The sequence below is a fragment of the Protopterus annectens genome, chromosome 10.part0 (genome assembly GCF_019279795.1).
Source record: "Protopterus annectens isolate FY-2018-M chromosome 10.part0, PAN1.0, whole genome shotgun sequence".
Taxonomy (NCBI): domain Eukaryota; kingdom Metazoa; phylum Chordata; order Ceratodontiformes; family Protopteridae; genus Protopterus; species Protopterus annectens.
This window is the reverse complement of record NC_056744.1, coordinates 1,456,406,841-1,456,478,929: the sequence shown is the minus strand read 5'-3', so window position 1 is coordinate 1,456,478,929 and position 72,089 is coordinate 1,456,406,841. Positions and strand designations below refer to the sequence as shown.

The following is a 72,089-nucleotide window of genomic DNA, read 5'->3' as shown; positions in this document are numbered from 1 at the left end:
ACACTATTACAGTTCCTAGCTGTAGAACACAGAAACCTCAAAAAATCAAAAATGCACAGAAAAGCTCAGATAGAGCACTTACAAACAGTAAATACAACTCTCAGTATGAAAAAGCAGTTTACAGTTAAGTAAGTCAGTAAACATGCAATTAGAGTAATGAAACAGTATCTAGCATTGAAAAATACAGTTAAAACAGTATAAAACAGTACATAAATGCAGTGAAACAATAAAAAAAGCTTTATAACAGTGCAAAATGTAGTAGATCAACTGTATAGCACAATTATAAGCACTTCAGAAGTGCAGGTCAGTGAAATAAGTGTAAGAAATAACTTATCTTGCTCTTGGAATCTTAAGGAATTTCCGCTTAGTTTCAGTAATGAAATATAATCCACAGCCTGCTAAATACAAGCACAACCTTTTCAAGACACAGGGTTTATATACCAGTAAGGATGGAAGAGTTAGAGGATCAAATTACTACTCAGCCCCTGCTATTACCCAATCACTCATACTGCAGAAGGTCAGGAGGCCTTGTTACTCTCAATAATAATGAAGACAGACTATCAGCAGAAAATGACTGCCAGAAACACAGGAAACTTCAACAGAACTACCAGGCCTAGACAACAGGCCTCTATCAAGATTATGTCACTCACTTTAAAAGCATAGAAAGAACAACTCACAAAGAAAAAATACAAATCTCAGTATGAAAATGCAGTTTACAATTTAGTAATTAAATAAAAATGCAAGAAAATTAGAAAAAACAGCCACAATTTTACCAATATAAATCAATAAGTCAATCCAAGGTACCACAAGACCAGGAATAAGTCGGAGTTCTTGTAAAATCCACTTTAATATAGGCACAATCACATGAACGCACACATTAAATAAACAGCGTTTTCGTTTAAATCACTTCATCAGATGTGGGTCAGAGAACAAAATATTGGCTTTTATAATCCTCTAAAAAGTAAATTGGCCAATAACAAACATCCAATTAAAAACATCATAAATACTCATGAATAGTCATGTTAAAACAATATGAACCATAAGACCATTAAAAAGCATTAAGACCATTGTATAAACTATCCATGAATATATAAAAGGTCAACAAAATGCATTTTACAAACTTAATAAAATAAATAAATAAGTTTATAGGACCTGTACATTACATAAATATCTTAAGTAAAATTGTTTCAATTAAAATAAATGTAAAATGATTCATTATCACACTCTAGTGGTCAAATTCAAAATTGCATCACTATGTGAAAGAAAAAAGAAAAAAAGCAGAAAAATACAAATACCAACTGATATCTTGTTTTGTTTTGTGATCTTATAATTTAGCTGCCCTTAATTTCAGAAGGGGTACTAGGGAGATATTCTCATTTAAACCTGAAAGAAAGGTGGCTTGAAGTGTTAGTTGCCACCATAGCTCTTTATATTCTACTTTCTCTTCCCATTGTCCCCCTCTAGAAAAGGACATTTATGAGTACCAACATAATATTAGTTATCCTCAACCTAAAACAAATTATAGACCTGACTACGTTAGGAATTATGAGTGGAATGAGAATAATGTAATGGATGAAAATGGTGAAGCTAGGGTGCAGATAGGGGAACAAGTTAATGAACTTAATGGTTTTAATGAAGGAGAACCTTTAAGAAGATCTGAAAGAATCAGAAACCAGAATGGTAACTATTATCAACAACAAAATTTTCAGAGAGGAGGAAGAAGGGGAGGGGGATGTATTAGATCTGGTTAATACACCCCACCCTGACCTAGATGAACATTATGACCTTATCAGGCAGGACAAAACTAATATGTATAAATTCTCAAAGAATGGTTATTGTATTTATAACTTCAGTCAAACTGAATTAAAAGATTAACATTTCAGTTTGTTGTCAAAAGGTATAAAATTTAATCCCCAGAGAAAAGGTGACTTAACCAAAACATTAATGAATGTGAATCTGTTCACCAGAAAACTTAATTTAGGCTTAATGTTTGAACAAGTGAACAATACCAACAGTTCTAACAGGAGAAAAAGTACCATAAACCCACCTTTACATCCACAGATCCATAATTTTGAACGGATTTTAGAATCTGAAATTAGAAAAGCCATGCCAAAAGTTAAATACAAAAACAATATACGCATAAATGAAAGAGCTATTTTGTTTGAGCTTAGATTGAATAAACACATAAGGGTGATGAAACCAGACAAAGGTGGGGGAACGGTACTGATGGATACTGTAATATATGAAGGAAAGATGAATGAAATACTAATGGACACAGACAAATATGAAAGCGTATCAAGAAATCAAGTTAACATTTTTTATAGTAGAATAGATGGGGTTCTTTCTGACCTGTTAATGGAAGGATTAATAGACATCAGTACCTACAATTATTTAACGGTCGACAAACCCAAGATCCCAACAATCTTTGGAATACCCAAAACTCATAAAAATGAAAGGGACCCCCCAACTGAGACCGATAGTCTCAGCTGAGGGGTCCAAAACTCTACCTTTAGCTAAATTGGTAGACTCTAAGTTAAAAAAATATTTGGTTGAAAAGGAAAAATATCCTAAAAGATTCCTGGGATCTCCTTAGGGGTGTACATAATGGTTTGTTCAACAAAGATCTGACCTTTATTACAATTGAAGTCATTGACCTCTTTACATGTATTCCCCACTCTAATGGAATGCAGATGTTAGAAGAAATTTTATTTGAGGAGACAGAAATGTCCCAGGCTGATAGGTTGGTGTGCCTCAACCTGATGGAATTAGTTTTAAAATACAATTTTATTTATTTCAAAGGAGAATTGTACCAACAGGTTAGAGGGGTGGCAATGGGCGCTGCATGCGCACCCACCTATGCTAACTTAATTTTAGCTAAATGGGAAGAAAAACATGTACTGGACTCTGTGTATAAAAATTGTTGGAGCCTCTATAACAGGTTCCTGGATGGCATCTGCATTTTTTGGGTGGATAACAAGAATAGAATTCAGGAATTTGTTGATTTTATACATACTACCACTCCATTTCTTAAATTTACCTTCAACGTTTCTGATGAAAAACTACAATATTTAGATATAGAAATATACAAAGAAAACATGTTTAATTCAAGGGTGCATAGACAAAACACCTTTACTAACTCATACTTGCACTACAACAGTGCTCACCCATTTCATTACAAGAGAAATATTGTGAAAGGGCAGTATGTAAGGGCAAGTCGTATGACCTCTGATACAAATGATTGTTTTGAATGAGTGTAATTTCCTCAAAGGATTGTTTTTAGCAAGGGGTTATCCAAAAGAGTTTCTTGAAGATATTATAAAACAAGTACAGGAAGGTAGAAATGATAAATATAAACCCATCCTTGGTCAGCCCTTAATGGAGAACCATTGTACTGACTCCTTACAGCAGAATCAGTTTAGCAAAGCAATGGTGCTAGAATATAATGCTAGCAGTGTAGTATTCAGGAAAATCATTGGTGAGGAGTGGAATCATTTAAAAACCTCACTGATTTGGAACAAATAACCAACACAGAACTGAAATTTGTGTATAAAAACTCACAAAGTGTGAAAATGCCTTAGAAAATGATAAAAAGGAGGCAAGTGGTGGATAGAAAGTTGGTACCTATAAATGTGGGCGGTGCTCACAATGTAAGTTTATAATGAACAAGGAAGAAGTTATTTTAAATAGTAGAAATATGATTCTAAGCGGCAAGGGATATTTTAACTGTGATTCCAATGGTCTTGTGAGGTATTTTTACGTGGGTAAAACTGAACGTAAGCTAAAAAGGAGGATATATGAACACCTGTATGATATGCAGAATAGGAAGGAAACAAATGCCCTTTTTAAACATTCTTTAACATGTGTTAATGCTAATTATTCTTTTTTTGTTTTGGAAGGGGTTAAAAAAGATGTTAGTGGGGGGCAATGGGAAGAGAAAATAGAATATAAAGAGCTACGGTGGCAAATAACACTTCAAGCCACCTCTCTTCCAGGTTTAATTGAGAATATCTCCCTAGTACCCCTTCTGAAATTAAGGGCAGCTAAATTATAAGATCACAAAACAAGATATCAGTTGGTATTTGTATTTTCCTTTTTTTCTTTTTTCTTTTACATTGAGATGCAATTTTAACTTTAACCACTAGAGTGTGCTAATGAATCATTTTACTTTTATTTTAATTGAAATGATTTTACTTAAGATATTTATGTATTGTACAGGTCTTGTAAACTTATTTATTTATTTTATTGTTGTGTCTTTCAGCTTTTCCCGGTTAGGGGTCACCACAGCGGAACTCCGGTCCGCTAATGATTGGCAGTAGATTTTTACGTGCTGAGTTGCCAGCTCTGACACACAACCTTCAACGAAGGTACACCCATTCACGCATGTCCCAACACAGAAGACGCTCTAGCTGAGAATCGAACAGGACAGCGTCTTACTGTGAGGCAACAACACTACCGTAGCACCACCACTGCAGTTCTTATTTGTTTATTTTATTAAGTTTTTATTAAGTTTGTAAAATGTATTTTGTTGACCTTTTATATATTCATGGATAGTTTATACAATGGTCTTAATGCTTTTTAATGGTCTTATGGTTAATGGTCTTATGGTTCCAAAACCTGCCCTTGCCATGACCCTACCTAGTCTTCCTTCCCTTTATGTACCCTCAAAAGAACCATACTTAGTACCTCATTACACCTCTCTCTCCAATGTGTCTACTATGTATTTGCATAATTTTATAGAAAAAAAGGTTTATTGTTGACCTATTGAACTATATCAATGTAAAATTGTAACTTAGCTTCTTTTTAATGCAACTTTAACTTTATGCATGTAACCCAACATATGTGAATCTTTTTGCTATAACTGCTATTATATCAATATTGTTTAAAATTGTACTTGTTTAAAATGTACTACTGGAGCTTTTCTCCTCGGGCCTCCACTGAAAATGGACCCAAGCCCAGCTGGACAAACCCAGTTAACAAATGTCAATAAATAAATAAATAAATAAATAAATAAAATATGGTTTTAACATGAATATTCATGAGTGTTTATGATGTTTTTAATTGGATGTTTTTTTATTGATCAATTTACTTTTTAGAGGATTATAAAAGCCATTATTTTGTTCTCTGAGCCACATCTGATGAAGTGATTTAAATGAAAACGCTGTTTTTTTAATGTGTGCATTCATATGTTTGTGCCTATATTAAAGTGGAGTTTATAAGAACTCCGACTTATTTCTGGTCTTGTGGTACCTTGGATTGACTTAAATAAAAATGCAATTATAGTAATGGACACTATTACAGTTCCTAGCTGTAGCCACTAAATGAAAGTTTTAAACAGATCAAGGAGCAAGCAGACTCTAGAGAATGCTTTTAACTGTGAACAGACAATTATAGTAATGCACACTATTACAGTTCCTAGCTGTAGAACACAGAAACCTCAAAAAATAAAAAAATGCACAGAAAAGCTTGGATAGAGTACTCACAAACAGAAAATACAACTCTCAGTATGAAAAAGCAGTTTACAGTTAAGTAATTCAGTAAAGATGCAATTAGAGTAATGGAACAGTATCTAGCAATGAAAAATACAGTTAAAACAGTATAAAACAATACATAAATGCAGTGAAACAATAAAAAAATCTTTATAACAGTGCAAAATGCAGTAGACCAACTGTATAGCACAATTATAAGCATTTCAGAAGTGCAGGTCAATGAAACAAGTGTAAGAAATAACTTATCCTGCTCTTGGAATATTAAGAAATTTCCACTTAGATTCAGTAATGAAATACAATCCACAGCCTGATAAATACAAGCACAACCTTTTCAAGACACAGGGTTTATATACCAGTAAGAATGGAGGAGTTAGAAGATCAAATTACTACTCAGCCCCTGCTATTACCCAATCACTCATACTACAGAAGGTCAGGAGGCCTTGTTACTTTTAATAATAATGAAGACAGACTATCAGCAGAAAATGGCTGCCAGAAACACAGGAAATTCCAACAAAACTACCAGGCCTAGACAACAGGCCTCTATCAAGATTATGCCACCTGAGCAGAACACAGAAACCTTACTTTAAAAGCATAGAAAGAACACTCACAAAGAGAAAATACAAGTCTCAGTATGAAAAAGCAGTTCACAATTTAGTAATTAAATAAAAATGCAATTATAGTAATGCACACTATTACAGTTCCTAGCTGTAGCCACTAAATGAAAGTTTTAAACAGATCAAGGAGCAAGCAGACTCAAGAGAATGCCTTTAACTGTAAACAGACAATTATAGTAACGCACACTATTACAGCTCCTAGCTGTAGAACACAGAAACCTCAAAAAATCAAAAATGCACAGAAAAGCTCGGATAGAGCACTCACAAACAGAAAATATAACTCTCAGTATGAAAAAGCAGTTTACAGTTAAGTAATTCAGTAAACATGCAATTAGAGCAATGAAACAGTATCTAGCAATGAAAAATACAGTTAAAACAGTATAAAACAGTACTTACATGTAGTGAAACAATAAAAAAAGCTTTATAATAGTGCAAAATGTAGTAGATCAACTGTATAGCAAAATTATAAGTGTTTCAGAAGTCTAGTTCAGTGAAATAAATATAAGAAATAACTTATCCTGCTCTTGGAATCTTAAGGAATTTCCGCTTAGGTTTCAGTAATGAAATACAATCCACAGCCTGATAAATACATTGTTGGGGTATCATGATTTACTGACATTTTTAAGGTTGCATGGAAGGTGGACTGACAGACTTGGGGGTGATGACCCCCAAAATTAAGAAGGAGAAATGTATGTTGTGTTCCAGCTATACAGGGCTCATACTCTTTCTCCTATGTTGGAAAGCCTGTGTCACCCTGCTGTAAAATAAACTTAATTTAAGAGTCAAGCCTCTGATTCAGGAAGAGCAATATGGATTCCATCCTGGCCAAGAAATCAGCTTTTTGTCCTTGTGCAGACAGTGGAAGGATCAAGTGAGCGTACTTTGTATGCGTGCTTTGCAGACCTGAAAAAGGCATATGCCTACATACCATGGAATGTCTTCTAGAAGATGAAGCAACAGCATGGGGTCTCAGGCTCACTGTAGCTTGTCTTTCCGTCCCAGCATTAGAGAAACAAGAGTTGTTTTTTTGTAGTTTTGGTGCTAAGCCAGATATGTTCAAGATGGGAGCAGGACTCTGCCAAATTTGTGTCTACTTTTTCTTCCTGTTTGAAATTCTTATGGACATTACATTAATGTATGGTTGAGGTCTAAAGAGTATCCAGTTTAGGGATGTAAGGGCTGTGCCTTTGTTTGCAAATTCTGTTGTCCTCTTAGCCTCAAGTGGCTGTCATCTCCAGCAAGTAGTGAAGCAGTTGGTTGCTGAATGTGAAGTTGCTAAGATGAAAATCAGCAACTCGAAATCAGAAGCACTCTTCTCATCCTGAAAATAATGAAACTAGCAGACATTATCAGATGTTTGGTGGCACCGCCATAACTTCAGAAATGGTACCCCAGGATCTACAATTGAACTTGAACTTGAATTTAGTTAGTAGCTGGTTTTGGAGAATGCAACCTTTTAAGAAAGGTATGGCACAACATTATGGCGGAGCCCGTATTGTTAGAAAAATCTAGTGAATGTGACCTGGTTATGATAATTGCTGCTTGATATTTCTGTGGCTATGTTTTATACTTAGTATATGGCTTGCCATCATGCTGGAAGAAGAAATGTATGTCTGTCACTGATTAGCATGTTTCTGAATACTTGTTAGCCACTAGGATAAAGAAGGGTTACATTCTTCTGCTCTTTCCTAATTCTGTGCAAGGCTATCTAGATCTCTAGCTAGGTGTCAGCTTCACATTTTTATGTAATAGCAGCAGCATGGTAGTCATTACATTTTGTTCTGCAAGACATTTTTACCATCTTACATAGTGTAATTTTAAAACTCCACAACTTTTCCTTTTGTCAAACTGCATGCATCTGAAATGTGACCACCCACAGCAGTTATTACACTTATTTATTAAATGTATGCAAACTGTAGATTCAACATCCATGCAAGGAATCTGCTCAACTATTGAAAGAACAATTTGTTTTTTCTGAAAAAAAAAACTCTTGAGTGATATTCAGATTCTTGTATATTTCCTTTCTTAGACAGCTATGAAGTTTACATGACATTTTGTATTTATCATTTTTGATTTTGCATAAGCAATTACTTGGTTCATCATAGTACATGGACTTTCAGAGTGAATTTTTGTTCTATGAATATTAATGTACTTCGACCATTTTCTGACACTGGTGTCTCATCTCCTCAACCCCACATACATACATCTTTCTTTCTTTTCTGTTTCACCATCTCTATCCATTATTTATTTTTGATTGAAAGAAGCATATTAATTTGCTTTTCTAAACTTAGGACAAAGGTCAGTGGTGGACTTTGTAGCTGCATTATCAGACTTGAATCCACATGGAAAGGTTAACAGGGAACATTCATAGACTGTTAACTGCTACGATGTTAAAATGAAGAACACTCATAAGGTAAGACATATCTAGATAATAAATAGGCTACATGGAAATTGTTATTAAAAGTTAAACATCAATTTAATGGGCATAAGTGAAATAGCTAACAATCAAAGTCACAGGCCCAATATGTGGTCTTGAGATTGCTAGCTGGATTAGAAAAAGATAAATTAAACAGAAAATATAATAATGGTAAATGCAGAGCTATCCTGAGTTGATCCTTATGTGCTAGCAAATCATTGTGCTGGCTGACATATGATGATTATATAAGATGTGAAAAATACTATGGTATGCTATGCAGTGATGCATCTCATAGATTCATAGATTCGCAGATTCATAGACTTTTACTAGGCTAATGACCTGGGGGGGCTTTCTAAGCCTAGCCAAGTTTTCCTGAAAGAGTAATGATGTCCTGTATCCAAGTAGGACATTGAGGGCCAGGCATTTATAAGCTACCTCCATCCATAAGGGACATGGGTGTAGATCAGAGTGTGTGTTGTAGCTTTAAGAGCCATTCCAGTCCATGGGCATATGCATGTAAGTACTGAGTACATGCAAGCAAGAGTACCATTTTGGGTGAGCAGCTGGAGTGAAAGCATGTATGTGTGTAGCAGTCAGTCAATTAGCTAGTTCATTTAAGTTTAATGTTCCAGTCATCCATCCTGATGTGTTTGTGTGTAATAAACTACTTAAAAAACACCCGAGCCTCATTGTGTTATTTGAATACGCAAGACAAGCAGCATGGTGTCAGAATGGGATCTGAAGTAAAACTTCTTCAAGACCATGAGGCATGCAGCCACAATTGGAGGAATATACAAAAGTGAATCATCTGAAGCTCTAATGACAGGTCAGAAAGATAAATCCAAGAACTAAAACTTGTTTAAATGATTTTTTTACTCAATGAATATAAAACAAGGCATTCAAACCATTAGAAAAGAGTTTCTAGTTAAACAAAATGCTCGAAACTATGAGATATTGATAAAAATACTCAAAATCCTTACGAAAATGCTTGAAATAACTTCTGAATCTCATAAAATGTATAAAAAAGGGAAAACAGTACTTTTTTTCAAAATGTGCATCTTTTTCATATTAACTAAAGCTATTTGAAATATCTGAAACATACAAAGTATTCGCAAGTGCGTGTAGTATTACAGCACAGTTATTTCACAGAATACAGTCATTTCAAAGAAATTATTGTGCAGTTGAATATTTTTTGAATACCTGATGGGTGCATTTGAATATAATTACAAAAGCATTTTTGTTGGCATGGCAGAGGGATTTTGCAGACCTGCTCCACTTGTCTTTGATAATAATATTGCTGAAACCTGGACAGTGTTTGAGCAAAACTACAATGTTTTCATCCAGGCTATTTTTTCTGACAAAGACACACATACAAAGGCATTTATTCTGCTTAATTTAGCTGGTTCAGAAGCCACTGAAAGGGAGGGTTCATTTGTGTATGCCTCAGCTGTGTATGCAGCGGAGGGGGAAGACCGCCATATTGTGGTACTGGCTGAAACACGGGAAGATCCTGAGTGCTTAAAATGTAAATTTAGAGAAATGTGTAACCCCCCCCAAACAAATATCACAATGGAAAGGCAAATATTTTACACAAGAGATCAAAAGCGTGGTGAAACTTTTGCAGCATATATAACTGACTTGAGAAATAAGGCAAAAACGTGCAGGTTTGGTAATTTAAGAGATGAGTTGATAAAATACAGGCTTGTGTGTGGTATTAAAGATGATGCAGTGAAAAAGATTTTGCTTTGAGACAGTGATTTAACTTTGCATAAGGCCATAGAGATTTGTCAGATATATGAGCTTACAGAAAAGCAGAAGAATTTGCTTACAAATGAGAAAAGCATGCTTCCAGTGCCTTCCAGTGCTAATGTTGATAGTATACAGCACGAGGTCAAAAGATACAGGCCTAGGAGCATGGTCGCTTCAGCAAAACCCAGAGCAGCTACAGTAAAACCCAGGGCGTACTCAGTAAAGATGAGGGTGAATCAGCAAAACTTGTGACAGTTCTCATAGTCAACTGTCGTAATTGTGGAGGTAGCTATGAGCCCAAATGAGAAAAGTGCTTAGCTTTTGGTCAGCATTGCCACACATGTAAAAAGTGGAATCATTTCAAAAGGTTCTGTAAATCAAAAGGGGCACATTCAAAGAGGCAATCTGATCAATTAGAAAGAGTTTTTATGTTGATGGTGTGTCTGTGCTTGATGAAACAGTCAATGCAGTAGATATGTTGTCAAAGAATGAAGTATTTTGTACTGCTCTGATTAATGGGAGACCTGTAGAGCTCAATGTTGATACTGGTTCAAAGTGCAATGTTATGTCAGCAGAAATGTTTGCCAAAGTAAAAGCTAGTGAGAAGCCTGATCTGGCAAAATGTGCAAAGCTTGTTGCTTATAGTGGTGAAGAAATCAAACCAAAGGCTCAGTAGTGCTTTCATGTTATTCTGCTGGGAACAGCTATGACTTTCAGTTTTGCATAGTCAAGAGACATGTGCAGTAATTTTTAGGCCTCAAAGACAGTTTAAAAAATGAGACTACTTTCATTTAATACAGAAGTCTACCATGTAAGCAAGTTTAACAACAAAACTTTTGTACAAACTATTTTTCTGACTATGCTGACCTTTTTGAATACAGGTTGGGCAAACTTCCAGTTGTGTACACCATGAAGTTAGACCATGAGGTAAGCCCAGTAATCAGACCAGCACAAAAAGTTCCAGTAGCTATGCAAGGCAGAGTCAAAGCTGAGCTACACAGAATGGCGTATCTAAGAGTCATTTGTCCAGTAGATGAGCCAACTGAATGGGTATCCCCCCTTTTGGTAGCTCATAAGAAAATCTCAGATGATATTAGAATGTGTAATGATCCAAGAGATTTGAATAAAGCACTAAAACACCTTCATCATCCAATGTGTACAGTTGTGGAAGTTGCTGCTCTTATGCCAAATGTCACTGTTTTTCTGTCTTAGATGCAAAAAGTTCAATTTGGCAAATTTTGCTTGACCAAAAATCTTCATTGTTAACCACTTACAGTACACCATTTGGAAGATACAGATTTTTGAGAATGCCATTTGGGATAAATTTGGCCAGTGAAGTCTTTCAATGCGTGATGGAGTATTTTTTTTCAGGCTATCCATGTGCTATTATAGTAGATGATATTCTTGCAGGAGGCAATGGTGATGTCGAACATGATAGAAACCTCATGAAAGTTCTGGAACGTGCTTGTGAAGTGAATCTTAAGCTAAATCCTCTGAAATGCAAGTTCAGGCTACAAGAAGTTACTTATGTGGGTCATTTGTTTACCATTTCAGGGTTACTACCAGATCCTTCCAAGCAAACTGCAATTCTTGAGATGCCAGCTCCAGACAATGTCACCTCCTTGTGTTTTCTTGGCATGGTCAACTATTTGGGCAAGTTTATTCCAGATATGAGTGACCTTCCGGCACCATTAAGAGAACTGACATGCAAAGATGTAACTTGGTCCTGGTTGGAACAACATCAAAGAGTATTTGATGTCCTGAAACAGAGAATTTCCAGTGCACCCACTTTAAGATGTTATGATGTTCACAAACCTGTAACTCTTTCTTGTGATGCTTCGAAGTTTGGTCTTGGTGTAGTCATTCTTCAAGAGGGCAGACCACTAGCCTATACATCCAGAACTCTAATAACCCAAACCGAGATGCAGTATGCTCAAATACAGAAAGAGCTCTTGGTAATTGTGTTCACATGTTCGAGGTTCCATGATTATATTTATGGCCAGCCTATTCAAATCGAGACTGACTACCAAAAAAGCCAATGCACACAGCTCCTGCAAGATTGCAATGCATGATGTTGAAATTGCAAAAGTACAATCTTCACTTGGTCTACACAAAAGGCAATCTTATTTATCTTGCTGATACTTTATCCAGATCACCCAGAAAAACTACTGAACAGCATGAAAATGAGCAACCTGATTTTGAAATCATGAAAGTGAGAAATGTTTCTTCCACACATCTTGATGAGCCCAGAATTCACACAGCTTCAGATCCATTTCTCCAGAAGCTCAACCACTTTATCAGTCGAGGATGGCCATTAAAACAATCTTGTTTACCATCAGACGTGCAGCAGTATTTTCCTTAGAGACAAGATTTTGATGGAAGATGATATCATCATGAAAGGTCCAAAAGTGATTGTTCCAAAATCCTTGCAATAAGAGTATATTAAAATCTTGCATCATGGCCACCCAGGAACTGATTCTACCAAAAGAAAGGACAAAGGACTAGTATTTTGGCCTTCTATGTCAAAAGATATTGAGAAAGAACTTCCAGCTTGGTCTCTTTGTAATAGTACTAAACCACATCAGCAAAAAAGAACCACTTCATCTAAGCCAGATTCCTGAACTACCTTAGTCGACAGTAGCTACAGATATTTTCAAATGGAATGGTCAACATTACTTGGTCTTAGTAGACTCTTATTCAAACTGGTTTGAGATCAACCTACTTCCTAATCTCATGTCCAGCACTGTCATTACAAAGATGGAGAAATTTTTCTGTCCATGGTAGTCCACACAAAGTTATTTCTGACAATGGTGCACAATTTACAAGTCAGCAGTTTAAAAGATTTGCTGAAATGTGGGACTTTGTTCATGTTGCTAGTAGCCCTGAATACCCACAATCAAATGGCTTGGATGAACGTGCAGTTCAAAGTGCAAAACAGCTGTTGGAGAAGTCTAAACATGTCAAAACTGATGTTTTTCTTAGTCTGCTTAATCTCAGAAACATTCCTCATGACAATTTACTTGGTTAACCTGCCCAGTGATTAATGTCGAGACAAGCCAGAACCACACTACCAATCAGTAAGAATTTGTTGACTCTGAGTGCTAAAAACAACAAAGTAGTAAAAGTTCAACTCCTAAAGAAGCATTTGTCCCAAAAGTCCTACTATGATAAAACCAGCAAGCCTCTGAATCAATTAAAAAAAGAAGAGGTAGTGAGGATGCAGACAGCAAAATGATTTGACCGAATAGGACTTGTTCAAAGGTTCATAGGTTCATAGGTGTGTACTAGGCTAATGGCCCTGGGGTCTTTACAAGCCTAGCTATAGGATTACCCTGGCATAGTGCCACCTGAACTTAGTTCACAGTGCCTCTGTTGAGTATAGCCACTGGAGTTATCCATGGCGTGAATTTTCTGTTTTCCATCCACTCATCAAGATTTCTCTTGAAGAGGGTCAGCGAGGTGCTCTGATTGACATGTATGGGAAGTCTGTTCCATAGCATGGGCAGTCTCTGGGTTATAAACCTGTCCCTCCAGCATGTTCTGTTAATTGTGGTAATGAGGTTGAGGTCTCTGGAGCTTGTGGTGGGGAGGGATTGGGATTTCTTTAGATGTAGCATTTCTAACAGAGCTGGGTCAGAGATCGCCTCTAAGTAGGCGATATGAGACAGAGAATAGTTGGAGTTTTTTGAGTCTGTCCATATAGGACAAGTATTTAAGGCCTAGGATCCTCTTTGTGAAATACTATTCGGCCTCTTCAGTTGTTGCAGGTGTCTAGTGAGATACATGCCAAATGGGGCATTGCACTCAATGATTGACCTAATGAGGGAAGAGTAGAGGTAGGGGGAGACAATCACCTCTTTCTTCCTGGATGCAAAACCCTTAGTAATGAGATGTGCCACATCGAAGGACTTTCTGACCACAGTGGCAATGTGGTGATCAAAAGAGAAGTTACTGTCAACCTGTGTTCCCAGATCTCTTATAACACCTTCTGTGTTCACTGGACTACCATCAATGTGGTAATTCATGCGAACCAGGAATTTCCCAAAGGGGATGATGAGAAATTTTGTGGCACTGAGCTTAAGGCCATGGTTCTGACACCAATCATTGGTCTCAGAGAGGCCATTCTTTAGGATGTCAACATCACTTGGGGAGTTAATAATAGCTCCCAACTTGCAATCATCTGTGAACTTTGTCAGCCAGAGTCCCTTCGTGTTGGCCTGGACTTCAGAGAAGTAAATACCAAACAGGAGAGGACCCAGGACCAAACCCTGTGGGACTCCATTTGTGACTAGTCAGGAGTCTGACTTGGAGTCAGCTACTTTCACACTGTGGGTTCTATCTGTGAGCCAGTTTGCAACCCACCTACTGTATAGGGGATGATGCCAAGCTTAGTGAGTTTTTCTATGATTCCTGAGTGGGGAATGGTATCAAAAGCCTTGGGCAGATCAAGTTAGGCTGTATGAACTACCTTGCCTTCATCCACAGCTCTGGTGACTGACTCAGAGAAGTCGACCAAGTTGAGCAGGCATGATCTACCCTTCACAAAACCAAACTCTGTGGGATCCAGAGTTTGGATATTCCTTATATCCTTGTGTATTAGGTCCATGTTGATGCATTCCATAGTTTTGCATATCATACTAATGGGGTGATAGTTCCCAGGGTCTGTAGTCGCTCCTCCTTTGCGGAGAGGGATGACTGCAGCAGTGCACCACTCAGTAGGGACAAAGCCTGAGGTGAGGCTGTGATTGAACAGGGCACACAGGTGAGGTGCCAGTTCACTCTGTAGTTCATGTAGAACACAACCAGGGATATTGTCAGGTCCCATAGAAGCTGTATTCTTGGCCTTGGACAGTGCTAATTTAACCTGTGCAGCAGTAATACTGGATGCCTGGCAATTTACTGGCATTGTGATTGGTCCTTTGGGGAGGGGGTAAAGTTGGCACTGAATCTGTCGGCAAGTATACCGGCAATATCTGTTGCCTTGGTATAGGAGGTACCATTGTGCAGTAGCTCAGAGCAAATCTGGGTATTGCCATGGACATTCTTTATATAACTATAGAAGGCCTTGTGGTTGTCTTTGCTATCTGCTGCAATTCTGTTTTCATAGCTAGCTTTAGAGGGGTTGATGAGGGATCTCAACTTTTTGTTGAAGCTGATAAGGGAGCTTTTCCAGTCTTGGGACTTCACCTTATTCCACATCTGTTTAATTCTTCTGTTGTAGAGTTTGTTTATGGCAGGGGACCACCAGATTGGCTTCCTTTTTTTGGAGGAGTGCATCTTGGTTCTATTGGGTATGGCGAGATCCATGCATTTGCATACGTGTTCGTACAGTGCATTGGTGTATGATTCTGTGGTCATACAACTATTCTCCATTTGCATGGGTGCCGTGGAGTTAGCCACCTCTGTTTTTAGGAGCTCAAAGTTAGCTTTGGAGAAGTTTTTCATGGTGGTTACCTTTGCGGGGGTGGGGGGATGTGGATTTCCAATGTGATTAGTTTGTGGTCAAAGCTAACCAGGGAGGAGCTGACTACTGGTGTAGAGCAACAGTTGCTCATGTTAGAAATGACCAGGCTAAGGATGTTGCTACCTCTAGTGGGAGTAAGAATGAGCTGGTCCAGGGCATTGGAATTAATGAATTCCAGGAAACATTGGGCAAGTGTATTGGTACTTGAGTAGTTTACCCAGTTAATGGAGGGGTAGTTGAAGTTGCCTAGTAAGAGAGTGTTATGTTGGACCCTAATGTTCTCCAGGGTGCTTAGGAACGTGGAGTGCGAGTCTTGGGACATGGTTGGGCACCTATAGCAGGCTACAACCTGAATCACTGTCTTACCTAATGTTAGCTGCACCTGAAGTATCTCTGATGTGTTTTGTTGGGCTACCAGTCTGGAGGTGTGTGCATCCTTTATGAATATGGAAACACCACTGCCTTTGGAGCTTCCGTCCAAGTTCTGGAGCGGAAAGGTGTGGAATGAGTTATGGCCTGGTAGTGCAGGGGTGCTTTCTGCTGCCTTGAACCATGTCTCTGTTACAGCACAAATGTCATTCTCCATTTTAAGGAGTGCTTCGAGTGAATGCATTTTGAGATTTTGACTTCTAGCATTGAGCAGCATGACCCTCAGATTGCATTTGTTTGTAGCTGTTATGGTGGTAATTTGGTCTTTGGAACACCGCCTAAAAAAGGCACTATAGGGGTGGCAGAGCCTTGGTCAGAATCCGGAAGCCCAGGGCTGACAGATGCAGGCCATCTCTGGGAAAGCATCGAGGTCTGTCAATCATGTCATCCCAGGCAGACAGATACTGAATCCCCTTAGAATGACACCCAAAACTTAGCCAATTGTTAAAATCAATTATTTTCTGCTTGTACTGTGGTATCATTTTGGGTGATGGTAGGATGCTGCTCAGGGCTGGGGTCATACCCACCTGGGCTATCTAATCTGAGAGCTTCTCCATGTCTCTTTTCATGTAGTCCAGGGAGGTACATCTCAGGTCATTCACACCCACATGTACAATGACAGAGTCATATTTGTACCTGTTGTTGAGGGACCTGAGTGCATTCATTATGTGGTGGATCCTGGCACCTGACAGGCAGCTGACTGTTGCTTTCTCCTTATTCAGCCTAGTGAGTGGGACATCAGTGTGCCTCACTATCGAGTCACCTATGACTAGTGTGTTTGGCATGCTGTTTTGCCTTAGGGGCTTTCGTCAATGTAAATGCTTTGGATCAGCTGGTTGACATCCCGACAAGAGGTGACAATATCTTGGACTTGGTATTAACCAACATGAGTAACCACTGCAGCCAACCCTACAGTGTCATCATCCCTGGTAAGATCCAACCACAAAGCAGTCACTTTCAAAATCATCATCTTCCCTGACCCCCCCTCCCCCCCCCCCCAGCTAGAGTCAAACAAAAAAAATTCTCCAAAGCTGATTACAACCTCCTAAGGGACGGTATAAACAGCTTCACAGCCCCCTCCCCCTCCATAGGAACTGGCACATATGTCCAAACCTGCACTAAAGTACTATATGAGCATTTATATAGCTGCATGGAATCAGGAATACCAGACAGGACGAAATCCTCCTCCACAAGGAAGAGTAAACCTGTTTGGTGGACATCTATAATAAATAAACTCTATAATAAAAGGAAAACATTGCTGCCCAGGACCAAGAAGAAGCAGATGCCTAACTGGAAGCAATCTTTTCTTAGCCTGAACAAGTAAAAACAAAATGAAAACTCCAGCAAAGCTAAACTTCCACTGAGTGATCTCCCAAACCTCTTGTATCAGAGGCACATGGGATATAAGCAAATGATCAGGTGTTTCAGCTAACTGGCAATTCTGAATGCCCATGACTTGTTTAGTTTTAATGGACAATTTCAGGCCAATAAAGCCAAACCCCACTAGCTGTGAATATGCATATTTCAGCCTTGTTATGACCTCGTCAGCACAGCACAAGCAGAGTGTTTGACAAAGCATTAGAAACACAGGGCTGTTATACCCAGCTGATGTTCATAGGTTCATAGGTTGGTACTAGGCTATTGGCCCTAGGGCCTATACAAGCCTAGCCATAACAATTTCCTGGCTATTTCTTCCCACACTATTTACTTCCCTGGACCCCTGTCTAGCAGGGCGACTGATGTTATCCCCTGGGTGAATTTCCTTTCTCCCATCCAATCGTCAAGGTTCCTTTTGAAGAGGACCAAAGAGGCACTCTGCTTGACATGTATGGGTAGTCTATTCCAGAGTCTGGGGAGTCTCTGGGTCAGGAACCTATCCCTCCATCATGTTTTGTTTATTGTGATGACAAGGTTTAGATCCCTGGAGCATGTGGCTCTGAGGGATTGAGATTTCTTTAAGTGTAGCATGTTCAACAGCTCTGGGTTTGATATGGCCTTGTATGTTAAGCAGAGATCACCTCTGAGTGGACGATATGTGATAGAGTATAGCTGGAGTTTTTAAAGCGGTCATCATAGGGCATCTGCTTTAGGCCTGTGATTCTTTTAGTGAAATATTTCTGCGGCCTTTCCAGTTGTTGCAGGTGTCTTGAGAGGTACATACCAAATGGGGCATTGTATTCTATAATGGGTCTAATGAGGGATGAGTACAGTGGGACAATGACCTCCTTTTTTCTGGATGAAAAGTCCTTAGTTATGAGATGTGTCACATAGAAGGATTTTCTGACAGTTGTGGCGATGTGGTTATTGAAGGTGAGACCATTGTCCATCTGTGTCCCTAAGTCTCTTATCACACTTTTGGTGTTTAGTATACTGCCACCTATGTGGTAATTCACGGGTACATGTTTTTTCCCAAAGGGGATAACTATACATTTGTGGCATTGAGCTTGAGCCCATGGCTCTGGCACCAAGCATCTATTTCTGTAAAGCCCTTTTGTAGAGTATCCACATCATTTGGAGATTCAGTAATGGCTCCCAGTTTGCAGTCATCTGCAAACTTTGTTAGCCAGAGTCCGTTAGTATTGGCCTGTACTTCAGAGAAGTAAATGCCGAACAAGAGTGGTCCCAGGACTGAAACCTGAGGTACTCCACTTGTCACTTGTCTGGAGCTGGATTTGGCATCAGTTACTTTTACAGTGTGGATTCTGTCAGTAAGCCAGTTGGCAACTCATCGAGTGACATAGGGATTAATGCCCAGCTTAGTAAGTTTATCTATGATTCCAGAGTGGGGGATGGTGTCAAAGGCCCTGGCGAGGTCCAGATAGGCTGTGTGGACTGCCCTACCCTTGTCCACGGCTCTGGAGACTGATTCAAAGAAGTCAATCAGGTTCAGGAGACAAGATCAGCCCTTCACAAACCCAAACTGGGTGGGTCCAGTGTTTGAAGGTTGCCAATGTCTTTGTTTATAAGTTCCTTGATAATACATTCCATGACCTTGCAGATCAGGCTCGTCAGAGTGATGGGGCTGTAGTTCCCAGGATCTAAGATGGATCCCCCCTTGTGGAGTGGGATAACTGTAGCTGTGCTCCACTCAGTGGACATGAAGCCCAATGTGAGGCTATGATTAAGCATGACACTTAGGTGAGGTAGTTCATGTAGTACACAGCTGGGATGTCATCTGGTCCCATGGATGCTGTATTCTTAGCTTTGGAGAGTGTGTTTTTTACCTGTGTGCCGTTATTACCGGAATTTGGCAATCTTCCGGTATTGAGATGGGCCATTTAGGGGGTGAGAGGGGGGGTGAATTTGGCACTGAATCGATCTGCCAGGATATTGGCAATATCCTTGGGATCAGTATATTTAATGCCATTCTGTTGTAGCTCAGAGCAGATCTGAGCATTGCCATTTAGATTCTTCACATAGTTATAAAATGCCTAGTGGTTGTCTTTGGAATCTTTGGCAATTTCATTTTCGTAACTAGCTTTGGATAATTTTATGAGGAATCTCAGCTTCTTACTGAGGCTGGTAAGGGAGTTTTTTGGTTCCTGGGATTTTCCTTTTTTCTGCAACAGTTTCTTCCTTTTGTTGTAGTTTGTTTATGGCAAGGGACCACCAGATTGGCTTCATTTTTTTGGAGGAGAGCATCTTGGTTCTATTTGGGATGTCACGATTCATGCATGAGCAGATGTGCTCATACAATGCTTTAGTACAGGACTCAGCAGTTGAACTTTCAGTTCCCATCTTCATGGGTGTCATGACGTTTGTCACTTCTGACTTGAGTAGCATGAAGTTGGCTTTGGAGAAGTTTTTTTATGGATGTTTCCTTACTAGGAGGTGGGGGTGGGATGTAGATGTTAAGGGTGATTAGCTTATGGTCTGACCTGACTATTATCATTAGGGTCACTGCAAAAATATCCCAAATAACAAACTAAAACAATGAGTGAGAAGGTCACTGAAAAAACAATCAGTAAAAACAAAATGAAAACTCCAGCAAAGCTAGAACTTCCACTGAGTGACCTCCCAAACCTCTTGTATTAGAGGCACATGGGATTGATCCTTATGAACATCATTTCAGCTAATTGTCAATTCTGAATGCCCATGACTTGTTTTGTCATTTTAATGGACACTTTCAGGCCAATAAGCCCAAACCCCACTAGCTGTGGATATGCATATTTCGGCCTTGTTATGACCTCGTCAGCAGAGCACAAGCAGAGTGTTTGTTGTTTGGGATATTTTTGCAGTGACCCTAATGATAAGTCATGGGCATTCAGAATTGCCAGTTAGTTGAATCACCTGATGTTCATAAGGATCATTTGCATATATCCCATGTGCCTCAGATACAAGAGGTTTGGGAGGTTACTCAGTAGAAGTTCTAGCTTTGCTGGAGTTTTCATTTTGTTTTTACTGATTGGCTTTTCAGTGACTTTCTCACTCATTGTTTTAGTTAGCCTGATCAAGCAAATAAGAGCACTAGTGAAATCCTCCAAAGCAAACTTTGAGTCCAAACTGGCCGCATCTACCAAAGACAATCATAAGGCCTTCTTCACATATGTTCCCAATCTCAAGGGAAGCATCCAGATCTGCTCAGAACTGGTGGTCAACGACACCACATACACAAACTCTGTAGAAATAGCCAACCTGCTGGCAGACAGGTTCAGTGAAAACTTCACTCCTCTGTCCCCACATCAGTAAAACAGGATATTCCCCAGTGCCTGCCCCCATCCCCTTATCTCTAGGGAGCAAGTCATCACTGCCCTCTCAAAGGCAAAAAAATACAGCCTCCATGGAACTCGATAACATCCCAGGCTGCATCCTACATTAACTCAGGTAGGAACTTGTAGCACCATTAGGCACCCTATTCAACCAAAGCCTGAGTACCGGCTTCATTCCAGCTGAGTGGAGGACAGCTACTGTCATCCTTTTGCACAAAGGTGGAGCATTCACCGATCCAGGAAATAACAGACCTATCAGCCTAACTAGCCTGATCTGCAAGGCCATAGAGCAGATTATCATGGACCTCATTAACATGGACATTGGCAACCTCCAGACACTTGATATCACACAATTTGGTTTTGTCAAGGGGAAGTCATGCCTGTTAAATTTGGTCGACTTTTTTGAGACAGTCACCAAGACCATGTACGAGGGGAAGATGGTGCACACCACCTATCTTGACCAGCCCAAAGCATTCAATACTATTCCCCAGAGCCAGAGAACATGATGTCCCTTGTGCAGCACCCAATCATGACTCTGGGGCTTTGTCTACTAATAATTATGTAAGTAGGATACCACTTAAACCAACGAATAGTCAGCGACCAGGAACAGAGTTAAATGCAATAAATTCATTAATTTAAACTTTAATACTGTGTATAAGTAAATAAAAACAACAAAAATCAAGCGCTTTCATCTCCATATTCAGAGACTTTATCAAGGTAAAGAACAGTCTGTTGAATAAACCATTTAAATAGCCCATACCAAAGTATTAAACCAATCCAAAAACAGAAATAATAAATAATGCATAAAGTATCAGGACACATACAATTACAATCCTTCATAGTGAAATTAATGAAAACAGTCAATAGACCAAATGTTAAAACAAATAAAACACGCATTTCAAAGCTTACACTAGTGTGGCAACCTTCTATGTCTAAAATCATTAGATAAGAAACTTTTTTTAAAAAACAAATACATAAATAAATAAATAAATAAATATATATATATATATATATATATATATATATATATATATATATACATATAGATAGATACCTGAACGCATAAATGCATAAATTATGAACACTCTCAACTAAAACTATTAGAATAAAATATGGAAATAAGCCTCAATGCCTTATCAATAAATACTATACAAATGCTAAAAAATATATATATAAAAATATATATATAAAATTATAAAAATATAAATTCAGCCTAAATATGTCAGATTTGAATATAAAATATATATACAATATATAATTAATTAAGTATATAAATATTCAAATAAACATACTTCATTTTCAGCTTCCATTATTTATCCAGTGCCTTTAATTTTAAAAAGCAAGTAATTGAAAATGATTCATTTAAACCTGGTCATTGGGTTGCATTAGTCCTGAGTTGCCATAGGGCCTCATGTTTTTCAAGACATAGTGGCCATGGTCCACCACTCGGATCAATTTGCAAGGGTTCGATCACAGTAAATTTAAAAGTGTGGCCTGGTAATTCATTGCAATGTTTTGCCAGGGCATTTGTATCCTTTTTCAGTCTAATATCCCTTAGGTGTTCATAAATAATTTTTTTTAACCTTCTCTCTGTCTTCCCAATATAAAAACAGAGACATTTACTACAGAAGGCACAATACACAACTTTATCTGTGTAACAAGAACAAGTTTTGTTAAGACTGACCCTCACCCCATTTATATTGAAAGAAGACCCTCCATTATATAATCACAAAAATTACACAGGCCATACTTTTTCATAGAGACCTTTACATGTCCATGGCCAACACTTTCAAAGATCTTTTTAAGACATTGCCCCTTCCTATAAACTATAATAGGTCTTTCCCCAAAACATTGTCTAACCTCACTACACGATGATAGAATAGCCCAGTTTTTAAAAAGGATATCTGTAATTTGTTTGCTTGCCAAATTATAAGTTGTGATAAAACCTGAATGAAAGTTTAGTTTGTTTGAACCAATGTTGTTTTGTGCCTCAGAAATTGTATTAGACACCATACTGACATCATTAGATGGAGTATTAAAATCACTGGAGTCATTCTTTGATAAATGCTCCACATTTAAAAATTCCAAGGGCAATTTTAATGTGTTCAATTTTTTCTTCTGTACAAATCAGTTTGAATGACTTTTGTGCCTGTTAGGAATTGTGATTTAGCTCATACACTAGTTGATTTAAGACATTTTGTGAGGTAGTTGAATTTAAATGTTTTATTTAAATCTGTTGAGCATGTGAGTAAACCCTTGCACATTTCTAGTACCTATAACCCACCCATTCATCCCTCCTTATTGACATTTGAAAGGCTGTGTGAAATAGATGTAAGAAATTTACCAAGGAAAGTCCTTAATACCAACCTGAGTAAAGGTGAGTTGGATGGTTTAGCTAAATTGAGGTTGAATAAGGATGTGAGGGTCATAAAACCTGATAAAGGTGGGGGATTGTAATAATGGACTTGTGTGATTATAAAATACAAATGAGGAAAATCTTAGATGGGGATGCATATGAGAAAATATCTCTAAATGAATTGAATGGTACATATAATAGAATTCGGAATGAAAATAATGATTTGTTCATCGAGGGCTCAATCTCTATTGACGAGTTTAATTTCCTTTCTGTTTCCCATCCAAGGACCCCACTTATTTTTGGTTTCCCCAAAATAAATAAGAGTATCTCAGATCCACCCATGCATCCAATTGTGGACGGCCGGGGTTCTATCACTTATCCCTTGGCCAGGTATTTGGATATTAAATTAAAATCCTATTTATCTGATGAACCCAGTCTTTGTAGAGATTCATGAGATTTTTTACAGAGGGTTAATAATTTGGAATTTGTGGATACTGGTGTTTTTATCACTATAGATGTAAAAGATCTATATACTTTGATACACCATGACACTGGGGTTGAATGGGTTTGTGAGTATTTATTACAGAGAGGGGTACATCAGGCCAATATTAATGTATATGAACAGTTATTTGACCTTGTTTTAAGAAATAATTGTATATTTTTTGATAATGAGTTTTTCATTCAAACTGTAGGGGTTGCTATGGGGTCCCCTTGTGGGGGCCTATGAAGACTGGTAGAGAAGGGTGAAGGCTGCCAGCCTAGCCAGATAGAATTGTGCAGATAATTCTATCATTTGTAAATATGAATGTTGAACTTAATGCAATGTGGCAACATTGCCGTCTGCTGTAAAGAAAGCTAAGTCAAGCATTTCTTGTTGGTCCTTTGAAATTAAAATTATTTCATCACTGCCTTTGATGTTTTACAATTCGGCTCCGGCCGGGCCAGATGAGGACATCCTGCCTATTGTTTTAAGGCTAAAGTTAATGACCAGAATTTACATGTGGAAAGTCCTTTATTGCTCTGAGTGTAAAAGAATGTAAATGCAGTTTCTGTCAGCCTGGGAACACCAGGAAAGTGTGAAATGATGTAATGTTTTATCAGAACTGCTGTTTCAATTTAAACAGAGGGAACCAGAAGGCATTAAGCATTTTTGTCTGACCATCCAACTCAGCACTCTGCCTGTTGTCTTATGTAAGTTATTTTAGAAGTGTGTTTTCTTTTAGATAGCTAGAAGCTATAAAGATTAGACTAAGTGTTTTTCTGTGATGTCAGAACTGTACTACTGATTTATTTTAAGTATTTCTGTGTGATCTCTGAACTCTTGACTATCACTGACTGTGTAGTAGAACGTATTGTCTTGTGGTTTTAATTATTTTTTATTAAATATTTTAAAACCTTTTAACTGTGGCTGGTTTGTGTAGAGATAATTTAAGCTCTTTAAAGTACTTGCATGCCATACTTGTATACCTTTGGTAAAATTGTACAAAGCCACTCCTATAGCTTTAGCCCTGGGCTATACTTCCAATTGGATAATAATATTGCACAGTAATAATTGGACACCCTTTTAAGGGCCTTTGAGTAGCTGATAAGTATTAGTGGGTGGTGGCAAGTGCAACTACCATATAGTCTGGGACAAAGGGGCACAGCTGGAGAAACTGTGCCAGCCTTCCCCAGGAGTATCTGTGTGGTTGTATAAACTCTTATCTCAAAGTGCATGTGTGTGTGTGTGTGTGTGTGTGTGTGTGTGTGTGTGTGTGTGTGTGTGTGTGTGTCAGCTACTTGGGCAGGGACATGAAGAACTGGTTGGACAGAGAGGGTGCTAGAAGTTTTAGCTTGCCCACTAGGCTGTGCCAGTGGGAAGTCTTATTGGGGACCTGGGGAGCAAGGGAGCCACCAGCCCCGGACTGTGATCTGTGTGCTCTTAAGGGAAACTGCACTTTAATGTGTGCATTTGTTATCCTTTCCTCATATATGACATGCCCTCTCTAGTGTTAGTGTTGAGGATTAAGGTTCTTTGATTGCTGGGCCAGGGCATGGGCGTCACAGGGCCTATATGTTGATATAGTCATGCTGCAGTGGGGGAAGAAATTTGTAGTCAGTTCACATTTTTATACTCACTGCAGGATGTATGTATGATTTTTGGATGATATTTTTATTTTTTGGGATGGACCTGAAAACATAATTTGTGAGTTTTTAAATTATATCAATGATTCAACATCCTTCCTTAAATTTACTCACACAGTTGGCTTGAATGAAATTTCCTATTTAGACATCAGACTGTTAAAGTATATTCCCTCAAAAAAATTCTTATCAGAGATTTTCCAGAAAAAAACATATTCCAATAGTTTTTTTTACACTTTGATAGCTCTCACCCATTTAAACAAAAGAGAGCAGTGGTGAAGGGGCACGTAAGGGCTGCCCGGATGGTTTCTTGTTTTAATACTTTTCTCAATGAATGTGAGGTTTTAAAGGGTATGTTTCTGAAAAGGGGCTATCTGGTTGATTTGGTTAATGATTTAATGTTGGAAGTTATGAATGAAAGGGAAAGAGGCTTTTTTAAGGCTATTTTAGCTTATGAGTGTAGACTATCGGAACATATGAATGACTCCAGTGATTTTAATACTCCAGCTAATGATGTGAGTATGGTGTCTAATACAATTTTTGAGGCACAGAATAACATTGGTTCAAACAAACTGAATTTTCATTCAGCTTTTATCACAACGTATAATTTGGCAAGCAAACAAATTACAGATATCATTTTTTTAAAAACTTGGCTATTCTGTCATCGTGAAGTGAGGTTAGACAATATGTTGGGGGGAAACCTGTTATAGTTTATAGGAAGTGGCAATGTCTTAAAAAGATATTTGAATGTGTTGGTCATGAACACGTAAAAGGCTCTATGAAAAAGTGTGGCCTGTGTAATTATTGTGATAATATAATGGAGGGGTCTTCTTTCAATATAAATGGGGTGAGGGTCAGTCTTAACAAAACTTGTTCTTGTTATACAGATAAAGTTGTGTATTGTGCCTTCTGTAGTAAATGTCCCTGTTTTTATATTGGGAAGACAGAGAAAAGGTTAAAAAAATGTATTTATGAACACCTAAGGGATATTAGACTGAAAAAGGATACAAATGCCCTGGCGAAACATTGCAATGAATTACCAGGCCACACTTTCAAATTTACTGTGATTGAACCCTTGCAAATTGATCCGAGGAATGGACCATTGCCACTATATCTAGAAAGACATGAGGCCCTATGGAAACTCAGGACTAATGCAACCCAATGGCCAGGTTTAACTAAATCATTTTCAATTACTTGCTTTTTAAAATTAAAGGCACTGGATAGATAATGAAAGTTGAAAATGAAGTATGTTTATTTGAATATGTATTTACTTAATTAATTATATATTGTATATGTATTTTATATTCGAATCTGACATATTTAGGCTGAATTTATATTTTTATAATTTTATATATATATATATATATATATATATATATATATATATATATATATATATTTATATATGTATTTTTTTAGTATTTGTATAGTATTTATTAATAAGGCATCGAGGCTTATTTCCACATTTTATTCTAATAGTTTTAGTTGAGAGTGTTCATAATTTATGCATTTATGTGTTCAGGTATCTGTATATATGTATGTATGTATGTATATATATATATATATATATATATATATATATGTATTTTTTTTTAAATGTTTCTTATCTAATGATTTTATACATAGAAGGTTGCCACACTAGTGTAAGCTTTGAAATACGTGTTTTATTTGTTTTAACATTTGGTCTATTGACTGTTTTAATTAATTTCACTATGAAGGATTGTAATTGTATGTGTCCTAATACTTTATGCATTATCTATTATTTTTGTTTTTGGATTGGTTTAATACTTTGGTATGGGCTATTTAAATGGTTTGTTCAATGGACTGTTCTTTATCTTGATAAAGTCTCCGAATATGGAGACAAAAGTGCTTGATTTTTGTTGTTTTTATTTACTTCTACACAGTATTAAAGTTTAAATAAATTAATTTATTGCATTTGACTCTGTTCCTGGTCGCTGACTATTTGTTGGTTTGTTTGTTGGACCTTTACTTTGTTTGTTTGTAGGATGCCACTTACTTATAGTAGCAATGTTAATAGAGTATATGACATTATTACTAAAAATTGGCCAATTCTGTTATCCGATGAGAAGATCATAGAGGTTTTAGGAGATAAACCTAGATTTACTTTTAAAAGTAAGTTTTCACTCAAGGGGCAACTTTGTTACACTACACACAGAAAAACACTTGTAAGATCAAGTAGAATGGGTACATTCCCATGCAGGAATTGCAAGGCTTATTCAGTTATGTCATGCAACAATGTTTTTATACATCCTGTTTCAGTTTTCATTTAACTTTTATGCAGACTGTAGGACAAGCAATCTTGTATACTTGGCACAATGTAAATCATGTCCCTCATTCTATATAGGCAAAACCAATAGAATGTTGAAAGAGCATGTTTTACAGCACTTAGGAAAGGGAATGTATTGAATTCTTTGGCCAAGCATATAAATAGCAATAATAGACATTCTTTCATATTTGTAGTGATACAAATTGTGCCAGATAATATAAGGGGAGGTGACTTGCTCAACAGAACAGAAGTGATTGAAATTAATTGGATTGCCACCTTGCAGACAGATAAACTACCAGGCATTAATGCTAATATGCCTTTAAAACCAACCTTAAAGAAAAGGGCGTTACATTACTGATTGAATTGCCTCTTCCTTATTGGTTGTTTTGTGATTTATTCATTTTTTTTTATATATTAAGACATTGTTTTTACATTATTTTGTATGTGGATCTGATGAAAGACTGACCATGTGAAAGTGCTTATTCTTTTATTAAAACTTCATACCAATAGCTGTGGTGGTCACTTTGATTTGTTGTTTTATATGAACAAGGAATACTGGAAATTACTGTGGTTCACAGAGAGAGAGAAAAAGAGGGAGACAGTGGTGAGAAAGGGGCATGGAGTGCTTGTCAAAAGATTTAGCTCTGTAAGTAGTCAGTGTATAGTTCTAGCCTGGGTGTACATGATGGAAGCCCAAACTCAGAGCAACAGTGAATATTTTCCTTACATTCTTGGGGCCAGGTTACAAACAGAGAATTGGTTATTGAACAAGACTTCTGTGCACTTTTCTTTACTTTAACCAACTGGGTACCAGTGTGTGACTGGAGATACCATCCCTTTTCTAGTAATCAGACCTTTTTGAAGCAGTGGAATGGATCCAAGATCATAACCTGTGTCCTGCACATAGCGGAATGGCAAAAGGTTGTCAGTGCTGGGATTCAAACACCCCTGGTGCCTGCATGGTCTTTCATATTAAGTGGCTATAATATTGGATTTCAACTTATTTTGCTAGAAAGCAGCTTTTCTTTTTTTACCAAGGGTGTGTGTGTACAATCACAGCCACAAAGCAAAATATACAGAAGTTTAGTTTGACACAGCAGCTATTTTATTTTTCAATAAAATTAGTTAAATAACACACAGATAACTACACTAAACTAGGATGTCAGTGTCAAAGCTAAGGTGTGTAGAGCAAAAGGAATTTGGCATATGAACAAGGAAGAGATGCCAGTAGCATCTGTGTACAGCTGGAATGCAGCCTAGCAGGTGCTGTGGGTATGCAGGAGGTGGATCAGGGGCACTCTGTTTCATTCAAGGAGTCCTTCATAACCCAGCTAGATACTGGAGATAAAGCTTCTGAAACTTGAAGCAGCTGAGCAAATGCAATGTCTGGTGGTGCAAAAAGTCTAGGCAGAAACTCGGGAAAGACCAAAGGAGCACTAGCATGAGAGACAGAGAGAGAATTATTATCCTTTGCCAGTGGTACTTGAATCACAGGGAAGGGGAAGAACAAACCCTACATGCTCAGGATGGTCCAAAATATTTTCCTCAACATAAAGAGAGGATGAATTTTGTTGTTTTATATGGGCATTTGAAAGGGTGTGTAATCAGCACCAAGGTGACCAAGGACAATGGGGGAAGTTTTTAACTCCTTTGTTCAGAGGTAAAGCAATGCATGCAGTTTCTAAATGTAGTGAAGCTATTTAAATTATGCTAAAGCTATGGAATATGTGTAATGAATATACCACAGAAATCAGCACTTATTTTCGTGGGTGGGTGAGTAAATGAAAGGTCACCACATCTGAAATACTTGCAGACCTTTTAATGAGGGATCAAGCCTACTATACTGTGAAAAATGAGGCTATGACTGTTATTCCAAGAGTGTAATAGTGCTGAAGAGATAGGGTGGATGAAGGAACCCCCTGCCTAGCTAGCAGCATGCTACTACAGAGGAGGTAGGTATCCAGCTCTGCACATAGGTATAGAGCAACCCCGGGAGGGGGGGGGGGGTGCAACCTAAGCCATCACAGCAGGTTCTGCAGGAAAAGAAGTAAGTTGTGGTTTCTGTTACATGCACAAGTTTTGCGGTTAAAAGTTTCAAATAAAATCAAAAAGGGTGTGTACTGTCTACTTAGACAAGGTAGAGAGCAAAGGTCTCAGGAAGCAGCAAGCATGACAAGTACTACATCACTGGTGGTGGGCTGACTAGAGACAACAGCTATACCAACCTAACAAAAGAGTCTGCATCCTATATTAGTGAAAGCAAAAGAGTGCATTGCTAAGAGGGACGCAGCTTCAGATATAACAACAATTAATCCTGCAATGGTTGAAAAGCAGCACTACTTGCCTGGGCAGTCTACTCCAGTTAGGGCCTTAGGAGGAACACGTTTTCAGGTATCTTTGGCCAGTGTGTATCTGTACTGGGAAGTGATTGCAAGGGAGAAAACAAGTGGATTTGTTTAAGGATATCTTTGCAGATGTCTTAATAGGGAATAACTAAGACAATGCAATACATTATGTGCACGAAGTTGTTTGCAACCAGGCATAGTGGCAAAAGTATGGTGGAACATGCATGGATACATTAGTAGGGGGAATCAGGTGGGCCCCACACCTTCATCTGAGGCTGATAATGTGGTTACTACAAGTGGGGGATTGCTCAGTAACAGTGATCTGGGAATTGAGCCAGAGCTGGGTAAAGGTAGTGAGCATCCCTTAGAAGAGGTTATTTCAAAAGGAGTGGTTGATTGTAGCAATCAGCCTGAATTTGAGATACCACTAGCAGAAGGTATAAGTTTCCTTCTGGAAGAGGAGTTGGAATGGTCAGCAAGAAATAAATGATGCATCTCTCAGACATTACTTTACAGGACTTGAGAGAGGTAGTCAAGGAAAGTCCTGATACTCAAGGGCAGGCTGAGTCCATATACTGGGACAATGAATTGTTCTACCAAGAATGGACCACTGATGGAGGTCTAGGTAATACAGTAGTTGGTAATATACAAGGTCTATCAACAGGAACTTCTGTTCATAGCCAAAAATATTACTTTTGGGTATAAGGCATACTAAAAGACAGCTTTTGTAGTATTTTTATTGGTCAAATACTGCAAAGGATATCATAATGTATTGCAGGTCCTTTGAGCAATGCCAAAAGGTTGGCAAGACTGGAGACAAGGACAATGCTGCTTTAATGCTTTACCTGTTACAAGGAACCATTTCCAATGTTGGTTATGTATTTTGTGGTACTGCTTAGTACTCCAAGTTCCACAGGTAAGACATTTATCCTGGTAGTGGTGAATCGTGCCACTAGATACATTAAAGTGGTGGCTCTATCTTCCAGTGAAGCAGAAAAAGAGGCAAATGCTTTGCTAGACATTTTCAATAGGGTAGGTTTTCCTAGAGAAATACTGACAGATAGATATGTCGACATTATGTCCGACCTACTGTCATGTTTGTGGAAGTGCATTTAACAACTACCCCCTACCATCCCCAGATAAATGATCTAGCAGAGAGGTTTCACTGTACACCAAAAACATGCTGAAGGCATTTGCAGGCCAGCTCATGAGGGAAAATAGTCTGTCCCATCCTCTTTTTGCATAGAATGAGGTGCTCCAGGAATTTGCCTTTTGAGGTGCTGTAGCTGTATGGATGCAGGATGAAGGGGCCTTTGGATTTAATTCACAAGTGGGAGGGTGAATGTGATTCCAACAAGGAGACTATTGCGCTGTTTGTCCTAAACTTCAGGACTAGGCATGGGAAGCTCCTGAGGATGTCCCAGAAGTACCTGGAACAAGCACTACAGCAGTAAAAGTCTGGTATGATAGGACTGTCAGAACCAGAGAGTATTCTACTGGGCAGCAGGGGATGGTGCTTATTTCTTTTAGATACAACAAACTTCAGGCAGCCTTGGAGGGTCCATTCACCATTTGAAGAAAGTGAATAATGTGAACTATATGGTAGAGTTACCAGACAGGAGGCGGAAGTGCAAATTCTACCATGCTAATATGATGAAGCCCTATCATGACAGAGAGGCCATAGTACTCAGCATCTACAGCAGTTTGCAGGAGGATCTGGAGAGGGATCTGATAGTAGATGTCCTTACTGAGGCTCAGTGTGACTCCTCAGTGGATGAGGTAGCATTAGCCTGGAATCTACCTCTTACACTGGTTCGGGAAATATGAGCAGTATTACAGGCACTTGGGGATATGTTCATGGGTAAACCAAGGTATACCTACCTGTTAGAGCACCATGTCGACACAATATCCCAACAGAAAATTAAACAAACTAATTACAGGGTGTCTTAAATAACTAGGCAGACCATGAGAAAGGAATTGCGGAACATGTTGAACTGGTGGTAATTTGAGAATCCAATAGTCCTGGGATCTCATCAGTGGTGTTAGCATCAAAAAAATATGGCAGTTCCAGATTCTTTGTGGACTACAGAAAACTGAACAGCCACAGAGAGTCCAGTACTTACCCAATTCCCAGGACTAATGAAACCTTAGAGTAGGTGGGTGGGGCTAGATAGCTGACCACTACTAATCTGACCAAGAGTTACTGGCAGGTATTCTTGACACATGCAGCCAGGAAGATGTCAGCATTTGTGTCTCCATTTGAGTTATATGAGTTTAAGAAAAATGAAAAATGCCCTAGCAACTTTCCGGCAGATTGCACCTAGCAGGAATGGGAGATTATGTCCTAACTTAGCTGGATGACAGTGGTGTATACAGTTGGTCATAGGCAAATAATGTTCAGCAGACAACAAATGGCAGGGATGACTATCAGGGCTAACAAGTGTCAGGAGGGAGATGGTAGAGGTATCTTATCTGGGTCATAGAGTGGGTGGTGGAAAGATAAGGCCAGATAAGGCCAATGTCAGTGATAATCAGTCATGGCCAACCACTACTATCAACAAACAGGTGAAGATGTTCTTGGGGAGCGTTTGCTACTATGAGACATTTTCCCCACTATAGGATAATACCTGCTCTCTTTTACAGACCTTACCAAGAATAATAGACCAACCAAAATTGCCTGGGCTCCAGTGTGTGACCAGGCATGAAGCTTTAGTGGACCCCTTGTATCAGCCAGTCCTGATTATAACCAAGAGTTAATTGTGCTGGTAGATGCTTCTGACTGTATGCATGTGTGTGAGTGAGGGAAGGTAGTGGAGGCTGTACTTCACCAGGTTGCCTCAGAAGGAGAAAACAACCCTAATGTATTCTTAATTCACAGACTTCAACTCAGGGAGGATCATTAGTATTCAAATGAGAAACAGATGTATTACTTGTTGAGATCTGAAGGTGAAAAAATAAAAGTTTTTACACATATGTCATACACCTGTTTGGACACAATGCTGAGACCCAGAAGAGCGACATAAAAATGTTGAATTAAGAAATACTAACACATTCTGCACATGTATGGTGGGAGGGATTACCCCAGAGCAGACTTAACCAACAGCTTCTAATTTTAAATATGTATATATATATATATATATATATATATATATATATATATATATATATATGTTTATATTTATTTTTATTTTATTTTATTTTTTTTATTTTATTTTACATTTGTTGACCGGGTAGTCTAGTTGGATACATGTCCATTTTCAGTAGAGACCCGGGGAGAAAAGCTCCACACATTACAAATAAAGTTCACATCTACAGAAGTATATATTTAGAATGCAAATACATTCACCGTAAAGAAAACAGAAATTTTAAGAGGTCACAAATTTATAAAGTATATGTAAAAAAAAACTACAACATATTTGACTAGACTTAGTACAATTACTAAGGAAGTTACAATTAAATGTTGAGAAAGAATAATAGCTAAAAGTAAAGTATAGTATAAATGTAGATAAGAAAGGAAGATAAAAGGAAAGTGAAATGGAGTAGCCGTTGAGTAATACATCTAGTAGTAATATGTGTCACTGTTTTGAGAATACAGTAATAAGTAAGACTATGATGGAGAGGAAGAATAGTAGTTGTTAGGATGAAATTATTTCAAAGATGAGAAGGTAAGGTTGATTCAAGTAATAAGAGTAAGTTGGTCAGTCAGGTTTAGTACAGGGGCACATCCAATGTGTTTTCAGAAAGAGCTTAAGTTTATTTTTAAACAGAGTAATAGAGGGAAGTGTGGAAAGTTCAGAGGAAAGTAGGTTCCAGGTTTTTCCAACAGTATTAGAGAATAGAGAGTCTCCAGCTCTATTGTTTGATTTATTGATATATACAAGAAGTTTTTGTGAAGATCTTAGGGACTTCAGGTTATAATAGGGGTGAATAAGGTTAGATAGGATGGGTGTTTTGGCAGGTTGATAATTATGGGCGATGACCAGTTAATTAAATTTCAGCTGCTGCTGTAATTCAAGCCACCCTAGATGCTTTAGAATAATACAGTGGTGTATTCTGAATGGGTTACCTGTGGCAAACCTGGCTATGCTATTGTAGGAGTTTTCTAGTTTCTTAAGGTTATTTTTGGACAGATTGGTAAATATGGGTGAGGCATAAAGAAGGGTAGAGATTAGATGGGTGTGGGCAATAGTTATTCTAGTTGCATGAGTGAGGAAGGGTTTGATCCTATAAAGGGAGCCTATTTTTTATTAGTAGTTTTCAAAATGTTGTTGATATGGGCGTCAAAGTTAAGGTTGTTGTCTATGGTGATACCTAGCAGTTTGGTAGTAAGATCTTGGGATATGAGTGTACCATTATTGGATGTTACAGTGAAGTCTATTGGGGGTGATTTACTGGTATGTGTAAAAAGGAGAAGTTTGTTTTTTTAGGGTTTAATAGGAGACAGTGTTTTGTAAACCATTGTTCTACAGAGTTAAATACGTCTTGTGAAAGGGAGTGAAATTCTGATACAGATGTGGCTGAGCATATAAGTGTGGAGTTGTCAGCGTATTGTATACATGTAGCTTGGGGAACTACTTGGTGAAGGTCATTGACGAATACAGAAAACAGGAGAGGGCCCAGTATGGACCCTTGAGGGACACCAATATTAACAGGTAGATGGGTAGAAAGAACGGTGTTCCAGAGCACAGCTTGATGCCTGTTATTTAAGTAGGAATGGAACCATTTTATAGCTAGTGGGTCAAGAGACAGAGATTTGAGAATGTTTATGAATATAGTGTGATTTACCATGTTGAAAGCCTTGGACAGGTCAATGAAAAGTGCAGAGGAAAGCATGTTAAGGTTAAAACTACCCAACTGTAGTCGTGCTTGACTGTGCATTCTTTACCATTCCTAACTATGTAATACTTTGTAGACACCGGTCACCACTGATGGCCACCATGGTGTGCTAAAAGACATTACACGTGTGTATGCCTGGCTTACAGGGTAGTCACACAGACAAACACGCACACACTTGCCATTATTGTGCATACATGTCTTGCCTATGTAAAGGTAACTAGTACAGTGGTATGCAGTTGGGGTATGTGCACAGAACACATGCAATTACACTTACTCTGATTCCACATCTGAGCTGGGTGACATCACAGGACCGAGTACTTGCAGTGGGCAGGGGGAAGAGAGAGGTTTAGCAGTTGACAAGGATAAAGGGCAGTGCAAAAGGAGGTATCTCTTTGGAATGCAGCAAAACCTGCTGTCATGACAGGATGCAGACACAAATACACACGCACACAACCACACACCCATTTGCTGTCACACACACAAACACGCGCACACAGTTGCTAGTAGTGGGATCAGAACTCCTGTCTATCTACAGATCAATATTAGAGTACTACGCAGTTACGAGATGCACCACAGAGATTACACATTCCAAGACAGTCAGACTGCCCTTCTACGATTGAGGACAACAACAGGGAGACTGACAGTCATGAAATACATAGCTGTAGACCTGTGTATTTAAAGTAGGTGTCCATTACAACCTGTATGCACAAACAAGACACATCATCTGCAGGTAGGCCTGAAAGGTATAGTTGTAGCACAACACGAACCTGAACCGGAATATGGCCATCTGTGGAATGGACAACTACTATCACTATACATGGTTACAGTGGCATGCTCATACACTTAGTAGCACAGGGCTGTTTGTGATGCACTATGACTACAACTACACAAGGTTATACTGGGCATGCTCATACACAGTAACAAAGGGCTTGTTGGATGCACTGACTCAAATTACACAAGGTGGCAGTGGGTACGCTCATACACTTAGTAGCACAGGGCTGTTTGGGATGCACTCTGATTCTAACCACTGAAGGCCACAGTGTGCATGCTCAAACACTTACATGTACAGAACACATTGTAATGGAGTCTTATTGTAAACACACAGGTTTACAGCTAGGTACATCTTACCTGTCAGTATATATGCACATCATACTGGTTTACTACCTGATACCTGTATGTGGCCTGTAAATGATATATCTGTGTCTGTGCTGTGTGATACACTTGCATACATGTACATGAAGTACTGACATATATATGTTACGTATACACATTTATACATGTGTGGACATGACAGACAATAGGGTACCTGGGTCGTACAGCAGATGCTACCTACAGCATGTGTCACACACCTTGCTGCCCTGAAAGGCAATCATTGATAGCAGGTTGTGGACAATGGCATTATATGTGGAACAGTGGCATGTGCAAGCATAATGTGTGAGCCACCTTGTGTAATGGTAATGAGGTGCAGGTGTCAAGATTACCTCTCCTGGCTGTGTTAGTAGTTGTCATTATTAGCAGGACTGCTACCCTAAGTATATCTCACATTGGTCATATACACAAGTTCTGATGCTGTCCGTCACCTTACATGAGGCATTTGCTACCAAGCACATTAATGCCACATGCAGTGATGTCATGGTACGGGTGGCAACTGCTAGACCAAAACAATGAGCCAGTGTCCTGCTGTTATTATGAGGTTGTTCAGTGTCTGTCATTCCGGGCTGTCATGACCGAATGACGAGCCTTCAACACAGAGCACATGCATCCATGTTACATGTGTGTGTGTGGATAATACCTAGGTCACATTTACCCATATAGCCACATTCCAAGGCAAATGTCCTACACACAGAAGTAACACCCTGACACCTACATGACAATTGCATTGGATGCTTATGCTAACCAGTGCTAGATGTGTGGCTTTAGTAATCCATTTGCTCAATGTAGAACCTACAGTGGGGAATACTGACATCTCTGCAGTGAGGAACACCTGGCTGAAAGCTCTGTAGTGCACAATTGCACTACCACCATACAACTCAGATCCAGACATGTGGGCCATAACAGTGATATGGACCATTCCAGGTGGTGGTGTACACATATTCATAAAGGCTACTCACATGCAAAGACCACTATCTGACATAAAGCATTACAGATGAGTCAGGTACAGTTGACAGTGGAAAATGCTGCATTCTAGGTTGTATCCTCATATACATCCATCACCTTGTTGCCACATTACCAACGCACATCCATATGTGGTATGATATAGTATGGTAGACCACCAGATAACCCTTGATTGGTGGACTGTACCTAGGCCGACATCAACTGTGCAAAGTACCCATGTACAGACACAGCTGCATAATGTGTTATGCAATGCAATAATACCACTGTTTGTAACCAGCTCAGTTGTACACATACCAGGGTCCCTTGGATGTTGTCAGCATTAACACAGTCGACTGTTGCTGTACACCAGTAAACAACACCCTCATGGTTGGATATGACCTAACCGTACCTGCCCTGGATATGTACATCCCACACTCATACAACATAAATTACATTACCACATTTCCTTTCTACATACAGGTGGCTACAGTCATTACACACATGCACATGGCAGATAGCATGCTAACAGTACATAAGGTTCAATATCTGTGTTGACAGAGGTAATATCCTCTTTCTACTGGTCACCCATGACACCTATCATATCATACAACACCCCATGTGGCATATATGTCTTTAGACATGTCCACCTAATGCAATTCCTACAAACATACCCAAATAACAGGACCATAGGACCTACACAAGGCCTGTATTGACAGACTCAGGGAAATCTAGCTCTGCTCTGTATGTTTCTGAGTAGTCACAGGTGATATGTTCATGACATGTACAGCCATGTGTGGCTACAGCTCCTACATATATCCCATGTCAACAATTGCAAGCCATGCATGCTATGTGCTGTCTGGACATTAGCCTTAGTACCACAATAGCCAGTACATGCTGGGGTGAGATGTTTACATGCCACAGACCTTGCACATGCTTGAATGAGTGTACTGCCTAGCTCTAACAGAGCACATTGCTGGCACTCTTCCAGTACACATGAGGTGTGTGTGGCAAATATGATGTGCTCACTGTTGACCATTACAGTGCCCTGGCTTCATCAAGGCACTGTCAAGTAACAGTTTGTAGGAGCATGACATGGAATAATGCTGTGTGTGTGTCTCGCTGATATTTGTTTTGCAATATATGTACACTTGGCTACTCGGTGAAAGTGGTGGTGTCCTACCAGTACATAAATACAACATCCATTATGGTGTAATGCTCGGCTGTGTTTCACACATGACGTGGGGAAGGTGTGGAATGTATACTCTTGACCTACTAGTGCACGTATTGATGTAGACCGCATATGTGTACATGTATTGATGCTTGTGTAGATTCCATGTGTGTGCAGTGTCTGATGTCTGAAGGTGACTGTTGACTTAGTACATCATGCTGTTGCAATACAGCCTTAACATTGCCAACTGTATATGGTGATATGCTCTAAGTACAGTAAGTCGTACATGAGGTATGGACAGATGTTTGGACATGACTACTAAGTGGTGGGGCTTCTTTGCAGATGAATGATTACTGAGGACAGCTCACTGGTGTGTTACAACTAGTCCTACAATAACCTGTGTATCTGCTAAGGTCAGGTTTTGTTAATTGAAGTGGAAGACAGACAAAGTAGAATGCTGTAACACTGAAGGCAAACTTCATGACACTTGTAACAGTAATACCTCCCCTGTGCATATATTGTGCATATATCAGCACAGTTGCCAAAGGAAAGAGTCAGTAAGCATTGTACCGGATGCAATAGTGCTGTACTTCTGTAGTACCTATCATGAGATAGGCAGGTGTTTGATTCACAGTACTGGCAAGTGTGGGTGTGTATGTCCATATATGTCACATATGGCTGGGAATACATCCCACATGTTATCACTCTCCTGAACAGTGTTGTTGACACCAGTACAGAATGAAGTGTAGAAAGAAAGGCATAGGCAGGTGGTTAAACCTCACATATATAAAGTGTCTGTATGTGTGTGACATAGGTGTATATCTTTGTGAATGCCGGTGTGTGTGTGTGTGTGGGGGGGTTGTCCATGTGTATGGCTGTCCAGTTCCTGGAGTGAGGCTGTATTTTACCATAGTGAAATGTTAATGCCCCTCCCCCCATCCACTCAATGCAATCTAGCATCCCTGTTGATATCATCAATCATAGACAGGCATACTAACCACCTGTGAACATGTACACCCCGGGGTGTGACCTGTTGTTACATAGCCTACTGATGGACCCCCATCCCCACATACACTCACTGCACTGTAGTATCCCTGTCGATGTCCTCAATCTTAGTCCATTCCAACTACCCGTACATGTGTAATCTCCGTGGCGCATCGTGTAATTGCATAGCACTATAATTATGATATGCACATAGGCAGGGGTTTTCATCCAAACACTGGCAACTGTGTGTGTGTGTGTGTGTGTGTGTGTGTGTGTGTGTGTGTGTGTGTGTGTGTGTGTGTGTGTGTCAGAGTGTGTGTTACTGTGTCTGTGAATCCCTGAGTGTGTGGGTGTGTCTGTGTTTGCATGCTGTCATGACAGTGGGTATTACTGCTTCCCAATGAGAAGCCACTATTTCCACTGGCCTTTACCCTTGTCATCCAGCATACCACTCTTTTACCCCCTCCATGCTCCAGGTAACTATACCTGTGATGTCACCCACTATGGATATGACGGCTCTGAACACAGTAGCTTACTACACAGCTATAATGCTCTTGGATCATTAAAACAGTAAACATAATTGAAACATGGGAGAATCTAACTGTGATGTGGAAGCTACAAAGTGCATGCAGGTATTCCATACTGACCTGGGGATAGTCAACATGTACATATGGGACACCCGCAAACACCGACATCCCCCAGCACATGCAACAACACCTGAAAGAGGAAGGCAGTACATCAAGATCAACATGCTGTTAGTGTTGTTACACATGATACATACTGTCAAATGTACCAAATGCATTTTAAAACCGCAATACATGGTATGTCTTCTGCCTGTCAACACTACTCAACAATATTAGTCTACAATTGTCTACCTAGTATGTTCACCCTGTGCATCAGACCATATGAACATGTCCCTACACTGATGGTGTGGATGACAGGGATGTGGCACAGGCATCATCATATGCACAGGGTGATAATGTTTGCCAGAGGCCTAGGCTGTGCCATTGGATGACATCATGTGTGTGTGTTAGGGCCTGTGATATCATTGGGTGTGTGTGGATGTTATGCGTGTGTGTGTGTTGAGGTGCCCTACATTTGCTTCCAGTGTGTGTGTATTCATGCACACAGGTCTGGCATGTGGCTGACCTACACAGGGGTATTATTGACAGCTGCATACTGTACAAGGCAGGTTTCACATTTCACGGTATCTGGCCATGGCCAGGTGACCTGCACCTGCCAGGGGTTGCACAGGCACTATCAGGCAGAGGTCCAGATTGGGTACCGTCTGATGACACATGTCCACTGGAATAGTGTCCCTGTTGGGACCATCCAGGACTATGTGCACATGACCTGCTGTGTCCTGGTGTGGACTGCACAGCACAAGCTGGACTGTTGCTGCTACCGCCACTATGGGGGCGGGCATGTGCAGTAGCATGTTCACATAGACCTTCAATAGGTGATGTAGCTGACCTATGTCCACGTGCCCAATGCTTCACTCCCACCAGATGTTCCAGCACAGACATTCCACGCTCGAGGATTGACATGCCACGGTCAAGGACTTCCACCATGTCACTCAATTGTCTATCCAAAAAATCTACAAGATGATGGTGAGCATTAGCAAGTGCCCGGATGTTGTCAGTTAATGAACGGACAGCAGCCCCCTGAAGTCTCAGACCTTCAGTGTTGTGCCATTCAGCACGTGCCTGTGCCTTCATTATAGCCGAAACATGCATCTGGTGACTCCAGCTGATGTGTTTTGTCTCGCAGGGGCATGTTGGCCAGTGGTCCTCCTACGAGCAGCGCTAGGCACATGCCTGTGTGTGACATCACCAGTCTGTTGACTGGAATCATGGTGTGCAGGCCATAGACACCACACTTCCCTGTTCCATGCTACCACATGCAAACTGTCCTTCCTCTATGGCCAGTGGTGATGGGGGTATGTGCAGGCAGGGGAACTGTGTGTGAGGATGAGGGGGAGACAGGTGACATGGCAACCAATGGCACAGATTCAGCCCCAGACAACCCTGCCTGTGCCTCAATCATACTATTATCATCACTGCTATAGTCTGTGGGGACACTAACATCAGGTGGACCGCAGGAGGGCAATGCACCTACATCAACACCTGTGAGGGGAAGACAAGAACTGTACATTGCAAGTTATACCAGACACACACAGACAGACAGACAGGGACACACACAGACAGACAGAGACACACACACAGAGACACATACAGACAGACAGAGATACTCAGACAGACAGACACACACAGACAGAGACACACACAGACACACACACAGACAGACACACAGACAGACACACACAGACACAGACACAGACAGACAGACACAGACACAGAGACACATACACACACACACACACACACACACACACACACACACACACACACACACACACACACACACACACACACACAAACACAGAGTGACACAGACAAAGAGACACACACACACACACACACACACACACACACACACACACACACACACACACACGCACACACACACACAGAAGCAGACACACACAGACACACACAGCCACACACGCTACATGCAGGTGATATGGCAGATGGCATTCAGCTTAGACAATTATAGTTTCAGCTTAGACAATTATAGTGGTAGTTATCATACATCCCTGAGTTGCACACAGCAGCATGCATGTGTTATAGCAGACAGCATGCACCTTACACAATTATAGTGGTGGTTAGTATACATACCTGTATTGCACCATTTGTGTTAATAGCCTATGCCCCATACCTGCAACACAATGCATGCACTTTGCACCATTGCATCACACTGCCATGGTGTGTGCAACATATACCACATGTTAACAGACCATTGCTGACCTTTGTACATCTGCCACTGATGCTTTTTGTTGGCCACCGCCCCTATGTGTGAGGACATGAGCAGTAGGGTATGTCAACTGCATACTATGTTTGCCTGAGCCCTAGCTTGCATATCTCCCCCAAAGCAGTGCATGTCTGTTCAACATTATTCTGCCTACCCCTGAGCTGAGTCTAGACATTGTGCATGTGGCTGTACACACATGTTTGACATGGCTGTCCCTACTTTGCAATGGTGCCACAGACCAGCACAGGTTTACAGTACACTGGCCTGCTGTGTAGCGTATGACCTTACCAATCACATGTAGTATGACATGTCTTCTGCTGACGTGTTGAATGACATGCATACATGTGTAACACAATGGTGTCCTTTCCAATCTACAGTACGGTAATGGTGTCCCAATGCAGGGACGTGTTATGCTAACATGGGCCTTCAGCTGATGCAATATTGTCTGTCCACCCTACAAATATGCAGAGACAAACTGAACATTGAGCTTATGTGCATAGCCATTGCAGGGCATCATGTGGCTTCACAATTGCTATACAGTGTGAGCTACTGACACAGTTCATAGCCATGACTATGTCCACATACAATACATATCTAATGTGGAATGTGACCCTTGTCACTGAGGTGTATACACAATAAACCCTAATGTGGAATGTGTGACAGGTCACAGAAGGGTATACAGATGACACCCCTGCACATTTGCAACCATATTACTGATGCTTGGCAACTATGCCCACACATGGCTAATGTAGCAGTACTCTATGTCCCACATGCCATCTGTGTACCTCACACACATGAGGAGCAGGCATGACAGTGATGTCTGACACTAGCAAGGTGGATGTACTGTATCTGTGGCATGATGTGGATGTATGTGTATGTTGTGCAACACATGTATGTATTTGGATACTGTATAGGTGAATGCTTCCATGTCGTGACACACTCAAGATGTTCAAGACATGTTATGTGGTGGTTTCATGTTATGCCTACACACATGCACATCAGACAGACATCTACTCTGTGCATTGCTTGTCTCTGGCCATCCTCCATGGCCATGTGTACACATGTTCAGTCCAATGGTTGTGATGGCCATCTTATTTCACATGTCAGTGTTATTCCATATGACATACACCCATGAATGACATATGCTCCACTGAGGCCAGGGTTATGCTGACAAAGGGTGGTATGTATGGGATGTGATACATATTTTGCAGTATAGTTGAGAAGTGTTGCAGTCAGCCCACTGCATGTCATGGACATGTCTGATAGCACATGACATTGTGTGACATTCATAGCAAGGGTATACTCCACAAGGCTGTACCCTGTGGGCCGGTCATACTCCAGCTCCAACACATTTAGAGTGTGTGCACACATTTGCTCTCTATACAGTACTGTTCGTATTCCCAACATGTGTAATGCTGATATGTAGTACCTGTCCCTACAGTGGAACACACCTCCATCATTGTATTCACTGTTGTCCACACATCTGGCAATGACAGTTTGGAAGCTTTAGTTTAGGTGTTTCATATAGTCTTCAATTATTTCACATAGGTAAACAGTGTGATGCATTGCCGGTCTGACCAGTGTCCATTAACAGGACCACCATACATTATGTGTACATGTGTTATGGCAGATAGCATGCAATTAATATGTTCTGTGCATTTTCAAGCCTGGTAAATAATAACAATCTCACCTGACACAGGCTGCTGTCACTGCAAAATGCCAGAGGTACCTGAACAGGAGTGTCACAGCAGTAAGATCATTATCCACACCTGTGTGATAGCTACAGGGTGCAATGTCCATGTTAGCACATAAGCCAGTACAATACACTATACTATGGAGTATGCACATCTGTGCGTACATAGAGTAGCAGACTACAGTATGTGGCATGTGTGCATACATGCCTTGCATATGATGTTACATTACATATTGTACAGTAACACATGTAACTATGTGAAATATAGTTGTGTTTTATGTGCAGTAGTGACTTACCAGGCAACTCCAGGCTCAGTGGTTGACAGACACTCACCTCGACAATACCAGCTAAAGCTTGTGGATGAAGGTCTGCAGGTGTCCCCAGGTTGGCCAGTAGCTCCTCGGTATGTGTGAGTGGGGCCTGGATGAGTTGCCCCCCACCTGTTGCACCTTGTTCCCTGGCGATTCCATTATTACGCTGTTTTGCCTGTCTTATCAGGTCAGTGCAGTGTCGGCACACCTGCTGATAGGTGTGATTGTGACCTCCAACATCATTTACCCTCCTGCAGAGTTCCTCCCACATGGCATCCTGCTGCTGTTCATCCTGTGGCACATGGCTGAAGAGCATTGTGTAGTTGTCGAGGAGGTATGGGATGAGGACCTCATCCTCCAAGCAGCTGTATGCCAGCAGTCTGCTATATGGCATACCTGGAAGACATAATGATGGAGACAGGTCACAGTAACTCACAGAGAAGTACAGCAGTACAGCTGAACATGCATGTGCATCACATTTATTAAGATTACAAATACATCTTTGCAATTCTGCATGACACTAACACCACTGACATGTATAAGTCACACACATTCGACACCTACTGGTGATGTGATGTTATCACCATATATGTGTGTGTCATGTGATGACATTGCTCATGCACCATGTGGATGTTGTCTTGACGTTGGCATGTCTGTTTGTCTGTAGTGGTGTCTTTACCTATCAGCACATGCCTGGATGTGTTCACATTAATGCAATTGACCTTAATGCTGTGTATATGTCACATATATAGTCATACATAGCCGTTAGGGAGATGACCTGTGACCCTGCAGACTTGCAAGCATGTATGTGTTTTCCCATATACATCTACATGGCACTGTACAGCTGTGTAGCATCCTGCCATGTATTGCCTGTGTTGCACATGTGCAACACATGGGACAATAGCTAGCCTGATGGTATTTTCAGGGTTGGATATCAACTATAGCATGTATGGTCATAGTGATTTAGTAGGCTATATGCCCTGGGCCATTTATGAGCCTAGGCAGACAGGTTACCTAGTTGTAGGCAACAGACAGGTAAGTTTCAGTGGCCAGTTCAAGCAGTGCCACAGAACGTATTCACATGGTTACTGACATATTTGGCATGTGGTCATCACACCATGTCACAGAGAGGGGCGATGTGCAGCTTCACTGGACAGGAATGCATAGTATGGCAAGAGTATGTTAAGTGTATGGGACAGAGATCTGTCAGGCATGTTGTGATCCTTGTACTAGAAAGGTGGATGTCCATGACGTATGTGTTTATTAGGGATCAGGATGTATTAAGTGTAGCACGTCCAAAACCTTTGGGATGGACATGGCTTTATTCAGGGTAGGATGCATGCTACATAGTGCAGCTAGGGATTGGGAAGGGCAGTGTAGGCCATCTACACATGGGCAATAACCCTTAAAGGAAATATGTGATCTATTATGGGTCACATGGGTGTTGAGTATGGCTGAGCAGTTATCTCTATATTCCTGGATGGCACCCTGTCATGATTAGGGGTGCCACATACGACTACATGTCTTTTGTGGTGACATAACTATCAAAGTGAAATACTGTCCAGTTGCATCCCATACACATAGTTGCCATTATGTTGACTGCTGCCTAGGTGGTAGTTAATGGGCACAGGGTTTATAACATAAGGGATGACAATGCAATACTTAGCTGTCAGACTGTGGCCTTACATCACACACCACACATCTTACACACTAAGGCCCTTCTGTATGTTGAATGCAGCACACATTGAGTCAACTATTTCTCCTAGTTCACAGTCATTTGCAAACATCAATAGGCTGATACCTTCTGTGTTAGTCTGTGTAGTATAGATAGCAAAGAGGGGGAGTACCAGGAATGACCCCTGTATTACTGTGGCTGGCACTGGTTTAATGTGCGTGTATTAGTCAGACACCTTCTGTAGTGTTGGTTCTGCCAGCAGTCCAGTTGCCAACCACTCCTGTGACATAGGAATATACACCTAGTTTAATGAGTGTAGTTGGAACACAGTATGGGTGATGGTGTCCTACGACCTGGCAAGGTCATGATATGCAGTGTGAATCAACCCTACTATCATCTACATCTGTACGAGTACATCAAATACGTTGACCATAGTTCATGGCCATGCAGACCAGACTCAGCAGGGTAGTTGTGCACTATGTCCCATTATCAATGGTGTCTCCCCTTTGTGGGGTGTGATAATTGTTGCTGTGCACCATTCGGTGTGTACACAGCCTGACATGGAGCTATGATTGAACATGATGTTTATGTGGATAGCTGCATGTTCTTACATTTCTGTAGTATACATCCTGGGATGTTGACAGGTCCCATGAAAGCTGTATGTATGGCTTTAGAGAGTGCAGCTTGTACCTGCATAGTCGTTAGTACAGGGGCCCTGTAGTGTACATGGATATATTACTAAGTGTATCTTTTGGGGGGGAGCTGGGAGTGGGTTTAGGTTCTCCGAGACCCTATCTGGATGAATGGGTGCTATTTCTGTAGGTGCAGTACTTCCCATGCCATAGTGCTGTGCAGCACGGCAGGTCTTGTCATTGCCATTACGATTAATGACACAGCTATAGAATGTTCTGTGCTTGGCCTCATAATATGTGGCTGATTAGTTTCACAACGTGGTTTTATATGGTGTATCTGCATCTTACTGAGGCTGACCAAGGATCACCTACACTCATGTGTGTTCACTCTTGCAACAGTTACTATGTTCTGTGCTACAGTTTAAAGCATCGATTCTCAGCTAGAGTGTCTTCTGTGTGGAGACATCTGTGAATGGCGTACCTTCATTGAAGGTTGTGCATCAGGGCCGGCAACTCGGCACGTAAAAATCTACTGCCAATCATTAGCGGATCAGAGTTCCGCTGGGGTGACCCCTAACCGGGAAAAGCTGAAAGACACAACAACCACCAGTTTGCTAACTTGTTTGTGCTAGGTTGAATCCTGGTTCTGTTTCAATGGCACAATCACTGCACATATGTGACTGCTTATGGTTCATTTGTGTAGGATTCAGCATTTGCACATGCATTGTCCATCTGCATGGGTACCATGACACTCACCACTCTGCTCTTAGGAAACATAACATTGGCATTGGAGACTAACTATGTGTAGCATACTGTTAGCCCTGTTTGTGTGACTACTGTGATCCAGGTCAGTGGGGTCGATGGATCCCAACATGCATTGAGCGCAGGTGTTGGTACATGAGGAGTCTTCCCATTTCATAATGGAATAGTTGAGAGTAGCCATTATTATGGTTCTGTCTCAGACCTAATCTTCCCCATTACAGCACATTATGACAGTTGGGAAGTCCGTGGCCTGGTGGATGATCTATCTCAAGGTGCAGTTTGAATTCTACTTTGGCACAAAGGTAGTTGCTCAGCATAATGCATCTGATGTTATGCAAGTGCAATTAGCGTGGGGGTGTACATATCCTTCAGGAATATGGACACACCTGTGGCCTGTGTGTTCCAATAAAGGATAATGGAGAAGAGGTGAGGTATGTGTTATAACATGGTCCATGCAGGTGTACTGTCCGGAGCATTGAAACATGTCTCAGCCACTGCACAGATATGTTCTCCATGTTAGGGATTGACATATGTGTGTCCCTATAGTGTTTGTGACATGTATCATTGTGTAGCGAGACCCGCAGTTTATTGCTTGGCTGTCCCTGTAACAGCAGTGGACACTCACTTTAACCGTGCATGATGAAGGCACTATAGGGGAAGCATGAGCCCTAGGCAGTATCCAGATTCCCCGGGATGACAGGTGCAGGCCCTGTCTGGCAAAGTATCATGGTCTGTTAATCATGTTATCCCAGGATGATAGATACTGGATACCCTTTGACATGCACCTCTACACTAGACAATTGTGGAATACAATCCTTTTGTCCCTGTACTGCAATATCATTCTGGCCAATGGCAGAATGCTACCCAGGCCTTGGGACATACCTGCATGGGCTACAAGACCTGAGAGTTCCTACATGTGTTTCCATGCGGTCCAGGCTACTGCATCACAGATCCTGCACAACAACATGGAATATGCCCGAGCCATGTGTATAGTTCAAAAGGTGGTCTGAGTGTATGAGTATGTGGCTAATCATGGCAGACAGGCAGCTGACATTATGTATGCCCTTGTATAGGTTGGTGTGTAACATAGTGCTAGAGTTTGCTATCACAAATGAGTACTGTTGGGCATGTTTCCAGTCACGTTTTCAGAGGTGTGGCACAATTATGCAGACTATGTCATACAGTTTGTGTATTTCAGTGTCTGTCTCTTCCTGCTTGGGAGGGGGTCACTTGTTTGGCTAGATACTTAGATGCGTCTGTGAATGTGTGTGATTTCCAGTAGTGTGGGTGGGTGGGTGTCCTTACTGTGTTCTGGTAAGGGTATGTGTTGGTTGTGTTGATGAGCTGCATGTGTTAACCTACACCTCATGACTGTCCGGTCCAGTCATGGCTATAGACTGGGCTGCCTTCCAGGTTACCCCAGTAGATGCATCCCGAACAATGTGTGGGGCGTGGTATTAGGTGGGTCTGGCAGTGTACATGGCATAGAGATTACATTCCCCAAGGATGGCCACATACACAAAGCTGACATTAGTAAACACCAGTAGCTGACTAGTGGACATGCCTGTATGAGCAGTCAGTACTACAAGTACCAAGTACTGTATTTAGTTTACTTATTGCCTATGAAGATGTTTTAGACAGTGATGTTCACATGTAAATATTTGTGTTATGGACGTGACAACACTGGCTATTATGGAAACATTGTAGCTACCTTTAGCAGCAATCCTCCTCTGAGGAGCACATCACATCCTGTTAGTTGATTACAGATGATGCAAGTGTCTACAGGTCTGTTTCCTTCTCTGGGTATATACTCACATATCCACCAGGACCATGAGCTCTGTTGGGCACAGACACCCACTCTCCAAACAGAGTCATGTATCAATAGACTCTGATGCCACTATCAACATGATCAGGATATAATCAGATAGTGTGAGCCATCACCTATGATGCGGCTATTACACATAGGCAGCTGTCTCCTACATCTTACACTCCTACTGCAGATGTTACACTGGAGTTGAAGATGATATACAACCTGTTTCATTACCAGTGCTGTGCATTACCTTATATACAGTATGTGCAGGTGGCTGTTAGGTTGGCAATAAGAGGTTGGGCTAAACAAACCTGGTAGTTCAACCAGTGTGTCTGTACTCTCAATATCCACTCTATGTAGGTGTGCACATAGCCATTTGGCCCAGCCCTGTAACAAGAGTCACTACACATTTGCATAACATGTACACATGCACAGCTGTTATTGCTTGCAAATGATAGTAGAGAGGTGGATATTACAAGTGTTATGTGCATGGATAGTTACCTAGCTCTTCCAATTATCTTTGCTGTCATGCTGCTAACCTGTCAGATGAATACTAATGCTATGTATCCTGTCATTGAGTATTGTAATTGCCAATAGACATAACTACTGTTTGCATAACATAACAGAACTGCTATGTAGAATAGAATACAGATCTGCCTAGAATACTGTACATTACACAGTTATTGGTACAATATCCCACAATGCACACCATATTTGCACGGTAAGCCCACCTTTAACATGTTCATCTTACTTATATACCCATGCATATGTCAACTGTTACAATATATCCACATATACTATCCCCTGTTATAGCACATACTTGTTGGACTAATCCTGACACTGACAGTGGCTGGAAGCGAATTGGTGGGTTCCAAGCCCATATCATCCCTTTGGTATATGCGGAGTGTGCCGTGTGACCTACAGCAGTACACACATAGAATGCTACAAGCATTACTACTTCTCAACAATACATCGCTACAAGATAGCTATTTCCATTATATGCATTGATTACACTGTAATTCATACAGTACAGGTACTACATACATAGACATACTACATGTTATACATACCGTCTTAGCAATCGGAGGTGTTATTAACTAGTATAATACTTGTTTTCAGTTTGTCTTTCAGTGTTTTGTACTGTCCTACAGGTAGATACAGATGGTTTGAATGTGTGACAAGGCAACCTTTTATAGTTACAGATCAGTAACATGTGCTATCCCGATGACCAATTGGTGTTCCTAAGTAGCTAATTACATGCACATCAGCTGCGCTGCTACTGCCTTAGCCAATACCATGGCTACAGTGGAGTATAATCGAGTACTCCACTTGGGTGTTGTCCCTTTGCCTTACTTGTGAGGAGGACAGTGTGGAAGTTTTGTTTGGAATCTATTGCAATAGCTGTATGGAGACAAACAGTAATATACTGTGTTTAATGCCTAGATGATTTGGTCTAAATCTGAGTACTGATGTTATATTTCTGAACATTGCTACTTGTGCAGGGTTTGTCTGTACCTAATACTTCTGCATATGTTTCAGTCTGGCCAGGTTGTTTGACCAGCTCAAGGCTGCATAGCTATGCATATAATGTTAGGGGGTTTACAGTGTGCTTATCAGACATATTTAGTTTGGTGTTACTGTGTATCATACTGTGCTGATAATCAGTACTTGGAAAAACTTCCTGGAGTACGAACCTCTCAACCCTCTGAAACGGGATTAGTTCATACAAACCCTGTTACATCAGCAGCTGTTCAATTGTATAACGGCAACTATTTCACTTAGGGCAATGTTAGTGTGGCTGTGTCCAGGTATGTTAAGGTTTCAGCAGATGTACAGTAGTTGCATAATTGGTTATGGTATGACAGTATGTACTGATGTAATTATTTCGGTTGTGGGGTAGATGTTGGTGGGTGTACATAGCACATGCAGGTGTGTAGGAACCCCTTTTATACAACGTCTATATGTGTGTGGGTGTTCTTTCCCTATGTGAACACCTATCCCTTAGTGGACTATACTGTGGTAATTGCAGGCTGATTCATTAAGGCACTATTAAATGCTTCCTGTATAGCATGCAGGTACTGTTAGTCCTTGAATCCTTTTGGTAATACATCGGAATGTAATAAAGTTTTGCAAAATGAAAGCTGTCTGTGTAATTCTGTCATGGATATTTGCAGTCATTGCAGTTGTGTTGGTGACTTTGTCCATAGAACATATTTGTAATAGTGTATTGGCATATACTCTTCATATGTTATGTTCGGATTGTATGGCGGGGGGCGGAATGTGTGATTGCTGGTCCATGTTATACTCAGACATGACCACTTCGGATGCTGTCTACAGACATGTATGTATGTGTGTGTATATATATATATATATATATATATATATATATATATATATATATATATATGTGTGTGTGTGTGTGTGTGTGTGTGTGTGTGTGTGTGTGTGTGTATATATATATATATATATATATATATACATATATATATATATATATGTGTGTATATATATATATATATATATATATATATATATATATATATATATATATATGTATATATATATATATATATATATATATATATATATATATGTGTGTGTGTGTGTGTGTGTTTATGTATATAGATATATACATTATTGGATACGTTTATCTGTATCTCCATAGATGTGTAGATGTTTTTAACCTATCTATATATCTAAATATATATGTAGACCTGTAGACCTGTATATATCGACATGTTTCTATGTATCTCTCTCTCTATATATATATATATATATCTATATATCTATATATGAGCATACACCTTTAATTGGGTACATGGTGGGTTGTCCTATTTCAACACATTCCTCCCTTTTGTGTTTTAACCTGTCTGCAAACACGACTGGGATAATTACATCCCAGGTAGCTTAGTGTTAGGTTACTCTGAGGATAGAGTACATGGTTGCAGGTTCTAATCCTGGAAGTTGTTATTATTTTACCTCTCAGAGTAGGCACTGGTTGGGAAAGTGTGAATAATGCACATTTATGCAGTTGTGAGCAGGTTTGCCCATGTTCAGCGCGACGTTAAGTAAAGGTTAAACGTGTGAAGCACTTCTCCATTTACCGTGTTTCAGCACCGCTTACCATCGCACAAACATGTGGAAACCCGCTTACAACTGCTTAAGAGTGCTTTAATTCACCTGCATCCAAAAGCCCGTATTCTGGCCTTCAGAATAACCTAACAGTCCTTGCAGGTCTTGAACCTGGGACCATGAACACCACACTCACTGACTTTACCACTAAGGCATATGAGATATGTACAAATATTATGGTATTTAGAATATACATAGTACTACAGACATTCCTCACTACTGAAAACAAATGTGCCAGTCATTTGATGTACATACGTCTGAGACATGTTAATGTTCATATGTTTGTGAAATTAGGTGTTGCAATGTGACATGACAGGGTGTATTATGAATGAGAAAGGTTCTTGCTTTGTGTCCTTTTTATATTGTCCCCATACTCCATGTATGCCCCTCCAATTCACTTATTGGACATCTGACCCAGATCCTCCTTGATGCATGATTGCATTACCCATCATTCCTCCCCCACTCCAATCTTCACATACACAACAACCACCCCTTCTATGGTGAATTAGGTTAATATTAATTGTTATAATACCAGAGCTGCATGTGTTTTGTGTGCACTCCAATTACTTTAGAGTGCTTCTGTGTCACGAAGTGTGTTCATAGATGTTTATATATATGGCTATTGATGTAACTGTATAATATATATATATATGTGTGTGTGTGTGTGTGTGTGTGTGTGTGTGCGTGCAGACATCACTAACATGTATATATATATATATATATATATATATATATATATATATATATATATATTTCGTATTAGTTTGTAACAGTAATACATATGTAGACTGGAATGTGTTGTTTCACAAACCACAGTACATTACAATGTACTGTACGTATGTACACAAAGTGACTGTCCCATTTTTGATCATTACAGTGAAATGCATATGGTATAAGGTGTAGTCTCAAGATCATGAAACATGTATACACCTCGGATGGCTTAGTGATAAGTCCCATGACTGTAGTGTGCATGGTCCAGGGTTCGACACCTGCGATGCTTTACAAATGTTTTTTACTGCAGAATAAGGCTCATTTAAGCAGTTGTAAGCATGTTTAAAAGTGTTTGTGTGACATTATAGCAGTGGTTAAACACAGTTAAATAAATTTTGTAACGTATAACCTGTGCACGCAAACCTGGCCACATCCTCTAACTACTCCGGATATATACATGTCAGTGACGTAACATCTCACTACGTGCTGACATAACATTACATTCTCTGTTGACTGTTCTCTCCAGCACACATGTGTTTATATGGGTGTTTCGAATGTTTATTATACAGACAATTACTACCTATATATGCAATCTGTGGTTAAGGTATACTTTTGCACATGATAAACATCCTTGCCTTTATCGGGATTGTAACCTCGAATGCACAGATACTATGCGGATGCTGTAACTATTACACTGTTGACATTAATGTTGCCTCCACGTATTTCCTATTTAGATGATTTCTATGTATAAGCTAGGTTAAGCAAAGGGCGGAGGCCCCCAAACTCACTCAGCTTCACATACTCTTGAAATAACAACATATAAAAAATGTACTGTGAGACAATACATTACATTCCTAACTATATTAGGCATAACTCCTCAATGACACACTTCAAGAGAAACCTTGTTGTGTGAATGGGTAACAGACTATACACCCCTGGGATCATGTGTCCCAGAACCATAAAGCCAGGGGGTGGGGGATCCTGTCTAGTTTGATAGCTGCAAGACCTGTTGGGGGAATTGAACGGTGTTGAATTGTCACATTAACATGCCCTCTTTAGATCACTAAGTGCCCCTATCATCCTCCACAGCCCTAGTTTTCAACAGCTTCCAGCAACTCTGCCTGGAATTGCTTCATTGGCTATGCTTGACAGAGGCTCAGTTACCTCATCAATGGTGTGGGGAAAGCCAACACACTGTAGCTATGCTTCTAATTGCCCTGGGGCAGATAGGTAGTAGGCTATCTGTGAACCTCTAACGTGCAGGCCATCACAGCCATAATATGTGAATAACCAGACCTTCAAATCACAATATACAGTGAGAAATCACCATGTAGTCAGGAAACAGTTGAGTACAGCAAGAACATACAGAGCACTGATACTTAGTCACTCCAAAAGCCTATCTTGGAAGCTAGAAGACTTGTATAAGTTTAAGGCTTTCTATTGCTTACCAGTAGGTTGCCTACAGGGGAGATGAAAAACAAGCACAGATGGGGAACGTGCATGCAATGATACCATACCGGCCTATCTGTCAGCCTTAGGCTTTGGAATACTGGCCAAGGCTATTGGCACCCCCATGGTACCTTATTTAGGAGAGTCTCGAAGGTGAATACCAGCTCCGTAAACAGCATAATAGCAGATTCAATGAGGATTATGCTACTCAACACCAGGGGTTGTGATCACAACATGCATGCACTCACAGCACTCCTCAGGATGGATAACATCAACATCTGTGCATTAACTGAAATCTGTCTTAAGGCCCCTGAGAGCACACCAGCACTACCAGACTACAACCCATACCACACATTTCAGCCACAGAACACGGATTGACAGACATGGAGGGGCTGTATCCATATTCACCAGGCATACCTACACCTCCAGGTTAGTGGGGCAGCATGATACCTCTGTGATCATCCATGTGCAGCTAACATCAGCCACAACTGCAATGTGAAATGTGGCCTGCTATGGATCACCCTCCATGACCCCGGACCTCCACTCCACCTACCTGGAGACAGTGGAGAACATGACAGTCCTAACACACACCCTGGCATTGGTCAATGTCAACTACCATACCATTAACTGGGAAACATACTCCAGTACTCACTTCCAGGCCAAGCGCTTCCTGGAATGTATCACCTCATATGCCCTCTATGAGGTGGTAACCTCCATAATGTGGGGTGAAAACTACTAGATGTGGTCATCAACAACATGGGCAACAGGTGCACCACAGCAGAGGTTAACTAATCACTAGTTAGATCTAACCATGAACTATTCACTGTTTCCACACCCTAGCATCTCCCCCACCTACAGATACCACAGTGTATACCTTTCCTACAGCTTAATTTACACTACTAGTGACAGGGGTGGGGGGTTTCACAGCCCCCACACTAAGGGGAAACACTGCTCAAGATACAGACAGATTTACAAATGCAGCCTATAAGCACCTACATGTATGTATGGATCATGCCATCACTGGTAAACCAAGGCTCACTCCTCCTAGACAAGGACACCAGTCTCGTGAACCTCTGCAATAAACAGGCTATACTACACAGGTAGGACAGTGTTCCAGATACACAGCAAATCCCACGAAAGGCAAACATCCATGACCACTATTGGTATAATATGTAGGTCCCTCATGACATCATCCAAGGCTAACATCAGCAGGAGAATAAGCAAGGATTCGAAAGATAACCACAAAGCCTTCTTTGATTATGTCTAGGATCTACATGGTGACACACAGATTTGTACTGTGCCGGTGAAATATAGCACAAAATATGCTGACCCTACTGATATCGCCAACATCCTTGCAGATACATTTGGTGCATACTTCACCCCCTAAAGAGCCCACGACACTACCTGAAAGGTACAGTATCTCAACCATCAGAGACACACAGGTGGAAATGGCCCTCTCTAACAGCAGAACACAGCATCAATGGAGGCAGATGTTGACCCAGACTGCATTTGCAAACTGTACATGACAACCTGCCCCCCCACCTAATTAAGCATTCCTACCTCAGCCTCTCCACAGGCTACATGCCCATACAATGGCAGGTGGCAACGGTTATTCCACTCCATCAAGGTGGAATCACAACTGATCATGGTAACTACAACCCCATAAGCCTGACTAGCATGGTCTGCATTGGTATGGTTCGCATCCTCATGGCACTCATTAACAATTACATTGGTAACCTCCGAACATGTGACCCAACCCAGGTCAGCTTGTTTGAGTGCAGTTCATGCCTACTGAACCTGTTTGATGTCTTTCATACAGTCACCAAGACATTAGATGATGGGGGAGGTGGTTCACACATACTACCTGGACCTCACCAAAGCTCTTGATACCATTCCCCACTCAGGTATTATTGATAAACACATCAGCCTGTACATCCACCATTCATCACAGGTTGGATTGCCAATGGGCTAACACACAGAACCCACATGGTACGACTAGCAGTCTCCAGGTCCAATTCTTGAACAGTCACAACTGGTGTCCCGCAGGACTCAGTCATGGGAGCCCTACTGTTTGGCATATACATCTCAGAGGTACAGGCGAACACAGGTGGACTATGGCAGACCATGTTTGGCAATAACTGCGACCTGGGAGCCATGATTGACAGTCCAGCTGACACGGACATCCCTCAAGTGGCCTCACAGAGAACATCACAGGGTGCCAACTACATGGCCTCCAGCCAAGTGCCACTGACTGCATGGTCATTCCATTGTGGAATTGGCACCCACATATTAACACATAAGTGGCAGGCACTTTAATACAGATGAAGTAATGGGATATCTGGGGAATAAGGTAGATAGTGATCTCCCCTTTGACAATCATATCTCCACAGTAGTTAGGACATCCTTCTATGTAGACCATCTGATTACTAAAAGTTTCCCATCTAGACATACTGGGGTTAAAGTGCCCCTTTACTCATCACTCATCAGTCCCATCATAGGGTATAATGACCCATGTGGGATGTACCTCAGAAGACACATCCAACAGCTGGGGGGGGTCCACAAATGTTCCTTGCCAAGGGGAATACTGGCCTCCAACATATGGCCTATGCAGCCAGACTGAATAAACTCCTGCTTTACTCAGTGGCTTCCCGTTTACCCAGAGATGATCTCCGCTGGCCAACACAGCCATGTCGAACTCAGGCTTGATGGATATGCTCCACCTATGGGAATCCATGTCACAGTGAGCCACAACAATAACTGGAAGATGCTGGAGAGACAGCTTCTTGCCACAGACACTCTCCATACTTTGGAACAATATCCCTAACTACATTATACAGAGCCCCTCACTAACACTCTGCAAGAGAAACCTTGAAGGGTGGATGGGGAACAGTAGATGCACTCCAGGGATCCCACCATTGGCTCTGCTCCACAGAGGGACAGTTAATGAATCAATGGGGTGGCAAAAGCTGACACATTTTGGCTGGCCTTATGAATGGTTTCTGGCAGGTGGCCAAGTACCTACCTATGAATCTATACATACAGTATCTGCATATGCTGATAGCTTAATTTACTGTTCAGGTGTTGACATACCATGTGCCGATGGCTGTTGTGTGTGCAGTAGTTGAGGGCTGCCTATGTTGGATGCACACAGTAGACTGCCTATACATGACAATTTACAGGTAGTCTTGTGTGTGTGCCATCCATTTTTACTGTGCGTGCAGGTGAAGAAAGGTGTCAGTCCCTAGGTGTCTATACTGTCAGTGTGTGTGCTATATGTTCCCTCTTTGCCAAGGCATGGACATACTGGGCATGCCTCCATCTGCCAACTGGGGCTGGCTCAGGGTGTTCATGGTCTGAGTACCTCTGTGCGTGTGGGGCTCTTGGCAATGGTGGTGAGCTGTGAGGGCCTTCACCATTCTGTCCCTGCTGCAGCTGTTTCCGCAGGACCATATTGTGTAGCATGGCACACACTATGAATATGTGGGAACATGTGTCTGGAGAGTACTGCAAGCCTCCACCAGATATGTCCAAGCAACGGAACCATGATTTCAGCATCCCAAACACATGCTCTATGATGATTCTGGTTTATGCGTGTGCCTCATTATTGCGTTCCTGCATGGGTGTGTGTGCATTTCTGATGGGAGTCATCATCCATGGTTCCAGTGCATATCCAGCATCCTCCACCAGGTGGCCATTTGGGATGTCCCCCCCTGGCAAATAACTGATACAGCTGTGAGGCATGCCAGATGTGGGAGTCGTGATAGCTTCCAGGGCTGCCAGCACACACATCCATGATAATCCCCTGGGCATTGCACATGACCTGGCAGTTGATGGAGGGGTATCCCTTGCAGTTTATGTAGCGCCTACCCTTCTCACCGGGTGGTGACTTGATGTGTATGTGCGTGCAGTCTATTGCACCCAGTACCTCTGGGTATTCAGCCACATGATGGGAAGAGACGCATATTGCTGGCCAACTCCTACTGTGTTCGGGGGAAGTATATGTGCTCATTGGCATGTGGTAACATGGCATCCAGGAACTGGTGTAGTACCCTGGATGCTGATGCCTGTGAGATCCCCATGATATCCAAAGTTGGTCTTTGAAAGGTACCTGTAGCTAGTATTCTCAGGCTTACACATACCTTTGTATCCACTGGGATGGGTTCCCCTCTATTTGTTCTGGCTCTGAGGTGTGGCTGGCAGAGCTCCACAAGTTGCTGTAGGGTATCCCTGTCCATCCTGTAATGTTCTACTATCTCCAGATCATGTAGCCCCTGGTAGGTTACCCAGTGTCTGAACACTCTCCTCCTCCTCTGGTGCCTGAGGTGGTTGTGTGCATTATCCTCCACACCACCTTCAGTCTCCAACACATGTTGGTGGATCAAAGCTATGGCAGCCCCTAACATGTACATCATAAAAGTTCCCTGTCTGTATACACCACTGGTGCAGAGTGTATGGGAATACACAAATGTGTGTGAGGTGCTTTCACACTTTATTATTGTGCTATGGATGCTGCTGATGTAAGTGGGTATGTATGAGCTCTTCCAGCTGCTGCGTGTCTTAATTATGGGTTTTGCAATGAGTACTGCAAGTGTGGGGCCTTTACTGTGGAGATCTACTTGCCTGCCTTGATTAATCTGTTGCCCTTTAATTCACTTTTAGACCTGGATCTCCTCCCATTATCAGGCATGCATCCACCTGCTGTCTTTCCTGTTTCCCTACCCAGTCATGGCAAAATGTGCCTTGTAGCTGATATACTGCATATTGGCTTTGTTCTGCTTTGACACTTTGCTGTTTTCTTTGCAGTACAGCTCCTCCCCTTCCCTGTTCTGTAGGTAGCTGCTTGCAGCCTTGTTAGCTGTTGCCAATGGCCCACTGTAGGCTTCTAGGTGTTAATTAGTCATTTGTACTCCAATTTCACTGCTGCAGCATTTCCTTATTTCTTTCTTACATCCTTCCTGTTTCAGCTGCAGTGCCTGCTGCCCATACCTGTTTACCAGGTTTGCACACGTTTTCATCTACGTTCACATGCATACTCAATTACCTTGTGTACTGTCAGCTAAGCATAGCTATGGGCAGTTTGACACACCCCTATCCTGCAGCTTTGCCTAGCTAGGGGCAGACTGCTTTAGCAATGCTCCAATGTGCTTACAGCAATGGTGACACACCCCTCTCTTGGGCACACCTCGGTGTTATAACGCTATGCTGTGAGGTGCATCCTTACACCAGCAGGGAATCTGTGATTCGCTATTACTCCTCTCATTTGCATGGCATTGCCTACCAATTCCTAGCTACTGTGCATAACACTGTCACTGCCCCTTAGCAAACCTTGCGCCATGAGTATTGTGAAGCATGCCTGCCATTGACTATTATGGGGGAAATCGTGATATGTGTTTCATTGCAGTTTTATTCTATATTTTTATATATTCCTTGTGATCCCCTTTGCGCACCACTGCCTTGCACTTCCACGTCGAGATAGTGCGACTATCTATATTAAATGTTAATTTTATATTTTGTACATTTTTTTTTATGCCATTGGCTATATATTTAGCCATTGGCATATATTAACAATATAATACATGTGTTTGGTCGGCTGTCGTGGCTCCAATTTTATGTTTGCTAAAATGTAAACCGTTTTCTACGGTTTACATTTCTACATGCTTACACTACGCCTGCACTACTTCCTGAATCGCTACATACCTTCATTTGCATGCTACACTGCTGCACATGGGGTAATTAGCTTACAAGACTCGGGAGTTGTGCGGGCGTAGCATACGCAGGTAGTGCACATGGAAACAGTTCATATCTGAATCGTTCGGCGGCCATCTTTGGTGTTAGAATGACGACGCTATGCCTGCACCTGGCACAAGCTTCATGAATCCTGGAGTATATCTTAACTCCCCAGATATGGGATGGAGTAGTATCAGGGTAATGGACCTTTGGGTGTTGAAGCCCTGAGTCATTTTACAGACTGCCTCTGTCCATAAGGGACATGGGCAGTACTCCGGGAGTGAATTTATGGTTCCCAATCCATTTACCCAAATTCATTTTGAAGAGAATGAGGGATGGGCTTTGTTTAAGAAGATGGAAAGTTAGATTCACAAATAAAATTCAGGTCCATGGAACATGTAACCTTCATATAATTTTTCTTGTGAATATGTAACATTTTTATCAGAGCTGGATCAGAGATTGCCTTGTAAGACAAACGATATGAGATGAATTAAAGGGCTAGGGCCTTTATACAGTTTGCATAAGACGTGTCTTATGCTTTGTATTTTTTTAGTGAGAAACCTCTGGGGCCACTCCAATTTGTGTAAGTGCTTGTTTAAGTACATTCAGAAGGGAGCATTGCACTCAATTAACTGCCTGATAAGAGCCAAGTACAATGGCAATATGACTTCCTTTGAACTTGATGCCATGCCTTTAATTATAAGTTGAGCCACACAGAAGGATCTCCTCACTACCATAGCTACCTGGTGGTCAAAGTTTAGGTTATTATCTGTCTGTATTCCTTGGCCCCTCACCACTGGGTCTACTTTCAGGGGTGTACTATCAATATTAAAATTTTCAGGGATGTCTGATCTACTGAAGGGTATGATTATGCATTTTTTAGCATTTAGTCTCAGATCATGGTTTTGGCAACAGTCATTTATCATTTTTAGGCCTGTTTGTAGGGTGTCAGCATCATTTGGGGATTAAATTATCATTCCCAGCTTACAGTCATCAATGAATTTCGTGAGCCAAAGGCCCCCAACATTGGTCTTCACTTCAGAGAAGTATACATCAAACAGGAGGGGTCCCAACACTGAGCCCTGTGGGATGTCACTATCAACAGGTTTCTTATCTGAAGTGGATTCACCTATCCAGATAACATATGTCCTGTCAATAAGCCAGTTTGCTATCCATCTGATGCTGTAGGGGTTTATGCCTAACTCTGTAAGTTTATCTATGATCCCTGAGTGGAGGATTGTGTAAAAAGCTTTGTCCAGTCTAGATAAATGGTGTGTAACATTTTACCCTCATTGATAGCCCTGACGACTTTCTTGAAGAAGTCCACCTGATTGACCAGGCAAGACCTTCCTTTGACAAAGCCAAATTAGATCTGGTCCAGTGTTTGGAGATTTCCTACATTGTTATTGATCAGGCCCATGATAATTCTCTCCATGGCCTTGCAGATAAGACTGGTGAAGCTTATGGGTCTGTAGTTCCCTGGGTTGATTGACAGGCCCCCCCTTGTGCAAAGGGATGGTTGTTGTGCTCATCTGAAGACTGTGATTAAAGAAGATTTTTAGTGGCCCTGATAGATGTTATTATAAACTATTTAAAAAGCATTCTGGAATGCTGTTGAGACCCACTGAGGCTGTGTTTTTGGCTTTAGTGAGCACAGTAAGGACCAGTTCCCACATAATGACCAGTAGGGAGATGGTTGTAGGCATTTAGTAGAAGGTGATGGAGGAGAGTTTTGCTATAGTTTCAGACTGGGTGTAAGTGTTGCTGTTCATGTCTAATTGGGCACCATACATCTCAACTTCTTAGAGCCAGAAATCTGGATAAAGCCATAAATAAATTGGGATAAAGGCCCAAAAATAGTGACAATTTTTAAATATTGATCTTACAAACTTAGAAAGTTGATAGAATAATAGGTTTTGTGTTAGCATGAATCTTCTGAGGGGTATGAAGCCTGAAAATCAAATGTATGTCATTATTTTCTAACTTTGGTCTCGCTCGAAGTACTCCTTAAAATGGTGAACATCGAAATTTGTGCTGTAATAGAGACCTGGTTCAAGGCAGCAGAAAGCACCCCTGCACTACCAGGCTACAACTCATTCCACACCTTTTGGCCCCAGAACTTGGACAGAAGCTCCAAAGGCGGTGGTGTTTCCATATTCATAAAGGATGCGTACATCTCCAGACTGGTAGCCCAACATAAAGCATCTGAGATACTTCAGGTACAGCTAACATTGGGTAAGACAGCGATTCAGGTTGTAGCCTGCTATAGGTTCCCAACCATGTCCCAAGATTCACATGTCACATTCCTAAGCACCCTGGAGAATATTAGGGTCCAACCTAACACTCTCATACTGGGTGACTTCAACTACCCCTCCATTAACTGGGAAAACTACTCATGTACCAATACACTTGCCCAACGCTTTCTGGAATTCATTAATTCCAATGCCCTGGACCAGCTCATTCTTACCCTCACTAGAGGTAGCAACATCCTTGACCTGGTCATTACTAACATGGGTGACCGTTGTTCTATACCAATAGTCAACTCCTCCCTGGTTAGATCTGATCACAAGCTAATCACCTTGGAAATCCACATCCCACCCACCCCCCCAACAAAGGTAACCACCATGAAAAACTTCTCCAAAGCTAACTTTGGGCTCCTAAAAACAGAGGTGGCTAACTTCACGGCACCCATGCAAATGGAGAATAGTTGCATGACCACCAAATCATACACCAATGCACTGTACGATCATGTACACAAATGTATGGATCTTTCCATACCCAATAGAACTAAGGCGCTCCCCTCAAAAAAAAAAAAGGAAGCCAATATGATGGTCCCCTGCCATAAACTAGCTCTACAACAGAAGGAGGAAACTGATGCAGAATACGGTGAGGTCACAAGATTGGAAAAACTCCCTTATCAGCCTCAGCAAAAGGTTGAGATCCCTCACCAAATCCTCTAAAGCTAGCTATGAAAACAGAATTGCAACAGATAGTAATGACAACCACAAGGCCTTCTATAGTTATGTAAAGAATCTCCGTGACAATACCCAGATTTTCTCTGAGCTATTGCACAATGGTACCTCCTATACTGAGCCAACAGATATTGCAAATATACTGGCAGACAGATTCAGTGCTAACCTTACCCCTCTCCCACTCCCAAAGGACCAATCACAATACCAGTAGATTGCCAGGCACCCAGTATTACTGCTGCACAGGTTAAAACAGCACTATCCAAGGCTAAGAATACAGCTTCTATGGGACCTGACAGTATCCCTGGCTGTGTTCTACATAAACTACAGAGTGAACTGGCACCTCACCTGTGTGCCCTGTTCAATCACAGCCTCACCTCAGGCTTTGTCCCTACCGAATGGTGCACTGCTACAGTCATCCCTCTCCACAAAGGAGGAGCGATTACAGACCCCAGGAACTATCGTCCCATTAGCCTGAAGAGTCTGATATGCAAAGCTATGGAACACATGATCATGGACCTAATAAACAAGGATATAGTGAATCTCCAAACTCTGAATCTTACACAGTTTGGTTTTGTGAAGGGTAGATCATGCCTGCTCAACTTGGTTGACTTCTTTGAGTCAGTCACCAGAGCTGTGGATGAAGGTAAGGTGGTTCATACAGCCTACCTTGATCTGGTCAAGGCCTTTGATATCATTCCCCACTAAGGAATCATAGAAAAACTTACTAAGCTAGGCATCAACCCGTATATCACTAGGTGGGTTGCAAAGTGACTCCCAGATAGAACACACAGTGTGAAAGTAGTTGACTCCAAGTCAGACTGCTGACCAGTCACAAGTGGAGTCCCATAGGGTTCGGTCCTAGGTCTTCTCCTGTTTGGTATCTACTTCTGTGAAGTCCAGGCCAACACGAAGGGACTCTGGCTGACAAAGTTCACAGATGATTGCAAGTTGGGAACTATTATTAACTCCCCAAGTGATGTTGACATCCTACAGAAAGGCCTCAATGAGACCAATGACTGGTGCCAGAACAATGGCCTTAAGCTCAATGCCAAAAAATGTGTCTTCAGCCCCTTTGGGGAAAAAACAGTTCCCTTGAATTACCACATTGATGGTAGTCCACTGAACACAGAAGGCATTATAAGAGATCTAGGAACACAGGTTGACAGCAACCTATGTTTTGACCACCACATTGTCACTGTAGTCAGAAGGTCCTTCTATGTGGCACATCTCATTACTAAGGGTTTTGCATCCAGGAAAAAAAGAGATCATTGTCTCCCTCTACTCTTCCCTCATTAGGCCAATCATCGAGTACAATGCCCCATTTGGCATGTACCTCACTAGACACCTGCAACAACTGGAGAGGCCACAGAAGTACCTTACAAAGAGGATACTATGCCTTAAACACTTGTCCTATATGGACAGACTTAAAGAACTCCAACTATTCTCTGTCTTATATTGCCTACTTAGGTGATCTCTGCTTGACTTACAAAGCCATGTCTGACCCAGCTCTGTTAGAAATGCTACATCTAAAGAAATCCCAGTCCCTTTGTACCACATACTCCAGAGGCCTCAACTTCATTACCACAATCAACAGAACATGCTGGAAGGACAGATTCATAACCCAGAGACTGCCCATGCTATGGAATAGACTTCCCATACATGTCAAGCAGAGCACCTCACTGGCCCTCTTCTAGAGAAATCTTGATGAGTGGATGGGAAATAGAAAATTCACCCCAGGGATCACTCCAGTGGCTCTACTCTACAGAGGCACTAGGAACTAAGTTTGGGTGGCACGATGCCAGGGTAATCCTATGGGCTAGGCTTGTAAACACTCCAGGGGCATTAGCCTAGTACACACCTATGAACCTATGAAATGATTTGCTACTAGTTTGCCAGAAAGTCATCAATTTTATGAAAAACAGACCAAAAATATGAGGCAAAAATCTGGCATTCTGCAAAAAAATGTACAGTTGAGAGGTATGCTTGGCAGATTGTTGAGCTTTTCCCTGAGGTTCCAAATATAATTACAAAAAAAGCCTTATTGTTATCTTTCACCTGGGATGCCACCTTTGCTTCATAGTTTGCTTTGACAGATGTGAGCAGCTGTCTAATTTATTTGTTTGTTTAATCTGGTGAGTGGCTTTTTGCACTGTTTTGTCTGTTCCTTATTGGCTTTGGAGAGTTTTTTTTTTCTTTTGTTGAATAGCCTACTATGTTAAGGGTCCACCAGGTTGGTTTATTTTTGCCAGTAATCATAGGTTTGACTCAGATAGGTGCTGCCTCCTCAATGCAGCTATGAATGTGGTTGTACAGTACTTTTGAGTACAGATCAGAGTAGGCCTCAGTGTCATGTGGGTTCAGAGGGGCTTGGAAGTTTAATAAGCTGTCACTTAGTTTGCAGTAATTGGTCTTAGCAAAGTTCTTAGCAGGTTTGAAGTTTGATGCTGGTTCTAGGTTAGTTTTAATACTAAAGGAGATAATTTTGTGGTCAGATCTTACCATCATTAATGCAGGGGAGGAAGCAGCATCCCCCCCCCATGTGAGTACTAGGTTTAGGATATTTGTAACTCTAGTTGGGGAGCAAATTAGTTGCTCCAGGGTGATTGCATTGACAAAGTCCAAAAACCTCTGAGCAAGTGAATTATGGGTCCTGTAAATATCCCAGTTTATGGAGGGGTAGTTGAGGTCACCCACAAGTATGGGGTTAGCCTACATATTAAGAAATTCCAGTAGGTTTAGGTAGGAGATATGGTTTTCCTGACTCATGTTAGGGAAACTGTAGCTAGCAAGGATATGATAGGGGGTTTGCACCTTTGGTTAATTGGGCATGGAGCAGCTCAAGTGAGTCATAATTTGTTGGACCAGTCTAGCAGTGCACTTGTCCTTTATAAACGCTGTGACACCTCCTCCCTTTGTTTTATCCTGAGCTGAGGGGGATCGAAATGTTTGAAAGGCATTGCAGCCTTTGATAGCCAGGGTACTTTCCATGGTTTTGAACCATGTTTCTGTGACTGCATATATATCTGCCTTCTCCAGGGTGAGGAGTGCTTCCAGGGCATGCATTTTTTATTTAAACTCCTAGCATTGAGCAGTAGCACCTTTAGGTAGTAGTGAGCGATTGTTGTTATGTTGGAAGGTTTAACAACTTGGCACAACCTAAAAAAGGCATTGTGGGATAGATGCCAGAATCCATAAGCCAAATGGTGACAAATGCAAGCCATCTCTGGTAAAACATCATAATTTGTTGATCATATCTCTCCAGGCTGACAGATATTGAATCCACTTGTTGTGACACCAGAAACTAAGCCAATTGTTGAAGTCGATCATTTTTGCTGGTACTGTGGCATCATCATTGGTGAAGGTAGGATGCTACTCAAGGCTAGATTCATACTTGCCTGGGACACATAGAGCTCCATCATGTCTCTCTTCATACTGTCTAGTGAGGTCCGTCTTAGGTTGTTTACACCCAAAAGGACTCTAACAATATCATACCGATACTTGTGCGGTTTGAAGACCTAAGTGCATGTGTGATTTGAAGTATACTACCTTCAGACAGACAGGTCACTGTGATCTTCACCTTGTTTAGCTTGGTAAAGGAGACATCAGTATGTCTTAAAATGGAATCTCCAAAAACTAGAATGTTTGGCTGTGTGGTTTGTTGCCTTATGGGCTTGGAAGCTGGGCTACTATGATTTTCAGTGTTATGTGTTGTGTGAGGTGCTGCCTTTTTTGAGTGTGTGTGGGTTCACTGAGAGACACTTTTAGGAGGTCTTGGAGGTTTGGGTATGTATATAGGTTTAAATATGAGTACCTCCGCATATGTGGGTTTATGTGTTTGTTCCTTAGTGTTGGTAGTGAGTGTTTTGGATACACAACTGACAACCTGGTTTGTATTTTTCATGTGTGTATGTTAGAGCTTTGCCTCCAATAACATTGCGAATCTACATCTCTTGCACACTTTGTGTGTTCTAAAATTAAATGATTGTTAGTGAACATAAGGCAGTTACTACACTGCCTCAGGATACCCATATCCACCAGGCCAGAAACAGAGATTACAGGGAAGTGCCTATCCATTATACCAGATCCTTAGTAGATTAAACACACAGAGAAAACAAAATTATAAAAACAAAAAAAACAAAAGGGACCACCGAATGAATCTCTAATTTTATTAAAGAAATTGAGCGCTTTCATCTTCCGTATGAATGGAATCCTTAGCAGATGGGAAGGAGTAGGGGAGAGTCACTTAAAGGTCAAAGTGAGAGTGTTTGGTAGTATACTATAAGATGACCTGTAGTTGTGCTGCCCTCTGTGCAAACTGCCATCTCTTTGAGCAGCCATGAACAGTATGAGACTATGGAGAGTGTTTCCTATACAGGATTTTAAGCCAGAGGTTTGCTTATATACAAGAAGTGGGTAACTGACTGTAGCATGGTCTCGGAGTTAGAGAATATTTAGTTAGGGGGTGGGGGGCACAACCCCCCATGTTGGGTGGTGTGGGGGATGAAGCCCCCCATTTAAATATGTTTGTCTTTCTGTGGTGTTGGTGTTTGGCCAACTGATTTCTTTCCAATAGAAAGAAACTGGTTATTTGGCCATTCGGGAACCTTGGAGTTTGACATTTTGGTGTTGAACAAGTGGGATTCGACATTTTTGGATGTCGATATTATAATATACACCCTAGCTAAATTAAGAGTCGCCCAGTAAACTGGTGTGTTTGATGGCTAGCCATATCTAGGGTAGTGGCATATGTCTCAACTTCTTAGTGCAAGAATTATGGACAAAGATAAAGATAATAGAAGATCAAAGGCCCAAAATCTCAAACATATTCAAATATTGGGCTTATAAACTTAAATGTTGCTAGAATAGTTAGTTTTGCATTATAGTGCATTTTCTGAAGGATGTGAAATTTGAAACTCAAATATCTGTCATTATTTAGGAATTGCAATGTGGGCGGCCAAGGTGGTACAGCAGTTAGCATTGCTGCCTCACAGCAAGAGGTTTCCTGGTTTGATTCTCGGCTGGGTTGCCCTCTGTGCCGAGTTTGCATGTCCTCCCTGTGGTCGTGTGGATTTCCTCTGGGTGCTCTGGTTTCCTCCCATATTCCAAAGACCTGCTGTAGGTGGAATGGACACTCTAAATTGGCCCTGTGTGAGTGTGTGTGTTGTGTGCGCGTGTGCCTGGGTGAGCGCCAGGCTGGCAACTCAACACTGTAAAACTCCACTGCCAATCGTTCTGCAGACTGTTGCTCCGCTCTGGCGACCCCTAACCTGGAAAAGCCTAAAGAAGAAGATTTAGGAATTGCAATCTTCAGTAATTGGCCATGGGCAGCCATGGTGGTGCAGCGGTTAGCATTGCTGCCTCACAGCAAGAGGTTCTCCGGTTTGATTCTCGGCTGGGGTGCCTTCTGTGTGGAGTCTGCCTGTCCTCCCTGTGGTCGTGTGGGTTTCCTCCTGGTGCTCAGGTTTCCTCGCACATCCCAAAGACATGCTGTAGGTGGATTAGGCACTCTAAATTGGCCCTAGGCGTGCGTGTGTGTGCCTTCTGTGGAAGGTTGGGCACTGGGCTGGCAACTCGACACTGTAAAACTCCACTGCCAATCATGAGCGGACAGATGATCCACTGTGGCGACCCCTAACCAGGAAAAGCTGAAAGAAGAACCTCACATGGCCTTCCTGAAAACATTGGAGGGGATAAATGTATCTCCAAACACCATCATACTAGGTGACTTCAACTACCCTAATATAGACTGGGAACACTACTCAAGCCCGAACACTCTAACCCAAAGATTCCTGGAGTTCATAAACTCAAATGCCATGGAACAACTAGTCACCATCCCCACAAGAGGTGAAAACGTACTTGATCTCATCATCACGAACATGGGATCAAAATGTTCAACACCGGAAGTATACCCCTCACTGGTGAGATCAGATCATAAACTAATCTCGCTGGAGGTCCTCATCCCGCGCCCACCTGAAACAAAAAAGACCACAGTGAAAAACTTCTCAAAAGCCGATTTCACACTTCTAAAAACTAGTGTGGTCTCCTTTAAGGCCCTTGAGCCAGTGGTAAACATTACTCAAACCGCTGAATCACTTACAAATGCCTTCTACCAGCACCTACAGGACTGCATGGATCAGGCAATCCCAAACAAAACTAAGACTCTCTGTACCAAAGGCAAGCGTCCAGTCTGGTGGACCCCAGCCATAAACAAGCTCTACAACAAAAGGAGGAAGCTACTACAAGATAGAGCAAAATCCTTGAAAGGTAAGACACCTTTGATCATTATAAGTAAAAACTAAGAGCTCTCATAAAATCATCCAAGGCAAATTTTGAGAGAAAAATCGCCAAGGACTCTAAAGACAATCATAAGGCCTTCTTTAGCTATGTTAGAAACCTAGGAGGAAACTCCCAGATATGCTCAGAATTAGTTCAAAATGATGTGAAAATTACTGAACCTACACACATTGCTAACATACTGGCTGACAGGTTCAGTGCAAACTTCTCCCCTCCCCCAAAAGGAGAGATATTTATTCCAGAGGATTGTAGCCCCAAACATCTCCAACGCCCAGGTGAGAACTGCCCTCACTAAGGCAAAAAACACAGCATCCATGGGACGGATGGTGTCCCCGGCTGTGTGCTTCATGAACTCAACGAGGAATTAAACCCACAGTTAGGACAGCTGTTTAATCTTAGCCTCACCTCAGGATACGTACCCAAGGAGTGGCGCACAGCGACTGTGGTCCCACTTCATAAGGCGGTGCCTCCACAGACCCTGGAAATTACCGCCCCATTAGCTTGACAAGCCTTATCTGCAAAGCCATGGAGAGGATCATAATGGAACTCATAAATAAAGACATAGGGAACTTGCAGATTTTGGATCCAACCCAGTTTGGCTTTGTCAAAGGCAGATCCTGCCTCTTAAACTTGGTTGACTTTTTGAGACAGTCACCAAGGCCATTGATGAGGGAAAGGCAGTCCATACAGCCTACCTCGACCTGGCAAAGGCCTTGACACAATACCCCACTCAGGTATCATCGAAAAACTCATCAGCTTGAATGTAAACCCATACATCACAAGATGGGTTGCAAACTGGCTAGCGACAGAACCCACAGGGTCAGAGTTGCTGGAGCCATGTCAGACTCAAAGCCTGTCACAAGTGGTGTCCCACAGGGCTCAGTCCTGGGTCCACTCTTGTTCGGCATCTACTTTTCTGAAGTACAAGCAAACACAGGAGGGTTATGGCTGACAAAGTTTGCAGATGACTGCAAACTGGGCACCATAGTCGAAAACACATCTGACACAGATATCCTCCAGAAGGACCTCACAGAAACGGATAACTGGTGCCAGAGCCATGGCCTGAAGTTAAACGCCAAAAAATGCATAGTCATACCCTTCGGGAAAAACAAGGTTACCCCTAGCTACCATATAGGTGACAATCCACTGAGCACAGAAAAAGTCATCAGGGATCTGGGGACCCAAGTTGACAGTAGTCTTTCGTTTGACACTCATGTTGCTAAAGTAGTTAGGAAAACCTTCTATATCGCCCACCTGATCATGAAGGGATTCACATCTAGATCAAGGGAGGTCATCGTCCCCCTGTACTCATCACTCATTAGACCTATGATTGAGTACAATGCCCGTTCGAATGTATCTGACCAGACACCTGATGCAGCTTGAAAGGCCCCAAAAGTTCCTCACCAAAAGGATAAAGGGTCTCAAAAATATGTCTTATGCTGCCCGACTGAAAGAACTCCAGCTTTATTCAGTCTCATACCGCTTGCTCAGAGGTGACCTGTGCCTGACATATAAGGCCATGTCAAACCCAGATTTGATGAATATGCTTCACCTCAAAAAATCTAGATCCCTCAGAACCACAAGGGCGGGAGACTTAAACCTCGACACAGTTATAAATAGAACGTGCTGGAGGGACAGATTCATCACCCAGAGACTCCCTATGCTGTGGAACAAAATCCCGGTACATGTGAGGCAGAGCACCTCGCTGGCCTTGTTCAAGAGGAATCTTGACCAATGGATGGGAGATCGCAGATATACCCCAGGGATTACTTCAGTGTCACTGCTTGACAGAGGCACAGAAAAATGATAGGCATAGTTTTTATTCAAACTAAAGGGGTGGCGAAAGCCACATAACTATGGGCTAGGCTTATAAATGCCCTTGGGCAGATAGCCTAGTATGAACCTATGAACCTAAGAAGACTCTTCAGTGCTTGGCCATAAAACTACAGATTTAAGGAGGAAATGGCAAATCATATGAGGCAAACATCTGGTTGTTCTGTTCTGCAAAATTCTGGACAATTGAATGGTAGTACCACCTTGCCATGAAGAAAGATGTGGGGAACTGGTGAATTTACAGCAGTGAGAGTCAGACCCTATCGATTTGCATAGCTCTCAACTGATTTATGGACCCACCTCATCAGAATTAGGGACAAATCCTGAAACAATGGGGGACACTTTTTAAAGCTGACAGAATAAGAGAGTGTGAATTAATACACATTTTGTGAAGTAAACGTCTACACCTCTAATTATTGACATTATTAACTGAAGTATAAAACATTCACCACCTTTTCTCCAAATGTCACCAGTTTTACAAGGGATGAAGAATGACAAAACAAAAATTTAAGTCAAAATCAGGGACTTCTCTGAAAATCAATGAGAGCTGAGAGGTACGCTCAACTCTCCCTGATTTTCAGCGACAGGGACAGTTGAAAGGTATGCTCTCTGGTGCCAGTTTTGTCCGTCAAACCTGGCTAACTTGACTTCATCTTCTGGTGCCGTAAACAAAAATCAGTCTTAGATTAAGGATGACATCATCATCAGACTTTTGAGTAGGTATTTGCGGAGTGTTTGATGTCTTAATCCCTAACTAATGCATCTCTTTTTACAGATTATAAAATCGGATCCCTGGATTTTTCCAGTTTAATTTCAGGTTGAAATTAATTTATTTCTCAATTTGTGTCTGTGTTCATAAATAAAAATCAAACATAAAAAAACCCTGAAGAAATAAGAGAATCGGCCTCTTTAAAGATGCAGACTGTTGGAGGCGGGACTAAAGTGCGAGACAGTGACGTAATGTTGGTCCTCCTCTCTGACACGGTCTGTTTGGGAAGTGTGGAGGAGTGAATTAGAAACAGCTTTTGATGCAGTAGTTTGATGCCAAGGGCGCTGATCTGCTCATTAGTCTGGCTGTGGGTTTGCTTTGACTTAGTTGAGTGGTGTTGGATTATTCAGCTTCCTTGATTGTGGGCCTTGTATTTACCTGCTTTGTAAG

General features: G+C 41.1%; 1 protein-coding gene across 1 annotated transcript in view; it reads left to right on the top strand.

The window, feature by feature from the left end:
• Nucleotides 1-71,909: 71,909 nt before the first annotated feature.
• Nucleotides 71,910-72,089, top strand: part of RNF11 (ring finger protein 11) — a 320,888-nt gene continuing 320,708 nt past the window's right edge. Inside the window, exon 1 of the mRNA XM_044086085.1 lies at nucleotides 71,910-72,089. This exon is cut by the window's right edge and continues 353 nt beyond it. The gene's annotated coding sequence lies outside the window, so the exon portion shown is untranslated.